The sequence below is a fragment of the Papaver somniferum genome, chromosome 2 (assembly GCF_003573695.1).
Source record: "Papaver somniferum cultivar HN1 chromosome 2, ASM357369v1, whole genome shotgun sequence".
Taxonomy (NCBI): domain Eukaryota; kingdom Viridiplantae; phylum Streptophyta; class Magnoliopsida; order Ranunculales; family Papaveraceae; genus Papaver; species Papaver somniferum.
In genome coordinates, this window is record NC_039359.1 from 157,378,676 (window position 1) to 157,440,728 (window position 62,053).

Below are 62,053 nucleotides of genomic sequence, written 5' to 3' on the forward strand. Positions count from 1 at the left end.
GTCCCCTATTCGGGATTTAAACTCAGCAGACCATAGTCATATATTGTGCAAGCTTTGCAGTAGCAAACGTGACCTGATCCGCGTGAAAATTTTACTGTACTTCTATAACAAGGTAAACTACGACATACTCAAATTTCATCATATTCCAACGGTTGAATTTAAAGATATCATTATAACAAAAGCACCGTATGAATTGGCTAAAACACGCCAATACGGAATGAAGTACGCCACTGTATTGAACTTTGGCATATAGAATAGAAGAGAAGTATGTGTCTAAATAAGATGACTTAACAAGTGATAGTGATTCTCAATGACACCCATGCAAAGTAGCAAGCCAATTAATGCATGATGACATAACAAATTATGAAGATAGCTGTAAAGGAATTCTGTTTCACCGAAACACAGTTTCAGATTGTCCAATCTTTGCAGTACTAATACTTACCTGATCCTCTTTAAATTTTTATGGTACACTTACAACTCAATATTCCACAACACACTCAAAAATAGCATTCCAACGGTTCATTAAAAAGATACATTACTCAGAACCCGACTACTTTCAATACGTGCATACAGAATTCAGTTCCGGATTTCTCACACTTTGGTGTACCTAAAGTGATCAGAACTTCATGAAATTTCTACAGTAGGAACCTTCATATATACAAACATCATACTAAAATTTCAGCTTTTCCGATAAGCGGAGAATGAGATAAATAGGAATCAGTCCCCTATTCGGGATTTAAACTCAGCAGACCATAGTCATATATTGTGCAAGCTTTGCAGTAGCAAACGTGACCTGATCCGCGTGAAAATTTTACTGTACTTCTATAACAAGGTAAACTACGACATACTCAAATTTCATCATATTCCAACGGTTGAATTTAAAGATATCATTATAACAAAAGCACCGTATGAATTGGCTAAAACACGCCAATACGGAATGAAGTACGCCACTGTATTGAACTTTGGCATATAGAATAGAAGAGAAGTATGTGTCTAAATAAGATGACTTAACAAGTGATAGTGATTCTCAATGACACCCATGCAAAGTAGCAAGCCAATTAATGCATGATGACATAACAAATTATGAAGATAGCTGTAAAGGAATTCTGTTTCACCGAAACACAGTTTCAGATTGTCCAATCTTTGCAGTACTAATACTTACCTGATCCTCTTTAAATTTTTATGGTACACTTACAACTCAATATTCCACAACACACTCAAAATATAGCATTCCAACGGTTCATTAAAAAGATACATTACTCAGAACCCGACTACTTTCAATACGTGCATACAGAATTCAGTTCCGGATTTCTCACACTTTGGTGTACCTAAAGTGATCAGAACTTCATGAAATTTCTACAGTAGGTAACCTTCATATATACAAACCATACTAAAATTTCAGCTTTGTCCGATAAGCGGAGAATGAGATAAATAGGAATCAGTCCCCTATTCGGGATTTAAACTCAGCAGACCATAGTCATATATTGTGCAAGCTTTGCAGTAGCAAACGTGACCTGATCCGCGTGAAAATTTTACTGTACTTCTATAACAAGGTAAACTACGACATACTAAATTTCATCATATTCCAACGGTTGAATTTAAAGATATCATTATAACAAAAGCACCGTATGAATTGGCTAAAACACGCCAATACGGAATGAAGTACGCCACTGTATTGAACTTTGGCATATAGAATAGAAGAGAAGTATGTGTCTAAATAAGATGACTTAACAAGTGATAGTGATTCTCAATGACACCCATGCAAAGTAGCAAGCCAATTAATGCATGATGACATAACAAATTATGAAGATAGCTGTAAAGGAATTCTGTTTCACCGAAACACAGTTTCAGATTGTCCAATCTTTGCAGTACTAATACTTACCTGATCCTCTTTAAATTTTTATGGTACACTTACAACTCAATATTCCACAACAACTCAAAAATAGCATTCCAACGGTTCATTAAAAAGATACATTACTCAGAACCCGACTACTTTCAATACGTGCATACAGAATTCAGTTCCGGATTTCTCACACTTTGGTGTACCTAAAGTGATCAGAACTTCATGAAATTTACAGTAGGTAACCTTCATATATACAAACATCATACTAAAATTTCAGCTTTGTCCGATAAGCGGAGAATGAGATAAATAGGAATCAGTCCCCTATTCGGGATTTAAACTCAGCAGACCATAGTCATATATTGTGCAAGCTTTGCAGTAGCAAACGTGACCTGATCCGCGTGAAAATTTTACTGTACTTCTATAACAAGGTAAACTACGACATACTCAAATTTCATCATATTCCAACGGTTGAATTTAAAGATATCATTATAACAAAAGCACCGTATGAATTGGCTAAAACACGCCAATACGGAATGAAGTACGCCACTGTATTGAACTTTGGCATATAGAATAGAAGAGAAGTATGTGTCTAAATAAGATGACTTAACAAGTGATAGTGATTCTCAATGACACCCATGCAAAGTAGCAAGCCAATTAATGCATGATGACATAACAAATTATGAAGATAGCTGTAAAGGAATTCTGTTTCACCGAAACACAGTTTCAGATTGTCCAATCTTTGCAGTACTAATACTTACCTGATCCTCTTTAAATTTTTGGTACACTTACAACTCAATATTCCACAACACACTCAAATCATAGCATTCCAACGGTTCATTAAAAAGATACATTACTCAGAACCCGACTACTTTCAATACGTGCATACAGAATTCAGTTCCGGATTTCTCACACTTTGGTGTACCTAAAGTGATCAAACTTCATGAAATTTTACAGTAGGTAACCTTCATATATACAAACATCATACTAAAATTTCAGCTTTGTCCGATAAGCGGAGAATGAGATAAATAGGAATCAGTCCCCTATTCGGGATTTAAACTCAGCAGACCATAGTCATATATTGTGCAAGCTTTGCAGTAGCAAACGTGACCTGATCCGTGAAAATTTTACTGTACTTCTATAACAAGGTAAACTACGACATACTCAAATTTCATCATATTCCAACGGTTGAATTTAAAGATATCATTATAACAAAAGCACCGTATGAATTGGCTAAAACACGCCAATACGGAATGAAGTACGCCACTGTATTGAACTTTGGCATATAGAATAGAAGAGAAGTATGTGTCTAAATAAGATGACTTAACAAGTGATAGTGATTCTCAATGACACCCATGCAAAGTAGCAAGCCAATTAATGCATGATGACATAACAAATTATGAAGATAGCTGTAAAGGAATTCTGTTTCACCGAAACACAGTTTCAGATTGTCCAATCTTTGCAGTAATAATACTTACCTGATCCTCTTTAAATTTTTATGGTACACTTACAACTCAATATTCCACAACACACTCAAATATAATAGCATTCCAACGGTTCATTAAAAGGATACATTACTCAGAACCCGACTACTTTCAATACGTGCATACAGAATTCAGTTCCGGATTTCTCACACTTTGGTGTACCTAAAGTGATCATAACTTCATGAAATTTGTACAGAAGGTAACCTTCATATATATAAACATCATACTAAAATTTCAGCTTTATCCGATAAGCGTAGAATGAGATAAATAGGAATCCTTCCCCTATTCGGGATTTAAACTCAGCAGACCATAGTCATATATTGTGCAAGCTTTGCAGTAGCGAACGTGACCTGATCCGAGTGAAACTTTTACTGTACTTCTATAACAAGGTAAACTACGACATACTTAAATTTCATCATATTACAATGGTTGAATTTAAAGATATCATTATAACAAAAGCACCGTATGAATTGGCTAAAACACGCCAATACGGAATGAAGTACGCCACTGTATTGAACTTTGGCATATAGCATAGAAGAGAAGTATGTGTCTAAATAAGATGACTTAACAAGTGATAGTGATTCTAAATGACACCCATGCAAAGTAGCAAGCCAATTAATGCATGATGACATAACAAATTATGAAGATAGCTGTAAAGGAATTCTGTTTCACCGAAACACAGTTTCAGATTGTCCAATCTTTGCAGTACTAATACTTACCTGATCCTCTTTAAATTTTTATGGTACACTTACAACTCAATATTCCACAACACACTCAAATATAATAGCATTCCAACGGTTCATTAAAAAGATACATTACTCAGAACCCGACTACTTTCAATACGTGCATACAGAATTCAGTTCCGGATTTCTCACATTTTGGTGTACCTAAAGTGATCAGAACTTCATGAAATTTCTACAGAAGGTAACCTTCATATATACAAACATCATACTAAAATTTCAGCTTTGTCCGATAAGCGTAGAATGAGATAAATAGGAATCCTTCCCCTATTCGGGATTTAAACTCAGCAGACCATAGTCATATATTGTGCAAGCTTTGCAGTAGCGAACGTGACCTGATCCGAGTGAAACTTTTACTGTACTTCTATAACAAGGTAAACTACGAAATACTTAAATTTCATCATATTCCAACGGTTGAATTTAAAGATATCATTATAACAAAAGCACCGTATGAATTGGCTAAAACACGCCAATACGGAATGAAGTACGCCACTGTATTGAACTTTGGCATATAGAATAGAAGAGAAGTATGTGTCTAAATAAGATGACTTAACAAGTGATAGTGATTCTAAATGACACCCATGCAAAGTAGCAAGCCAATTAATGCATGATGACATAACAAATTATGAAGATAGCGGTAAAGGAATTCTGTTTCACCGAAACACAGTTTCAGATTGTCCAATCTTTGCAGTACTAATACTTACCTGATCCTCTTTAAATTTTTATGGTACACTTAAAACTCAATATTCCACAACACACTCAAATATAATAGCATTCCAACGGTTCATTAAAAAGATACATTACTCAGAACCCGACTACTTTCAATACGTGCATACAGAATTCAGTTCCGGATTTCTCACACTTTGGTGTACCTAAAGTGATCAGAACTTCATGAAATTTGTACAGTAGGAAACCTTCATATATACAAACATCATACTAAAATTTCAGCGTTTTCCGATAAGCAGAGAATGAGATAAATAGGAATCAGTCCCCTATTCGGGATTTAAACTCAGCAGACCATAGCATATATTGTGCTAGCTTTGAAGTAGCGAACGTGACCTGATCCGCGTGAAAATTTTACTGTACTTCTATAACAAGGTAAACTATGACATACTTAAATTTCATCATATTCCAACGGTTTAATTTGAAGATATCATTATAACAAAGCACCATATGAATTGGTTAAAACACGCCAATACGGAATGAAGTACGCCACTGTATTGAACTTTGGCATATAGAATAGAAGAGAAGTATGTGTCTAAATAAGATGACTTAAAAAGTGATAGTAATTCTCAATGACACCCATGCAAAGTAGCAAGCCAATTAATGCATGATGACATAACAAATTATGAAGATAGATGTAAAGGAATTTTGTTTCACCGAAACACAGTTTCAGATTGTCCAATCTTTGCAGTACTAATACTTACCTGATCCTCTTTAAATTTTTATGGTACACTTAAAACTCAATATTCCACAACACACTCAAATATAATAGCATTCCAACGGTTCATTAATAAGATACATTACTCAGAACCCGACTACTTTCAAAACGTGCATACAGAATTCAGTTCCGGATTTCTCACACTTTGGTGTACCTAAAATGATCATAACTTCATGAAATTTCTACAGTAGGAAACCTTCATATATACAAACATCATACTAAAATTTCAGCGTTTTCCGATAAGCGGAGAATGAGATAAATAGGAATCAGTCCCCTATTCGGGATTTAAACTCAGCAGACCATAGCATATATTGTGCAAGCTTTGCAGTAGCAAACGTGACCTGATCCGCGTGAAATTTTTACTGTACTTCTATAACAAGGTAAAATACGACATACTTAAATTTCATCATATTCCAACGGTTGAATTTAAAGATATCATTATAACAAAAGAACCGTATGAATTGGCTAAAACACGCCAATACGGAATGAAGTACGCCACTGTATTGAACTTTGGCGTATAGAATAGAAGAGAAGTATGTGTCTAAATAAGATGACTTAACAAGTGATAGTAATTCTCAATGACACCCATGCAAAGTATCAAGCCAATTAATGCATGATGACATAACAAATTATGAAGATAGATGGAAAGGAATTCTGTTTCACCGAAACACAGTTTCAGATTGTCCAATCTTTGCAGTACTAATACTTACCTGATCCTCTTTAAATTTTTATGGTACACTTACAACTCAAATTCCACAACACACTCAAATATAATAGCATTCCAACGGTTCATTAAAAAGATACATTACTCAGAACCCGACTACTTTCAATACGTGCATACAGAATTCAGTTCCGGATTTCTCACACTTTGGTGTACCTAAAGTGATCAGAACTTCATGAAATTTCTACAGTAGGTAACCTTCATATATATAAACATCATACTAAAATTTCAGATTTGTCCGATAAGCAGAGAATGAGATAAATAAGAATCAGTCCCCTATTCGGGATTTAAACTCAGCAGACCATAGTCATATATTGTGCAAGCTTTGCAGTAGCAAACGTGACCTGATCCGCGTGAAAATGTTACTGTACTTCTATAACAAGGTAAACTACGATATACTCAAATTTCATCATATTCCAACGGTTGAATTTAAAGATATCATTATAATGAAATCATGCAATTCTTACCAAGATCTTTTGAACCACAAATTAGGGTTTTGACAGAGAGAGAGTACGCACAAAAAAAAAACTATACACACAATCAAAATAAACAATCATGGAGATCAAAGATATGAAAAATAATCAAAATAGTACACAAATCAAACTATTATAAACAATCATGGAGATCAAAGAAGAAGAAAAACATACCTGGAAAAAACGTTTCCTCTTCTTTCTCCTATGGTTTTCTACGCACCAAACTCCTTCCCAAATCTCTACTCTTTTGAGAGATTTGTTGTGAGACCAAAATACACTAAAATCTCCTTCAAACTCCCTAAAGCAACCAACTCCCTAGTATTGTAGGGTTTTATGACTAACAGGGAGTTCAAGAGCTTTTTTAAAACTCCCCAGCGACTAACAGGTGTTTTCTAGAGAGTTTAGGAGACTCCTCTAAACTCCCCCACGACTAACGGAGATTTGGAGAGACTCCCTCAAACTCCCTCAGGACTAACAGGAGAAAACCTAAATACATTAAAATCTCTCGAACTCTCCCACGACGAACCCCCTGTTACTTTTGATTGACCTTTTTTTTCTTTCTATGGCGTACCACGGGATATTTTTCTTTCCCATGATTTCATGCGCCGTGGGAAATTTTGGTTTTGATTTTGTGGATTCTTTCTAGAAACGTGACTTGATCTGAACTACCAATGCCATAACCATATTTTAAAATTAATTATGAGATTTGCACATTTTTGACGGTGATAGAAGGAAGTTGATCACCAGTTATTTTCTCAAAACCCAAATTAATTGTCAGTAACTAATGCATTATGATTTGTAAAAATAAAAAACAGGTTTCACATGGGTAGGCAACCTCTAATAATTATAGGAGACGCCGAATTATGTAGAGAAGTCGGCATAAAGAAATATAAGGATATGCAAGATCGAAGCCTTCCGTCTCAGATATCTGGGGACATGATCCACCAAAAGGGTCTTTTCTTTTCAAGGTATAAGATCATTCTTTTTTTCTCTATGCTATAACAATTTTTCTCTATGACTATAATTGTCTTCACACCTGAAACTTTTTCTTCTTCTTTATATGGTGTTCACAGTCGATTTAAAACTACTTCGTACATATTCTTTTGTTAGGATATTTCCTGCATAGGAAGACTCTTGTAAGTTTTTGATGAATATCCTTCAAGGATTTTATGCGGCATATTAGAAGCATGACTAGTCCGTATTAGAGTGTATATATTCTTGCTCATTGGAATGATTGTTTTACACAAGGTTGCATTTTTATCTCATTGGATGACGAAGTTAACTATGTTGCAGTGGAACGCGATGGACAACAATGAAAAACACTGTCGTATCAGTGTATCAACCTTCCCATATTACGAGTCTTCTACCCATGATGCAGTCTGTTATCGAGTCTGTCGATCAACATCTTCCTACTTCCGAACAAGAAGACATCTTGTTTTCTCACCTTGCTCTTCAATCAGCAACAGATATTACTGGTCTGGCCGCATTTAGTTTTGATTTTGGTCTCACAAAAACATCCTCACTCGATGATTCTATCATTCAGAACGATCAAGACAATGGCAATGTAGTCGCAGATTTCGTGAAGCAACATATTGATTGCACAACTAAACTTCAGATGGATTTATCCGGTTCATTCTCAATTATGCTTGGAATACTATGTCCTATACTTCAACCCCCATTTACATGAATTTGGGAAAGAATTCCAGGTACAATAGAATGGCGAATAAGGCAATCGCAGAAGAGTTTGTTAAGTAAGGTTGAACAGATAGTTGAGAAGAGAGCAATCAAAAAAGACCGACGATCAAAAGATTTCTTATCCCTCGTACTAAATGCGAGAGAGTCGGATGACATAAGGTTGAGAAACGTTTTTACTTCCGATTATGTAAGTGCACTTGCCTATGAACAATTACTTGGGTCTACAACAACAGCTTTCACTTTGTCAGCGGTACTTTACCTCGTGGCTGACCATCTTGAAGTGGAAAAGAAGTTGATCGAAGAAATTGATAGTTTTGGTGGACATAATTTGATACCTACAGCTGATGATCTTCAGCATAAGTTTCCGTATCTTGATCAAGTACTTGATTATTTCTTCTCTACCTGTCTTTTCTCCACTCTTTTTTTTTTTTTGTTTTTTCGTATCCCGTGATATGTGTGGTGTGTTGTTATTGTTATGCATTACTGTCGTCCTATAACATGATTTTTGTAACGCATATAGGTGATAAAGGAATCATTGAGGTTCTTCCCTTCATCCCCACTGAACCAAGAAAAGCATCAAAACAAGTAGAGATAAGAGGTTATGTCCTTCCAGAGGTAACATTTAACAAATTATTTAGACTTGATTCAAACATGTCATCCAGTTAGTGAATGGTCCAGTTAACTTCGTGTTTGTATTTGTAGGGTACATGGATTTGGTTGGCACCTGGGATCCTAGCCAAAGACCCTAAGAATTTTCCAGAACCAAACAAGTTCCGGCCGGAGAGATTTGATCCGAACTGTGACGAAGAAAAACAAAGACATCCGTACGCTTGGATCCCTTTTGGACTTGGACCCCGACAATGTATTGGAATGAAATTTTCTATTCAGGAAATGAAACTGACGTTAATTCATCTCTAACAAAGATACTTATTTAAACATTCTCCAAACATGGAAAGACCTCTCGCTTTGGAGTATGGAATCATTCTCAACTTCAAGTATGGCGTCAAGTTGAGAGTCATTAAAAGAAAAACCTAGTTTGATGCGGATAATAAATGACATCATGATGTACATATATTACAGTTACCTTCAGCGAAAAGAAGCATTTACAGTATAGTAACCAACCAAAAAGTTGCTTTCAGGATTGCTAGCGGTAGAGGAATGACTCGAATATGGTTTGAGTGTGTCTGGATGTACATTTTTAGGGGACCCTTCTGTTGATGCCCCGGAAATTATCGGTCCATTGGGATAATTGCTTGAGATTGTTATCAAATATTCTCATTTACTTACATTGAAGGAAATATGGTGGTTTATTTATTGGCCAAGCGGAGGGCTTCTACCGGGTCTCAATCGGTAAAGTGCGTCACTATGCTTGTTTCATGTTGTAGTGGGATTGATAGATCGAATTTGTGTGTTTATCATCTCGGATGATTATAACTTATTTTTTATTTCTACTGTTGTTATTTTAATAAATCTTTTTCGTGAGTTGTTTAACGAAAACCAACTAAAAAGTCAGGTACTTGACCAGTTCCAGTTGTTGCTCCGAATTTTTCCTTATCATGCATGGGTGTTGTGTACCCGATAAAACCCTAAATTGGTCTCTTCTAGATACCAATTTTGGATGGTTTCTTTTCTTGTGCAAAGAAAAAAACACCCATATAATTGCTGCAGAATTTTGGATGGCTTCTATGGCTCACTTTCCATGGTAGTTTTTTTTTTTTACACTTTTATAAATTTGGACACAATGGAAGAGTACAAGCGTCATCCTGGAACTGTAAGGACTGATATCGTTGAGAAACAATAAAATGGGCAGAATAAGAGGCATGAACAGAGTAAAACAACTTAATGCAATGTGTGAAAGAACTTGTGTTATCTACCTTGACAACATTACGATGTGAGGAGCTTCTTCGATTGCACAAGTTGTAAATAACTCAACAGACACCAACATTGTAGATATGGCGCCAATTAAAAATGATGGAAGATTCTGATGGAAATTCAGGGTAATAGGGGATGAAAACAAAGGACGAAAAGAATGCTGTATCGCTGGAACTTCAAGGCCTTGCAATTCTTTCCAGCAATTATTTCGACCATTCCCAAATAATTGGCGAGCATAATCGGTGAGCTTTCATATTGTTGTCAGGATACAATGAAGCCCTAACAACGTTGTTGGATTCAAAGGTTATACTCCCTTAATCTAACCAAGAAAACACTGTAATTAATTCTGAAGATGTTTAGAGAGAAAGAGTTTTTTGATGATCGGAATGGGACAAAGCCTTCGCTATTTAAAGAGGAATTCATGCCTTTTGGAGATGGCTTTTCATCTCCAACAGACACTTTCAAAGGGCATCCATTAATGGTCGAACACAGCCGGGAGGGTCTACCCCCCCCCCCCCCCCCCCCCCCCCCCGGATAACAACATACATTATTGAAATCATCCAAAATTCTCCCCCTATTTTCAAAATTGAAAACAACACAAAAAAACAAAGTAAAAAAATTTTAAATCAGAGCGGCTGCATCACCAAAGTGTCTTCCTACGTACCCAGTGGGATCAAGCCAACATAGTTCACGCTTAGTTGGGAAATAAGCATTTTCGTAGAAATCAATACATAAATGATAGGTATCTTTTGGATTTGAACCTTCACTTAGTGTAAGAAATTCAAAGCCTTATCGGGGTTCAGTGGTGAAACCAATCTTGAACCAAGAACCTCATGTGATAAAACTGGAATTTCCACACACACTGATTTATGAGATAGTGTATTCTGTATCCAGCACATTAATGAGTCACTCAGAGAGCGGTCTTTTTCTCTTAGGAAACAATATGCTTTCCATACTCATATAGGCAAGTCTCTAAGGTGCTTCTGCAGTACACCTGCAAACAACTATAGACTCATTAAGCATTTTCATCTATCCTTTTTTCTTGCAGAGCCACTACACTAATTTGAAATGGGAAGTTTATAACTAGTGCACCATAAATTGTTGGTACCACATTGAGCCTTGTTCATCTTTTTCAAATCATCGGTTGGGTTTCTGCTATGGGTGATTAACATTTTTTCACATACCTTAGTCCCATTTCCCCACATTTTATTGAAAACATTGATTTGATAGACTCTTTGTGAATGGGCATGCCATGTACTTCGTTGAGTCAATAAGCTTAACCGAAACTACTCCTTTCTTGAGTAGTTGTCTCACAATTTGATGTCTAATACTTGCATGTCTTGACTTCCCATTATATGTCTTGTTAGCGACATTAAAAATCCTAACCTGATTATCACAATTAATCGAGACTGCAGGAGTTGGCTTCTTCCAAAATAGGATCTCCTCAAGTAAGTTTCTAAGTCATTCAACATCCTTACATGCAACCGTAAGTTCTATCAATTCTGACAACATTATTGAATCAAAAATACAGGTTTGCTTCTTGGAACTCCAAGACACAGCAGCACCTCCTAATGTAAATATCCATGTACTAGTCGACCTGGATTTGGATTCCACATTATTCCAATTAGCATCACTGTATCCTTTTAATACAGTGGGATAGCCTTGAAAATGAAAACCATAATCAATGGTTCCCTTCAAGTACGCCAACACTCTTGAAACTGCTCTCCAGTGTTCAACTCCGGGGTTACTTGAGAAACGACATAGCAATCCCACGGCTTGGGATATCTCCGGTCTTGTGAAATGCATAGCATACATAAGACTTCCAATAACACTGGAATACTCAAGTTGCTTATGAGCACATCCAATATTCTTCATTAACTTTACACTAGGATCCATAGGAGTGACGGCTGGGATGTCATGAAAATGACCATACTTCTTGAGAAATTTCTCAATATAATGAGATTGGGTTAAAGCCAACTCATTCCACTTTCTTAGAATTTTAATTCTTAATTAAGATCACATCAGCCTCTCCTAAATCCTTCATATCAAAGTTAGAACTAAAAAACTTCATTTTTTCTTAAATACTAGATATGTCAGATCCAAAAATAACCTTGCTAAATTGGGGCGTATCCCACTTAATTGGGGCATATAGATTACTTCATCTACCTAATACACAATGATAAGGGGTGTCTAATATTTATGTGAACTACCAAAATTACCCTCAAGAAAAAATTAATATGACTAAATTATCCCATCAATCCTTAATAAACTTAACTAACAAAAATCAGTTTTTATTTCTAACCTAAAAACTGATTCCTCTTCATCTCCTCCACTCCCTCTTTTTCCATTTTTTTGAAACTAAAAATCGTTGATGATCGACGATTCAAAAACAATTAATCGTTTTCTTTCTTCTATAAAATGACGAAACCAAGAACTAAGCATGCTACTAACAGGAACCATTCTAGTGACGAGAATCTCGGACTTGTTGAAGCGATTCGAAATAGAACGAAGGAAGTGCAAGAACAATCCGAAGCCGCTCGTATCGCACAAGAAGAAGAAATGGGTCGAATCAGGTACTTTTCTATCAACCCAATCCTCTAAACTAGGCTTTAGTAACATGCATTAGGTTAGAAATTGAGAATTTTGAAATGAAAAAATTTCAGTGTTTGCAGAATCAGATTACGTTAATCACTAAGTAAACCGATTCTGGTAGGAAGCGGTGTATGTTCATAAAATTGTAGCCCGTTTAGTCTGCATGTGAATTGGAATCGGGGGATGTTAGTGTATAAGTAGCCCGATTTTCATAGACAATATTCCTGGATGTTTATTTTGTAGTTTAAAATCGGGGTTTACATGTATATCGATTAAACCGATTCTTGGAATCGTTCTACATCAGCACATACCAAAACCCGATTGTGAATTTTATTATGCTAGGAATTGGATTTTATATGTATATCGAGTAAAACGATTATGTACCTTGACTTTGAAAATGCATTCCATTCCATTGTTTTTTGTCGCTTAAATCCGTATTCTACAGGCAAAAAAATCAAGCCGAAAAGAAATATAAGAAGAAACATGACCATGATACTCCTAAGCCTTTGGGACCTCGTCGACAAGGCGGTCAAAATTTGAATGCTTCCCACCGAAGGGCCCCGGCGAGTAAAGCCAAAGGGATCAGCATTAATGACCCACCACCTCAACCGGAGCAACACATACATGAAGAATGTGAATCTGATACACCCACTGAAGAAGGAGGTGGTGAGGAGGAGATGAATGTAGAAGAAGAAAGTCGTGGAAAGAAAGGTTTTGAAGAAGAAAGTGATGAGAGTGAAAGTGATGAGGAAGGCGGTGGTGAAGAAGAAGGTTCCAAGAAAGGTGGTGATGAAGAAAATAATGAAGAAGAAGGTGAGGATGAAAGTGATGAAGAAGAATGTGAGGAGAAAGTTGATGAAGAGATAGGAGAAGTTGAAGAAAAAGTGCAAGGAGAAAATGCTCAAGAACAAGGTAAGAAAGATGGTAAGAATAATAAGAAGAATAAGGAGAAAGGAGACCACTTACCCGACGAGATGAAGATGTATCCTCGCGGCCCTAATGATCTCGTTTACGGGTTACCAGGTGATAAAGGACAGATGCTATGGGGGTACAAAGATAGTTGGGCTGCCGTCGTTTGCCATACCATAGTAAGTACCTAAACCTTATGTTATGCGACGTAAAAATTATTATCCGTGTATTGTTTTGATTGTTGTCCATCGGGTTTGTTTTGTTCTATAGGATCACAAGGATGTCGTTCGTCTTATGAAGCCAGGAACGTCAGGGAGTATGATGAAGAAATGGGAACTGGTAGGAATGGGATCAACTGAAGAAGAAGTTCAGGAAGTAATCGATCTAGTCAATTCTACGGGGTTGATAGCTGCGGTCGAGAATTTGGACCTTGGTTACAATAAACCTCTTTGTTCCGCCTTTGCCGAGAGATATTACGGGGAAACGGATACTTTGCATCTTCCGTTTGGCGAAATGACGATAACTCTAAATGATGCAAAGTTGATTACCGGGCTAAGCATAGAAGGTAAAGCCGTGAAGACCGAAGGGTACGCGCAAGAGATTGAGTGGGACAAGATTTACGCGTGGACCAAGTAAGTGTTCCAATGGGATGAGGCGATGACCAAGTCCAAATGCTAGTAGGAAAAGCAAAGCAGAGGATATTCCATCTCTCGAAGTTGAGGGAACTCTTTTGTGGAATAAAGAAGCTTTGTGCTAAGAATAAGGAAGTGACGCCGCAACGTATCTTCGCCACGGCCAATGCGTATGTCCTTTACATTCTGGGAACTGTTATCTTCCCCGACGTTTCCGGCTCCCGTGTGAAAGCCAACTTTATCCAGCTGTTGCAACCATTTGACAAGATTCATGAATACTCTTGGGGCACTTCATCCTTGCACACTCGTTGAACGAGTTGAGAAAGGATTCTAGGGCTCAAAGGAACCAAATCGGAGGTAATATGGCTCTTCTGCAGGCGTGGATATCTTTGCACTTCCCAATATTTGCTGAAAGGGATTTTAAGAACAATGCATGGGATGGCCAGTGTTATGGAGACATGTACACCTACCACAGTAAGCCGAAGGACCAAGAAAATGATTATCTGAAGTTGAGACGCCAGTTGGCCAACTTGACGACGAAAAAGGTTGTCTTTGATCCTTACAAGCATGATTTGGCCAAAGGAAAAGGAAAGAAGGTTGGATGCAGAGAGCAAAGTGATTATCATGGGCCATTGTTTCACCCAAGAGGATATGTAATGTACAACCCGTCGAGAGTCGCAAGACAATGCACATACGTACAAAAAATCCCAAAGAAACACAAGATGTTCAAAATCAATGAGAAAAAAACCAAAGCACACAATAATGATATTGTCATTGTTCTCAAGCCTTTTCCATCATGTGATTATTGGGAAAACATAGCGTTTCAAAGATATCCTCTGAGTGGTCCATCTCGAACAGATGATGAAGCAATTGCGGGTTACATGCCGTGGTACCTCAATGTTTCGCATACTCGAGTGATACGAGTAGATGAGAGGCCAAAGATAGAGGACAAAGATAAGGCTCTCAAATGCCTGGTGCGTATTGTTACTCAATTATGTTTTTTTTAATGTTATTAGCGTTTTTTCTTGAATGTTTGTTCTTTAAAATGGAAACAGAGAAGCCGGATTGGGTACTTGATAACCAAAGCAAAGCTAGAAATCGGGGAAGGGAAAAATGTCAAAGCCAGCAAAAAGCTAGTTGATGAATTGAACATCCTATAAGATGTCGAAGCTGGTGCAAAATTTGGGGAGATGGTAGAGGAGGAGGATACAAAGAAAAAAAGGAAGAGAGCACCCCAAAAAAGGATGTCTGAAGGTGCATCGAGCAGTTCCCAACCTCCTAAACGAGGAAGCGGTGGTCGTGGTGGGGATGTTGATGAATGAACGGTTACTATGGATAATTATGTCTTTAAATATGGATAATTATGGAGTCAAAAATTATGTATCGTCTTAAACTTATTGTCGAATTATGTTTGGTTATATTCCTAGTTTATGAATGACTTAATATGGTCTTTTTAAAATAATCAACTACAATATGTTCAAAAACTGTAGGATTCTTGCATTTATTCAGTCAGAATCGGTTTACATGTAGTGCTAATGTAAACCGATTCTGAAATTTTCCAGATGTTCATTTCAGAATCGGTTTACATTAGCACTACAAGGAACCCGATTCTGAAATTTCCCCAGAGGGTCCGTTTTTGAATCGGTGTACATGTGCCTTTATAAAATCCGATTGTCATGAAGAAAAGTTCTGTAACTTTTAAAATAGGTTTACAATTAGTGCCAAAAAAACCCGATTGTCAAGAAGCAAAGTTCTGTAACTTTTCGAATCGGTTTACATGTACCTTTATAAAAGCCCGATTGTTGAGAGGCACAGTTTTATGATTTCGCAAGGATACAAGCGGTTTAAATATACCTTTGTCAACTCCGATTGTTTGATTTGAATTTGAAAAAAAATAGTCGTTGAGTCCTTATCTATATAAGGACAACCTCTTTCAGCCACTCCAATATCACACACTTATCCTAGAAAATGGAATGGGAACCGTTTGAAGATTTGTGTCTCGTTAAATCCTTTGCTAATATGTTCCGCGAACATCCGAATGAAATATATTCAATGTTTTGAAAGAAAGTTAAAGATTTATTTTACGAGCGTACCGCGAATCCCAACAACCGCAAATGGAGAGACTTAGCATTTCGATTCCAATACGTTAAAGGGGCAATGCGAGAGTACGTAATAGTTAGGAATATGGTGTACCACTATCATCCACGAGCTCCTCTTAGGGAAAAAGTGATTAATGCGATCATTTTTATACCTATGTCAACTACACTAGTTCACATACTAACATATAAGAATTCATTGGATTTCAGCTGGAACGTTTCAACGGGCTATGGAGAATTCGTAATGGGGAAAGAAAGTTCATTCACCACAAAGAATACACGACGTTGTACCGACGTGCTCGGAGGTTCATTGACGAGCATTTGATGTCTCAGATTCTAGAATTCCCATACTGAGTCCTATATATATGTAGTGGGATAATTTCCAAAACTATGTAATGAATATTTTGTTTGTGAAAGTAAGAAACAATCGGTTTACATGTGCATTATAGAATCCCGATGCTAGAAATCGGTTTATTTGGGTATTTTGAAAGTCCGATTCTGGGTTTACATCTTCCCCAGCATAAACTCAACCCAGAATCGGTTTACAGAAGCACTAACATAAACCCATTCTGAGCCGAGTAAAAAATGAAAATTTTCAAGTTTTAATTATACATTAGTGAAAGTTAATCTCGAGATTAACTTTATTAAACACTTTTTAATTTTTCGAATTAACACTAATTTTTCGAATTAGCACTAATCATGCATTAACATAATAGTGGATAAGGGGTTTCTATGAATAATTTCTTAATGATCCTATTTTGTCACGTAGTTATATGCCCCAATTAAGTGGGATAGGACCCAATTTAGCCAGGAAAAATAAGCATATCATCAACATACAAATAGAGAATTACACATCCAGAACTATCATTCTTACTATAGATACATTTATCCGCATCATTAACAACAAAACCATATGTCAAAACTACTTTGTCAAAATTCTCGTGCCATTGCATGAGAGCTTGCTTCAAGCCATAGAGAGATTTAACCAACTTGCAAATCTTCTTTTATTGGCCTGGTAATGTGAAACCTTCAGGTTGTTCCATATGTAGCTCTTCTTCTAAATCACCATTTAGAAAAGCAGTTTTGACGTCCATTTGATGATATGAAATGCGAGCAACAGGAGCATATGTATCAAAGTAATCAATTCCATGTTTTTGCTTATAACCCTTAAAAACTAATCTGGCTTTAAACTTATCAGTGGAACCATCGGCATTCATCTTTCTTTTGAATATCCATTTACATCCAATAGGCTTTACGCATGGAGGTAAATCACAATATATCCAGGTACCTTTAGTCAAAAGTGAATTCTTTTCATCATTGATAGACGCTTTCCAGAAACTAGCTTATCTGGAACTCATAGCCTCAACATAAGTTTTAGGATCATCATCAACATGCATAATATATTTAGTAACACTAAGAATTTCATTCTTACTATCTTCTACAAGGTATTGTACAAAATCTGGACCAAAGCTTGTTGCTTTTCTTGCTCTCTTACTGGTAGGTTTTTAAGAAAGCCTACAACTACACCTGCAAGTATACAGGGTCGGATGTTGCTAGTGATGGAAAGAAAGGGAAAGTCCTCAGGGACTTGGAGGGTGCAAATGTTGTTTCTACTTTTCTAGTGACAGTGGGAATGAATTTTGTGTTGTGTTGAAACACAACTGAGCTGTTTTGGTATGTGATTGAAATAGTGACAGAAAGTAAAGGTAACAGTGGCAGGGTACTAAGGCTTCAAATCCACCATTTTACCTATGCTAAGGCAATCTCAGTTCAATACTGCTCTTGTCCCTTGTTAGTTATCAGTCAGCTTCTAGGCTTTCTGACTAACTAGATGGCAGTGGAGGTTCTATGCCTGCTGCTCATCAAAGGGTTGGGTTAGAAAGGAGGCTAAAGGCACTAAGATAATTCTAAACCTTGTGATAGTTGGGGCTCTCACACTGCAACTACCCGCAGAGAATCCACTTAGGTATTTTAACAACCTAAAGGATGTTCTTTGATTAAGACTATCCTAAACATTTCAGCACAACAAGCACAATATCTAGCTTGGATTGAATTAGCAGAAGCATCATGATTTCATCTCCCCCTTAGCAATTAAACTAGAACATGATGAATTGAACAACTAAAATTTAAAATGAACTGATATTGAAAACAAAATTAACAGTTGAGGTCCTGGCTATTCCAGGCCTCTTGGTGGTGCTCTGGCTAGTCCAGGCATGCCCATTACAACATACCAAAGCATCTATTTATACTCAATTACACTTTACAAGCAAAACCCCCAAAATAGTAAATTAGGGTTTCTGAAAATTGAAATTCAGTTTACCTAATCTTTGATAATGGCTTCTGTACGTCGACCCATTGTTCTTCTGACTCTCCTGATGCTACACATGCCTCCAATTTGTGTTATTTCTCAACCTAATTTACCAAACTCAGACGCCTAGGGTTTCTGAGAAGAGGCGAGTGAATTAGGTGAATTAGGTCTATGAAATTAGAAGGGAATAGGTGATGGATGATGGGGTGATGGGGTTGTTGGTGATTTGAGAGCTCGGTGGTGGTTGAGGCGGCAGGAAGTTGGTGGCGGAGCAGGTGGTGAAGGTGAGGCTGTTGCAGACGGAGTGGAGAAGATGGAGGTGGAGTCGATGGAATTAGGGATAGGGGTGTGTTTGGTTTTGGGTTATAAACCTAGATGCTAGGGTGTTGAGTGGGTTTAGCAATTGTTGATGAACAGCGAGGATGAGACGTTGGATGCGAAGATGATGGATCGATCTAACGGCGAGATGGAAGGAAGCGGGAAGCGACCGTTGGATGCCCGATACAACGAAACTGACGGCTCAAGATGGAGTTAGGTGCTGTAGTGTTTGACAGGAGCTTCAGACTTCGATGCACGACGATGAAGCGACCGTAGGATGCTGAGATGATCCAATCTGACGGCTAGAAAGGGAAACGGGTATGGATATAGGAATTGGATTTGGGTAAGGGTTTTGGGCCTTGGGTATGCCAAGCCCATATCTTCTTTAAGAATAATTATTCCTCTTCAAGCCCACTTCTAGTTTATCCGTCTCTTGAAAACATCATTCTTCGCTGCCTTCCTGCGGGAGTCTTGACCGTTTCTTTGCTCTTTTCGCTCAACAATTCATCCAAGCTTTATTTAGTACCTAAAAATACAAAATTAATTAATAAAAATATTTATTCTTGAAAATAATGAAAATACAGAATATGGGATAAAATGTAGAATTAATGCACAAAAGATGAGTTAAATGCCAAGAAAAATATATAGAAATATGCACTTTTTAGCACTCATCAAATACCCCCAAACCTGAATTTTACTTGTCCTCAAGTAAAACAAAACTAAGGAAATCCTACCTATACCACTGTCGCTGGTCTCTCGAATGCATTTAACGTATGCACTAAGCCTTTTAAACCACTAAGTGTCCCTAGTGGACGAGTGAACTCTCGTGAAGGTTTGCTTAGAACGTACCTACAAAGTTCTAGGATAAAGTATAAGCTCAGATTCCATGAAATGTGACATGTGCAAGAAAGTAGAAGCTCACAGCAAAATGGAGATGTCAATCTAGCTATCTAAGGCACAATCCTAGCACTGATAACAAATAAAGACATGTGATAAGAGTGTAAAGTGTATCTACACATGTTTCTAGAATGACCTGAAGTTATGACTACTAATCACCAAGAGATAGTTTTTAGGCTAAGAACCGAATTCTAAGCCAAGCTAGATGTCCGGCTTTACGAGAATTGTGAATGTTCACCCAATGAGTTGGTGATATTTCAGTTTACCCGCGTTATACATCGATGGCTGCACCCTCCTTGCTTATTACAAGACTATTTACAACAAAAAGATGACTCTTTACATGACTCTTATTTACATTGATTACTCTCTTTTATTTTTGGAACAAGAGAGAACTATTGTCTTTAACATGACAAAACATGGAATAAATGCTTGATATTTTTTTTTTTTTTTTTGATTTTTCTGAATTTTTTTGATTTTTTTTTTTTTAGAATTAATAACTTTGATCTTTACAGCATAGTGACACTTTTGATACATGAACAAAAAGAAAAACATAATTACATGACTCTTAGCAAGAGGTGGCCCTTATCGAATGCATCCGGTCAAATTCTATGGTTGCTTTTCTTAACGTATCCTCTAACTTCTATCCCAGCCAACCAAAGAACAAGCTAGTCAAGTCTCATTCAGTATTCTAAAGTGATTGGCAATCTAACTTCCTATCAAACACCTTGAAGATCGAGGCTATACATGTATTGGTAGATCGTGCGTGTGCAAGTTTCTTATCACTATGTGAATTGTGCTAGAATCAGGGTGCCTAAATATCTAGACTAAGAATCCTTATGTTTACATACATGCACAAGAGTCAACATTTCAAGGTAAATGAGCTCCATTTTTATGATTTTTTTTTTCAATTTTTTTTTTTTTTTTTCAAAAAGGAAGGAGTTCTATTTTTCGATTATAGCATGTTATCAAAGTATCTACTTTTCACCCCCAAACCTAAACTAAACATTGTCCTCAATGTTTCAAAACATGAAAAGAATTATAACATACGAAGAGGATTATGCTGAGTAGAGAAAAAGGAAAGAGAATACCCGATTTCGGCGAAAGCAATATTAGAACTCCATTATTGAAGGCAAGAATCCAACATATGTCAGCCGAGATCATATTGGATTAGTAAAATATGTACAAAAGAAACATAAGATTTTAAGAAATTTTATCTACTGGATTATATACAAAAAAATTCACCATACACTAATAATCTAAAGAGTTGAGGATCAACCCAAAAGACGAAGTGTAGAGGTTTCAACAGCTTCACACAAATATAACAGGAAAGAAACGCAAGTGAAACTGTGAAACAAAATGAGCTACCCCCAAACCTGGATTTTTCAACGGACAAAATTTTGGAAACAAAATCTCGCAGTTTTGGGGGTTCATCATGCACAAGGTCTAGCTCGAAATGAACTGTTCTAGGGACGGGCAAACATGCTAATTCCAACTGTGGCTCCTCAAAGATATTATACTTAGATGCAAAATAGTCCAAAAGGACTTGGGAAGCACACAGTTCCAGGCCTAGATTAGGTATTCTCATGAAAATTGGTTTGACAATATTGTTACAAACCAAATCTAGGTAGGATGCAAGGCTATCAGATTGTGACTTAGGAAAGAAAGTGACATCTAAGTGTCTCACATGCATGAGATCAAGAGTATCAATATTATCAGTCACATCAGCATTATCTAAGTCACACTCAAGATGTGTAGCATGCTCATCATCACAAAAAATTTGCACAAGTCCTAATTCAGAATCATGGTTATCCGATATATTCAAATTATCATTAACAGAAGCAATATATTGTGGCTTAAGTATGGAATCAGACACATCAACTATGTTTTCATGCATAAGATCATTAGTGTCAACAGAAGATTTACCTAAGTCATGCTCTTCACAGGATAATTGCACAATATCTAAATCAGTATCAACATCACATGCATATGGAATACTAGAAAAAAATATCATTCATGAAGGTCGGGGCAGAAAAGCCTAATGTATTTGAAACCAAAGGTTCCACAACATTTTCAGCATAGACATGTTCTTCTAACATAACATTATCATTATCATCATCATAGTAATATGCATACTTGTCCCTATTAGCAGTTGTGGTGTCATTAGTCAACTCATGTTCCTCTAGATTAGGTTCATATTCAATATCATACACATGATAAGGACTAGACATGCTATTTTCAAAGTTCAATTCATTACCACCTATATCATGTGACAGTGTCTCAGTTTCCCTAATGTATTCCCATTGACGGGTTTTCTCTGCAATCTCAGCTAAAAATTTCCATGCATCATCCACAGTTTTATCAAGAAATTCACCATTACACATACACTCAACCATGGCTCGAGATTTAAAGTCTAGTCCCTCATAGAGGATAGCGACAAGTCTCCACTTCTCAAATCCATGGTATGGACATTCGCTCAACAAATCATTAAAACGTTCAAAATAGTCAACAACAGTTTTCTCATCCAATTGGACACAACAATTGATACTTTGACGAATAGCGATGGTCCTATGATGTGGAAAGAATTTTTTGAAAAATAGATCTGTGAGTTGGTCCCAAGTGTTGATTGATTGTGGTCTCAAACCGTAAAACCATGTTTTGGCATTTTCCTTTAAAGAAAAAGTAAACAAACGCAATTTCAGAGAGTCTTCGGACATATGTTCAGGTTGCATAGTCCGACAAATTTGTTCAAACTCTCTTACATGAGTATAGAGGTTCTCAGTATCGAACCCTCAAAATATAGGAAGTATTTGTATCATGCTTGCATTTATTTTAAAAGGGTTATTGGTTTGAGGTAAGACAATACATGATAATGGAATTTTTATTGTGGGATACATGTATTCATGGAGAGCACGAGGTTGGCCCATATTGAAAAGACACAAAGCCCACTTTTGGTTTTAATGGGTTTTCAAAAATTTGGTTTTTTATGGGAAATTTTGGTTTTGATGGGAATAAAAAACATTTGGTTTTTATGGGGTTTGAAAACTCCTTTTGGTTTTAATGGGATGAGGCCCATCTAACTGGTTCAATTTTTTTTTTTTTTTTTTTTTTGTGGGACAAGCCCAGCGAACGGTCTAGAGATTTGGGTACACGGCCCACTAACGACTTCAGCAAGCCCAGAACTAACGAAGCCCATCTGAGTTGGTAGGTTCAGTTAAACTTGTTTAGGTTGTTTGTTGGGTTTTTTTGAAACCCAAAATTTTGATAGGGACAATCCCACAGTTAAGCTCAAATACAACCCAAACTTAAATTACAAGCCCAAACAAAAATGGAAAAAATTATTACAAGCCCACAAATTAAAATGGAAGCCCACAGGTTGGGTTCTCTTAATGGGTTTAGGCTTACCTTTGAAGCACAGCCCAGCTGTTCAGTTTGGTTGCAAAAGCCCATTTGGGCTTTGGATCATCCTAAGCTTTGGCTTCAACACTCAAGGCCCAGTTGGGTTTGGTTCAATTTCCTCTCCTTCTCAGCTTACAGCCAGTTGGGCTTGGTTCAAATCAGTTCACTTCACAAGACCAGTTGGGCTTTATCTTACACCAGCTGCAGCAGCAGCTTCAGTGGCAGCAGCAGCAGGGAACAGCGACAGGAGCACACAGCAATAGCACAGCGCAGCTCCACAGCAACAGCAGCAGGGAACACACAGGAGCACAACAGCAATAGCGCAGCGTACCTGGTGACTCAAAGAAGAGAATGAGTTCTCAAAATTTGGAATTGAGACAGTTTCAAACAATATTGATACCAGTAAGCAACTAAGAGTAATTTACTGCATGGAAAAGAGTTATTTGGACTGACAAAGGGGTTGACACAATATGCAGTTATGGATAACTGCAAAAGAGAAGTGACCTAGCAAACAAGACACACAACAAAATACTTACAAACTACTAGAACATAAAAGGGAAATGATGGATATGAACTTCAGTTACACTACAATAAAAAAAAACAGGACATTGGCTTCACTAAAATCTACAGCATGAGATGCAAGATGAAGAAACACACAAAAAAAATTAACAGATATGCTAAAGATACTCACAGGACTTATGATGCAGGTGACTTAACTAAATGTGAGATAAAAACAATGATGCAATTGACTGAAGAGCTAAAACTACAACTAACACTACAGCTAACACATATATACAAGTATATGCAAATGATGCAGAACTACACAGTTGCAGTAGTATGCTACAAATAAATTAAACTATGAAAACTATGTGATATGGCAGTGTACTAATATGCAAATGGCAGAAGTTACACTAAGTCACAAAGTGCAGAAACTAAAATCAAAAATTACAGCTAATATACAAAGTAAGTTACACTAAGTTACGCAATGACTGAAAAGAAAAAACTAAACAAAATATGTACAGGGTAAAGTAAAGAAAAGAAAACAACAATGGCACCGCTACCGAGTCCCCGGCAGCGGCGCCAAAAACTTGGTAGGTTTTTAAGAAAGCCTACAACTACACCTGCAAGTATATAGGGTCGAATGTAGCTAGTGATGGGAAGAAAGGGAAAGTCCTCAGGGACTTGGAGGGTGCAAATGTTGTTTCTACTTTTCTAGTGACAGTGGGAATGAATTTTGTGTTGTGTTGAAACACAACTGAGCTGTTTTGGTATGTGACTGAAATAGTGACAGAAAGTAAAGGTAACAGTGGCAGGGTACTAAGGCTTCAAATCCACCATTTTACCTATGCTAAGGCAATCTCAGTTCAATACTGCTCTTGTCCCTTGTTAGTTATCAGTCAGCTTCTAGGCTTTCTGACTAACTAGATGGCAGTGGAGGTTCTATGCCTGCTGCTCATCAAAGGGTTGGGTTAGAAAGGAGGCTAAAGGCACTAGGATAATTCTAAATCTTGTGATAGTTGGGGCTCTCACACTGCAACTACCCGCAGAGAATCCACTTAGGTATTTTAACAACCTAAAGGATGTTCTTTGATTAAGACTATCCTAAACATTTCAGCACAACAAGCACAATATCTAGCTTGGATTGAATTAGCAGAAGCATCATGATTTCATCTCCCCCTTAGCAATTAAACTAGAACATGATGAATTGAACAACTAAAATTTAAAATGAACTGATATTGAAAACAAAATTAACAGTTGAGGTCCTGGCTATTCCAGGCCTCTTGGTGGTGCTCTGACTAGTCCAGGCATGCCCATTACAACATACCAAAGCATCTATTTATACTCAATCACACTTTACAAGCAAAACCCCCAAAATAGTAAATTAGGGTTTCTGAAAATTGAAATTCAGTTTACCTAATCTTTGATAATGGCTTCTGTACGTCGACCCATTGTTCTTCTGACTCTCCTGATGCTACCCATGCCTCCAATTTGTGTTATTTCTCAACCTAATTTACCAAACTCACACGCCTAGGGTTTCTGAGAAGAGGCGAGTGAATTAGGTGAATTAGGTCTCTGAAATTAGAAGGGAATAGGTGATGGATGATGGGGTGATGGGGTTGTTGGTGATTTGAGAGCTCGGTGGTGGTTGAGGCGGCAGGAAGTTGGTGGCGGAGCAGGTGGTGAAGGTGAGGCTGTTGCAGACGGAGTGGAGAAGATGGAGGTGGAGTCGATGGAATTAGGGATAGGGGTGTGTTTGGTTTTGGGTTATAAACCTAGATGCTAGGGTGTTGAGTGGGTTTAGCAATTGTTGATGAACAGCGAGGATGAGACGTTGGATGCGAAGATGATGGATAGATCTAACGGCGAGATGGAAGGAAGCGGGAAGCGACCGTTGGATGCCCGATACAACGAAACTGACGGCTCAAGATGGAGTTAGGTGCTGTAGTGTTTGACAGGAGCTTCAGACTTCGATGCACGACGATGAAGCGACCGTAGGATGCTGAGATGATCCAATCTGACGGCTAGAAAGGGAAACGGGTATGGATATAGGAATTGGATTTGGGTGAGGGTTTTGGGCCTTGGGTATGCCAAGCCCATATCTTCTTTAAGAATAATTCTTCCTCTTCAAGCCCACTTCTAGTTTATCCGGCTCTTGAAAACATCATTCTTCGCTGCCTTCCTGCGGGAGTCTTGACCGTTTCTTTGCTCTTTTCGCTCAACAATTCATCCAAGCTTTATTTAGTACCTAAAAATACAAAATTAATTAATAAAAATATTTATTCTTGAAAACAATGAAAATACAGAATATGGGATAAAATGTAGAATTAATGCACAAAAGATGAGTTAAATGCCAAGAAAAATATATAGAAATATGTACTTTTTAGCACTCATCACTTACTCATTTTTAGGTTCGATATCTTCTATAATTTCAGAAGTATCTTCTGTGTCTCGAGTAGGAGCAGAATGTTCATCATATTCATTAGTCTATCCATATTCTAGACTAGGTAACAATGGGTTATATTAGGGAACTATTTCTATTTAAGTTCTCAAAGAATTTCACATCTACAGATTCTATAATCTCAAAAGCATCAAGGATTAAAAATTTGTAAGTGATACTATTAAGTGAATAACCTACAAAAGCACATTTATACGACCTATTTCCTAAATTAGGTCTTTTAGGATCAGGCTTCCTAACATATGCTAAACAAACCCACACTTTAAGTCTTCTCAAATTTGGTTTCCTATTAAACCACAATTCATAAGGAGAAACATTCTTCTTTTTCAAAGGAACTTTATTCAAATATAACATGCAGATAACATTGATTCACCCCATAAAGAATTAGGCAAATTAGAACTAATGAGCATAGCATTAACCATCTCTACCAAAGTTCTATTTTTCCTTTCAGCAACACCATTTTGTCGAGGTGTATAGGGCACAATAAATTGATGAATTAAACCAAGCTCTTGACAAAAGAATTTAAATCATTAGGAAAATACTCACCTGCACGATCAGAACGTAAAATCCTAATTGTGTCTCTACTTCTGCTTTGTATATTTTAAACATGTCAAAGACATAATCCTTAGATTTCATCAAGTAAGTATAAACATACCTAATATAATCATCATTGAAAGTGACATAGTATTTGTTTCCACCACGAGTCATATGATTTTTAAGATCACCAACATCACCACTAATTCAAGCAAGGTAGAGTTTCTAAATACAAATTTAAAGGATATTCTTCGTATCTTTGCTTGCACACAGATTTCACATTTAAAAACGTTATCAAAGTTGCAATCAGAAATTAATCCTAATCTTTTCAGGTTTCTAAGAGAACCATGATTTACAAGTCCTAATATACCATGCAATAAATTAACAGAGTCAACAGTATAAGCAGAACCATTATTTATTAAATTAAGCTTAATCATCCCATTACAAGCATATCCTTGTCCAACAAATACACCATTTTTGGACAACACAAACTTACTAGGTCTTGAATCCGGCATTCATAACAAGTTCTCCAGAAACAAGGTTTTTCACAATGCCAGGGACATGTAACACATTAGTAAGAGTAACAGTCTTTCCCGAAGTAAACGAGAGTTCAACAGTGCCTTTGCCAATCACTTTGATGTGTAAGTTGTTTGCGGAGACAACTTCGTTTCCTTCGCCAGTAACCGCTTCATATGTCTTGTAAAGATGTCTATCTCTACAGATATGGACAGTTGAACCGTTGTCGTACCACCATCCACTCTCATTATTAGAAACGGAATTGGCGGCTTGCACTACAACAACAAGTTTGTCTTCTACCATATTTGCCTCCTTTTTCTGTCCTTGTTGTTTCTTTTTGAGACGATAGTCACGAGCAAAATGGTCGGGTTTCTTACAGAAGTAACAATCACCCTTGTTCTTCTTGCTGGGATGTTTCTTCTTAAACTGAGTATCATTCTTAGGTTTCAAAGCGTCTACATAATTAACCTTAGAAAGATTTTCAGTTTTTTGACTATCCTTAATTTCTCGTTTGCGAGAGTCATCTTCAATACGAAAATGACGTTGCAAACCTTTTAAGTCATAGTCAGTCTCATCATGCTTAAGTTTCTTTTCGTAACCATTCCAAGAAGGGGGAAGACGAGAAATAATAACCCCAAAAACAAAGACAGAAGCAAGTTCAATTCCAGTATCCTTAAGGTGATTAACAATGAATAAAAGTTCACTGACCTGGGCAATAATTGACTTACTGCCAACCACTTTAAAATCCATGAAGTTGCAAATCAGGAACTTCTTGTTGCTTACTTCAGAAATCTTGTATTTTTTTCAAGCGTAGTCCATAATTCCTTTGCAGATGAAATACTTCGACGGGCATTGTGAACATTAGTTTCCAGGGAACTCAAAATATGACCACGGCACATAAAATCATCTTATTGACGCTTCTTCCTTCTGGCCTTCAATTCATCAGTGTCTTTTTCTGATGGTGCAGGAATTTCATCCAAACCGTCTTCAAGTATATGCCACAACTTGATGGTGATCAGGAAAAACTCCACACTCTCTTGCCGATGAGTAAATTATCACCATCAAAACGTTCCAATCGAGTTATTGTTGGGTGCATCACTTGCAGAGATTGAGCAGTAACATTTGAATTTGAAGATTCACCCTCCTTTTTTAGAATATAATTGCTGAAAACTGTGGGAAATTCAGGATAATAGAGGATGAAAAGAAAAGACGAAAAGAATGTTGTATCACCGGAGCTTCAAGGCCTTGTGATTCTTTTTAAAAATTATTTCGGCCCTTCCTAAACAATTGGCGAGTACAACCGGTCAATGAAATATTGGTGTCAGGATACGGTGAAGCCCTAACAACGTTGTTGGATTCAAAGGTTGTACTCCCTTGACCAAACCAAGAATACACTGTAATTGATTCTGAAGATGCTTAGAGAGAAATACTTTTTTGATGATTGGAATGGGAGAAAGCCTTCGCTATTTAAAGAAGAATTTATGTCTTTTGGAGATGGCTTTTCATCTCCAATAAACGCTTTTAACGGGCATCTATTAATTGTTTCTCATGGGAAGAAAACCCTATGGGAGGAGACGTGTCGATAGAATTTTCTAGAAACCGATGAAATTATTGAAAATATCGAACAACGGCAAACAATATTGAAAATATCCAACAGATTCATGGACAATCTTAAATATTTGGACACTATCCTAAAAGATTTGAGTTAATTTTTCTACAAATCCCAAAAGACAATGAATTTACAACTAATATTTAGAAGATATGTTATTTTTATCGTTGTTATTGAGCTCTAGAAAAAATTAGCATAATCGGAAACACATACTGCCACTGTCTACCACTTTGAAAATCAATCATTGAAAATCAACAGCCGAAATAAAAATCCATAGATGGTGAGTTTGGTTTTCAAATTATGCTCATATTTGGTAGGAACCTAGAGTCTAATAAGAGGAACATATCATCAAGATATTAGCTTCGAACTCGTTGTCGTTTGGGCTCTGTAGAAAAATTGATGCAAATCTTGTAAAATAGTGTTCTAAATAAGATTGTCCATGGATCCTCCCTCATAAAAAATTACTCCGTAGATCTCAGCTTTATCTTGTAATAATAATATTTTGATAAAATATAAATAATTTATTGATATCTTTATTGTAATATATTGATAAAACCCAGTCAAAAAAATATCACTCAGATTTTAGATCAAACTTGCATAGTGTATGGATTTCTTTTTTCATCTTAAAACCACTTGCAAACTCAAAGGTATTAAATCAACAGTTAAATGCTACGCGACTGTCTTATTAAGATAGCCATCAAACAATGATGATATATAGAATATTCAAGGAACATTGGAGAACACCAAGAATCAAAATAATCTTATCCGTATTGATGTTTGTAAGGAACATAAGAGAACACCAAGAATCAGAACAATCTTATCCGTGCATTGATGTTTGTGAGGACGGTGTTCTATCCCTTCCAATAATATCGCTTCATAATTTTATCAGAAGGGTGGACCGCCTGTAACATAGGCATAAGATCGAAAGATATGCAGGCAATCTGACATCTCATTGAAGAGAATCAAGACCGATATCAAACACTTTCACTATATTATGACTTCAAATGATGCTGACACACGAATTAAATTTTTTTGCTTCTAAAAGAAAAACAGTCACATAAAATAGTTCAGATTCCAAACAATTGGTTGGTCGAAGGCAATACAGTTTACATGTCCACTGTAATTACATAACATGCAAATAAATTGATTCAGAAATAATGATTTTGACAACCAATGTTAGGAAACGTATCTAACATGAAACTGAATTTTGCATCCCAACATTTCACAGCTCGGCCCAAAAATAAACTTTCCGTCCTGCAAAAAGTTGCATGATATTCCTAATACCAGAAACCATGATGAAAAACGAAACTAAAATCGATGCAAGAGTCGAAAACAAAGAGCGTTAAATAGAAAAGAGAATTCCCAAAAGTAAACTTTTACTAATACAAACATGGGTAGTAAGATGAATCCAGGCTAGAAATTCCAATCGCTTTCAAAGAATTAAAGTTTTCTAATAAAACGGAAAACCTAACATGGCCAAAGCAGTATACGTTACATTTAGAACCTCTCCAATACGAAGACGACTTAATAAATTGACCTGATAAATTAACCGCTAGTTGGATACGAGTGATGCTACGTTTAGAATGAAAAATCCCGCACTGAGTACCGTGTGACACAACCCCCGGATCCGTTAAAGTTAGCAGGGGTGGGTATATGGGGCACACTGAGATTTGTGTCTACCGGGAAATCTCACAGGATTTCAGGCCCGATAAACATAGCATTATTGGTTGGATACTGGCGTCTGTCCCATCTCTGGTACATAAAAAATACCCAATATATTTTAAATATCCGCTATTACTCATACTTGGATGGAGAAAAGCTTTATGAGCTTTTGAGTCATTTACCAACGAGAAGAATTTTCTTTTCTAGTTTGTGAGAGTCGGGATTATCACTTTAGTACACATTTTCTTAATAAAAATTCTCCACAAACTGCCTACATACAAACCTTTACATATATGATGGGAACCAAAAGTACCCCTGCTCCTGCTAGCTCCAAATAAGAAGAACCCACCCCATAGGAGGGGTGGTTTTTGAATAGTCTAGTGTGGCTATTTACAGAGAATCATTGTTCTCTTGATCACATCATAGTCGCACCAACGTGCAACTGTCTCCATCTCCAACATTATATTTTTCAGTACAGTCCAAATAAATTAAAAAATTGGAAAAGAACGTGGAATGCAGTTCTATATGGTTTAAAGTCCAAAACTACAAAACTCCAAAACCGCAAAGTCCAAAACTCTGTTAACAAGCATCCGAGGACTTGATTAAAAATATTCTCGCTTTGTCCTTCTTCAAGACCGACCTTTGGAATGGCTATAATTTCTGTGACTGCTCAAAAAAACATTTTGTCATATATATTTATGTCCCATCGTCTTTCTGCATCTTTGTTAAATATTTCAAACCACCTCTCTTTCTCCAAAACTCTAATGGCTTCATCAGTTTATAATACCTTATTACAAGTGCATCTAGACATGAATTCTTCCTTATCAAACCTACCTTTCATACAAATTTTCTTCACCTTGATGCCATTAATGGTGGGGGCTATGATGATTTACTTATACGCACCTTATTGGCGAGTTAGAATGGTGCCTGGTCCTCCAATAGTTCCACTCATTGGGCACCTTCATCTTCTTACCAAGCATGGTCCTGAAGTTTTCTCTCTGCTTGCCAAAAAATATGGCCCTGTTTATAGGTAAGAGTTTCAATTTTCAACTTTCTAACTTGCTTTCGATTATAGTACTTTTTTTTCTTTCAATGTTGTACACTTGTTCTGTGGAATTTTTCTCTTTTCAATAGTTCTATAGACGGGGGAAATCTTGGGCTTGTTTTAGGGACTTATGTTTTTATCTGGAAACGTGACTTGATCTGGTCTAGATATCAATGTCAAAAATGAGTTGATCCCGTATTTTCATTTTCAAATCAATTAGTGAGGTTTGCTCGCAACAATCTAATCATAATTCAGAGAATCACGGACATGCTTACGTAGACACCGTTATCTCTCAGTAATTAATGCTTAGTAATTAATACATTGTGAATTGTGAAAATGAAAACAGGTTCCACATGGGTAGGCAACCCCTAATAATTATAGGCGATGCGGATTTATGTAGGGAAGTTGGCATAAAGAAATTTAAGGATATACGCGATCATAGCATTCCTTCTGCCGTAGCTGAGGACTTATTGCACCAAAAGGGTCTCTTCTGTTCAAGGTATTAAGATCTTTTCTTCTTTATAACAATAACTTTTTTATCAGTAACACTCTTCTTCATCTATGTACACGCTCGTTTAAGTAGTGTTAATTTGACATTTATAATTAATCAGTTAAGTTAAAGATTAAGCCTAATATCATATTATCATTCATCTTTGTCCTCTATTTAGGACAGTTCCTATGGGAATTTGTTAGTATTCCTTTTTTTTGCATGCCCAAGCACGTGGATTAACAAACTAGTTTTCCACTATGAAAAATCTGCTCAAACAAACCCCGTATCTTTACATTAACAAATTTACGGGATATTAAAGATTTTTTTTTTTTTTTAAAAAACCGGATTATATTAAACAAGCAAGAAACTTACACAAAGAAAAGTTTACCAGGAATAACAACAGGTGGGTTTTGATACCACTCCTGTGTTACAAGATATTTCCTAGCTAACTTTACTAACGAGTCAGCTGCGCTACTTTGCTTCCTATTTACACACCTATACGCACATTCCCTAAACTGACGAAAGTCGATTTTACAATCATTTACATATGAAAATTTCTTCCAGTTGATAGTAGCGCTGAGACACTTGTGTTTTATCTGAAAGATAATGATTTGCTTCAGTTAATATCTCCTTGTATTCGAAAGTATCGGGTCCCGATGGTTTTTCGAATATGATTTTTTAAGTTTAGTTGGGAAATAGTAGAGCATGAAATAATTCACTTAGTGCAAGAGTGAAGAGTTTATTAGAATTCAATACATTAATCCTGACATAAATTTCACATATCAGACTCTTGTGCCTAAGATATGTTGTCCCTCTTCCCAAACAGATTTCAGACTCATAAATTTGTGTAATTCTACCTAAAATATAATTTCAAAGTTAATGGTGAATCAAATGAAGTCAATCATGTTTAAAATTATATCACCATTTCAAACGGCTTTTGTGCCTGGTAGATTAATAAAGCACAATATTATTATATCTCATGAGATTCTTGACACCATGAGAAATAAAAAGAATAGAGTATGAGATATTGCAGGGAAAATCGATATGTCTAAGGCATTCCATCGTATTGAACGGTCTTTTTTATTGATATTTTTAGACAACATGGAATTTCTGATTAATGGTGTAAAATGATACTTCAACGAGTACTTCCACTATTTCTTTACATCTAAATGGTTCTCATTGTAAACCTTTTACTCATACTAGATAGTCTCAACGTATATTTTCATAATTTATATGGATGCATTATTTCGTCTTCTGTAATACAAGCTGAGAAAAAAATGCTCATTCATGGAGTTAAACCTGCTAGAGGAGGTCCTATTGTATCACATTTGTTTTTCAATGATGATGTGTTACTCTTTCTAAAAGATTAAAAAAAAAATCAGAAATAAAACATGCTTAAGATATCTTCATTGGGTTTCAGAATGCATCAGGACAAGCTGTTAATCCCATAAAAAGTAGTATAGCTTTAGAAAGAAGAAATAAAAAACATGCAGATGAAGCCCATGAAACTCACTGATTGGTATTTGGGAGTGCTATTGTCTCTTAATAAATTAAAAGTTCAAAGTTTTCAGCCTTTGATTTCAAGAATGCAACTTAGATTAGATGAATGGAAATAGAAACTCATTCCCCAAGCAGGAAGGGAAATTCAAATTCCATCTTTTCTTAATTCACTACCAATGTATCAGATGTCATGTTTTTCTTTGCCAGCAAAAATAAGGCAATTAGATTCTCTGCCTAAGAGATTGATATTAGTGGGGCTATCAACCTAAGCAGAAAGATTTTAATCCTAAAGCATGAAAAAGTTTATGTTTGCCTAAACAATATGGAGTTTTAAAGTCAAAACATGAAATGTAAGGTAAAGTAATATAAAATAGAAAAAAGGGCATAAATCATAATAAAAATACGAAAATGATTCATCTTCCAAAAACAAATACCGTGATTTGCACCTTGTGAGGGAGTGGTGGGCCCACTTCTTGCCCACTATCCCAGTGCATAGCACGCAAGGTTGGGTCCATTGGATCCTCTCACGCTGCAAATCACGATAAAAGCTTTCGGTGGACGTAGACTCATTGATAAAAATAAGTATTGCGGTTGAAGAAGAACCGCGAGGCGTGAAAAAAAAATGCGGGTCTCATAGTAGGCTGTAATGGGCAAACCCTCAAATTTATTGGTCTTTGTGGTTTGTTCATCCTGTAGCTAGGCTCAAAGCTGGTAAATCTTTGATTTGCCGATCCTATGTGACTGCCAAAATTAAATTAAGGGACAAAAATAAAGGGCCACGTGCGTACTAGTTAAAAAGTGCACACAAAATCGGACTTAGTTCACATTTAACACTTGGGGTGTAAACGGTTAATAGTTAAAACCATAACCACTCCATACTGAACTGCATGCTTTCTCATTTGAATGATTGTTTTATACACCAATTTTAAGTTGATGATAAAGCTAACTATGTTGCAGAGGTACCCGATGGTCAACAATGAGAAACGCCATCATATCATTGTATCAACCTTCCCATATAGCGAGTCTTCTACCCATGATGCAGTCCGTTATTGATTCTGTCGATCAACATCTTCCTGTTTCCGAACAAGAAGACGTTATGTTTTCTCACCTCGCTCTTCTATTAGCAACAGATATAACTGGTCTGGCCGCATTTAGTTTTGATTTTGGTCTCACAAAAGTATCCTCGCTCGATGATTCTACCATTAAGAACGATCAAGACCATGACATTGTAGTCATAGATTTCATCAAGCAACATATGTATTGCACTACTAAACTTCAGATATATTTATCCGGTTCATTCTCAGTCATGCTTGGTATAATATTTCCTATACTTCAACGCCCATTCACACGAATTTGGGAAAGAATTCCAGGTACAATAGATTGGAGAGCAAAGCAATCTCAGAAGATTTTGTTAAGTAAACTAGAGCAGATAGTTGAGAAAAGAGCAAACCAAAAAGAGCGAGGATCAAAAGATTTCTTATCGCTCGTATTAAATGCGAGAGAATCTGATGACACAATGTTGAAAAACGTTTTCACTTCCGATTATGTAAGTGCACTTGTCTATGAACGATTACTTGGGTCTACATTAACAGCCTTCACTTTGTCATCCGTAATTTACCTGGTGGCTGACCATCCTGAAGTCGAAAAGAAGTTGATCGAAGAAATTGACAGCAACAGCTGATGATCTTCAACATAAATTTCCTTATCTCGATCAAGTACTTGACTATTTCTTGTCTATTTGTCTTTCTATGTGTTCTCTTTTCCTAATGTGATGTCTGCAGTGTGTTCATTTTTTGTGATGATAGTCATCCTATAACATAATTTTGTAATGTGTATAGGTGATAAAGGAAACACTGAGGTTCTTCCCTTCATCCCCACTGATCGCCAGAGAAGCATTAAAACAGGTAGAGATAGGAGGCTATGTCCTTCCAGAGGTAATAATTTAATTACTAAGATTTTTTTATTGTGATTTAAACATGTCAGCATATTGCCCAATAAATGAATGCTCCAGTAAACTTCGTTTTGGTAACTGTAGGGTACATGGATTTGGATGTCACCTGAGATCCTTGCCAAAGATCCTAAGAATTTTCCAGAACCAGACAAGTTCCGTCCGGAGAGATTTGATCCGAACTGTGACGAAGAGAAACAAAGACATCCGTACGCTTTGATCCCGTTTGGAATTGGACCGCGACAATGTATTGGGATGAAATTTTCCATGCAAGAGATGAAACTAACATTAGTTCATCTCTACCAAAGATACTTATTTAAGCATTCTCCGAACATGGAAAGACCTCTTGCTTTCGAGTATGGAATCATTCTCAACTTCAAGTACGGCATCAAGTTGAGAGTCATTATAAGGAAAAACTAGTTTGGTGATGATAATAAATGGCACAGGACATGTTTACAATTCGTTGTGCATTTTGAGTTTTTTTTTTTTTTTTGTAATCGGATATTATTGATAAAAAAAAGAAGAGGGTATAAAATGATTATACCACCTTACAAAGCCAAAGAAAAAAAAAAGAAAGCCAGTAACAGACTACCAAGCTTACAAGACAAACAAAGATAAGTAGCCAAAGAAGAGGGGATTTTGAGGCTTTTGAATACTAAAGGTTTAGCTTCTAAGGCTCCGAAGATTATTGAGGTAAATTGGAACCCTCCGCTTCTATGGGCGGTTCAAGATAAATGTATTGGTTTTAGAGAAAAATACATGCTTTTAGATTTGGTCGTACTAGGGGACTCGTGTCTGGCCTGAGTGTGATTCTTTACATGTTATTAGGGCGCTGTCGGATCATCCTTAGTTCCTTGGAAGTTAGCGGTTCATTAAGATATAATTATTTGGGTGTTTTTATCGTCAATTAAGTTTGGATACACTCACATCTACATAAAGGGCAACAAATGTGGCGGAGTTATTGGAGAAATGGGGAGCTACCATAGGATCTCAATGGTGGAATGACCCGCCATATTTTATCCGGGTTCACTACAAGAAAATATGGCTTAAGCGACCAAAATCCCAGCAAGAGCCCATAATTTTAGTCACTTTAAAGGTTTAAGCATCCAAAGTTGCAACTGCCATAAAGTTTGGCGGCTACAAACCTGTGTCATCTAATATCTAGCCACGACTGAATGTGTTTGCTCGCTACATCACTCTTTCAAGTCATCTATAGCAGCTTGAAAAGTTCTCAGGTAGCTATTCACTTTGAGGCACCGACTCCTAGCAACTAAAAAATGAATCGGTTGGTACAACCTCTCTCTGAGCAACCAAGTTTAAGCGGCCACCACATGTTCAAAGGAGAAGTCAGTTTTGGAAGTAGGCATTTGAAACCGATAATGATATCATTTTAGTTTCTTATTGGTTAGATTAGTGTCATACGGATCATGGTTGTTATCTTAGTTACTATTAGGAGTGCACAATGGCATGTCGGTATGGTTTTTAGGCAAAACCATTGACCAAACCGTATACACTCGGTTTTCGATTTCAAAACTACCACTGAACTGTTGATGGATCGGTTGCGTTTGAAACCGATCCCAGTCCGCTCGGTCATTTTCTGGCTACTACTGTTTTAACTGGTTCCAAATGAGAAAAAACAAACAAACAAAAGAAACCAAAAGACTATCCTACAACATGAAATAGATCTCGGAGCTTTACCGAAACCTTGAAAATTTAAAATTATATCGATGGACTTATAGTAGTCCACTCACGGCCAGGTTACGATCGTATGCGTACAATATGCCAGAACCTTGCCGAAGCTTCAAGGTTCACAGTTAGTATTCCGTTATACCACATTTGAAGTTCGAATGAATACTGAGCTTCATATTTATCGATTTAGATGATGTATCATTATAAGTTTGAAGTCAGAACCCTCCCAGAGCTTCTTGGCTCATAGTTTGTATGTTGTTATACCACATATGAAGTTTGAATCAAAACTGAACTTCATATTTATCGATTTCGATGATGTATCATGCTACCCTCCCGGAGGTTCTTGGCTCATAGTTTAAATGTTGTTATACCACATTTGGAGTTCGAATCAACACTAAACTTCATATTTATCGATTTCGATGATGTATCATGCTAAGTTTGAAGTCAGAAACCCTCCCATAGGTTCTTGGATCATAGTTTGTATGTTTTTATACCACATTTGGAGTTCGAATCAACATTGAGCTTCATATTTATCGATTTTGATGATGTATCCAGCTAAGTTTGAGGTCTGAACCATCATGAATTTCGTGGTCCATCTCTAGTAATCTTATAACCTGAGTTTACCAGTGTGAACTAAAGCTACTTCATGACCTATATGACTTGTAAAAATTACTTCATGACTAGTCTAAATTCAAACCCGAAGCACAAAGAGAAAGAACAAAAACACAAAGAGAAAGCACAAAGAAACCCACCAATTATCGAATTCATTTTTCATTTTCGCGATTCATTCTTATACATTTTTTGGATTTTTTATATCAGAATGTCGAAAACAATGTTCTAAATTTATTTATATTTTTTTTGGATTTTTTTTCATGTTAAAGGTTGATAATTAAACCGAAAACATGAGTTCGTATTAACACAAAAGAAACACAAATGCGTCTCAATCCGTATGAGCATCACAAATAAAATCTCAACCGTCAGATTCTTTTCTCAATCCGTATGGCTGGATCCAACGAACTCCATCCATCACTTTCATTCACCCACCAAACCCTCCCAACCACTCGAACTCTATCTGTTTTGCTCTATCTTCATCTTCTCTGCTCTTCGTCTCCTCCATAGATCGATGACCGACGCCATTACTTGGGAAAATCTAATTCACTCAACCCATCTTTTACTCGTCATCGCCGTCTCCTCTCCCCCTCTTCACCTGCTTATTTGAAACTCATTTTCTCTCCTTATTGTCTCTTCTTCTTTCTTCTTTTTCGTTCTTCTTTTCTGCTCTTCTTCAGTTGAAAATCGAGAGGTCATATTGAGGTATGGCTTGAAGAAATTTATATCGTGAGGATGTATAAAAGAAGCAGGAGTTGGTGTTTCTGCTAATTATGAAGAATAGGATTGAGTCCTGTTATGAATCGAGAACTAGGGTTTCCTCGGTGAATTTGTAATGGAGTTAGAAATTGAGAAATTAAAGTGGGTTTGGTGAACACAGTATGATGAGGAAGAATTAGTGATTTATGTGTGAGTTTTAATGAAGATTAGAGAAGCTAGGGTTTCTGTTCTTTCCCAATATAGATATTAGGGTTCTTGGATGTAATTGAATCAAGTGACTGAAACTGAAATTGAGGTTTTAGGGGAAAGATTAGAGATGGGAATGTTTGATTTGAAAAATTTGAGGCCGTGGTGGTGGTAGAGGCAGAGGAGGCAGCAAAGAAGGAGGTCGTGGTGGTGATGGAATGAAAGGTGGTAGTAAAGTGATTGAGTACAGAGTCTAGAATCCTTTTAGATCAAAGCTTGCTGCTGCTGTACTTGGTGGTGTTGACAATTTTTGGATTGTAAGTATTATTTGTGTATAATGTTTGGGATTTCACTTTGTGTTTTTACTTTTTTTTTTCTTTGTCATTGTTTTAACATAGTGGTGTTTGATTTTATCATCTCTACAAGGTAGTGAATTTTCTTTATGGTTTTGTACTTGTCCAGTTTAGCGGTAATATATTATCTTTGTGATGCTAAGAAGCTCTGTGTAATTTTATCGTACTAGTATCACAATTCTTCATATGCTTGATAATAATAAGAAGCATGTTTGCCTTCTATAGGAAGATGTTGGAACTTATGTCCAAGCTGGGATTTGCGGCTTACCGCTTTTCTGTTTCATGGTCTCGTATTTTCCCTGGTAATTTATCTGCTACCTTGTCGAATTTAAATGTTTCTTACTGTTGTTTTGTGAGAGTTGTGAAGTAAAAGAATATCAATCTCTTTTGTTTCTTCATTTATTTCAACCGTCAACTCTTTATGGAACTAAATTTAGGTCTCTTTCTGTTAGCGCAGATGGTTTGGGAACAAAGGTCAATGAGGAAGGAGTTGCCTACTACAACAATCTCATTAATGCTCTGCTTGATAAAGGTCCTTTTTTATTACTTGGCTGTCCCTTCCATTGATGATTAAACTGCTTAGTTGAATATCGTTTGTTCTGCAGGTTTGCAGCCATACTTGACATTATATCACTGGGATCTACCGAACCATCTTCAAGAGTCAGTGGGAGGATGGTTATCCGACAAAATTGTGTAAGTTTGATAATAAAATCTTATTTCTGGTTTGCATATCCCATTCTGTGTAGCTTATGAACTAATGAGTGGATGCCATACTTTATTTGGGAATCATGCAGAAAATGTTTTGCAATATATGCTGAGACTTGCTTTGCGAGTTTCGGGGACCGAGTAAAACATTGGATCACATTAAACGAACCTCTTCAAACTTCGGTAAATGGACATGATATCGGGATATTTGCTCCTGGAAGAAGTGAAAATTCTTCTACTGAACCATATCTGACTGCACATTATCAACTTCTGGCTCATGCAGCACCTGTTTCCATATACAAGAAAAAGTTTCAGGTGATTTCTTTGATCTGTCCTTTGATGCTTTTACATTTCCTGATAATTGTCTCAAATTTTAAATTTCTTTATTTGTGTGTCTCTTATGAAAACTGAAAAAAAAAAAAAAAAACATTCTCTCATATACGGCAAGTTTGATAATTAATATACGGATAGAATTCCATTTTCTCTTATAGTAAGCTACAAACACGGACGATTTATGTGCAAATGATAAGAAGAAAAAAAACGGTTTTTTTACAATAGCAGTTAGATGCTCTGCAGTGCCGAAAAAATATGGTGAAAACAAGCTCATCATTCAACTGACACGGGATTTATATTCTTTAATACATATGCTTATAAGAGTAATAAATAGTCTCAATGTACTGTTGCTGTCGTCCCTATTAACAGTTCCCATCAATTTCACCATTTGTCATGTTCGTAATTTTGTATCTCTTGTAGGCTCAGCAGGGTGGTGAAATAGGAATAGTAGTTGATTGTGAATGGGCAGAGCCTTTTTCGGATAAGATGGAGGATAAAATTGCTGCTTCAAGGCGTCTTGATTTTCATTTTGGGTGGTATTTGGATCCAATATATTTTGACTATCCTAAGACCATGCGTGAGAAACTTGGAGATCGGCTTCCAAAATTCTCAAATGAAGATAGAGAGTTGTTAAGGAACTCGGTAGACTTTCTGGGTATAAATCACTATACAACAAGATTAATTGCTCATGCGACAACAAGCCCTGGATATGGGCATCATTATCATGATCAACAAATGGAACAAATTGGTACAACACTTACTTAAAGGTTTATGTTTTTGAATGTTGTATAAGCTCCTTTATCTAACTTCTTCTTATGATCAGTTCAATATCCTGGGGGTGAGGCTATTGGCGAGAAGGTACTGATAATATCCAGCTAGTTTTCTCTCTAACACATGCATTCAGCTTTTATTTGAGTTTAATTATGTTGAAAATGTCATTTATGCCAGGCTACATAAAATGTCATTTATGCCATTATACCAGATGTGATGGTAGCTGCTCTATATTTTCTTGATCACAGTATTGCTTCTCAAATAGCACAGCAGAAGGAATTCAATGGGTCTTCTATTGCAGGGGAAGATTTGTTGTTGATGTTTTGTTCATGGTACTTCTGGTGATGAAGAAATGGATGACATGATGGGTGCTGGTTGTGTATGTTGTAGGCTTTTGGTTTGAGGTTATTGCACTGAATTGCTGAGAGCTTCGCACAGGTGGAATGGCTGAATAAGTTGCATCTAGAGACTCACAACAAGAGCAGATGATGGCGTGCTGAGCAGCTGAGGATTGTTGGTGCTGATTCTGCAGTAGCTAGGATTGTTGGGTATCCTTCTACTTTTGCAGCCTAAACTTTGACATCAAAACCAGATCTAGAAAATATGGTATCAGGTCGCAAAAGTATGAATCTGAGTGAGTTTCAGAAGAAGCATGATGTGGCCTTCAAAGCTTTAAGTATTTGGTAAGAAGAAGCATGATGTAGCCTTCAAACTTAAAGTATGTTGAAGAGTTTGTAATTTGTTATTTTTAAAGAAATGAGATTGTATTTTTATTTAATTTTTGTAAAATGAGATTGTAATTTTTCCTGATTAACAATTGATGTTTTAAATTGAATTTAATGATATTAAATTAAATTAATTTTGCATTTAGTTTGTTGTGTATTTGCTTTTTGTTTAATTATGATTTCATTTTTTATTCGGCCGAGTCAAAATTGGTCGGAAGCCTTTAAATGAACCGGAACATTCTGTGTAATGAGCAACTAATTTTTGACAAACTCAAAGGTTATAGCAACTAATTTCAGACAAGCTGAAAGTTTGCACCGACAAAAATCTTGTACATTCAATACCCTTGAGCAACTTATTATTGGTCAGTTAAGTTGCTCTAAACCTTTGTCAACGTAACATATTACTCGCTAAGATGGTTGAAATAAATTTAGAGCAACTCACTCTAAGATAATTGGAATAATCTGAAAGCAAGCATATTTGTTAATCGCTGATGGTAGTTGAAACATTCTTAGAGCGAGTGCCTAGCTGCTCTAGACCTATAGAGATCCCACCTTTTGCAACTTAAGAGCGAGAGCCAAATTAATTCGCTCTAAGGGTTAGTGCGACTTAATATGGGCTTTTGCAACCAAAATTGCCCGGTTGCTTAATCCAGTTTTTCTTGTAGTGGTTGTTTTTGAGGGTGACTGATCGTGTTTGTCTTCTTAATTATCGATCTCGACTCGATAGTATGTAATATGTACATTTTTCCAGTCTGTTGTTTATTTTGTTTTCAATTCCTTGTCTTTAGAGGTCAGGCCCAATGTAGTTAGTAATAACATATAAACATTAGTTAATTTCTGTTATTACACTCACTCTTGTGTTTTATTATCTTTAACAGAATTTTCCTGTGTCCGTACATTTTACAGCTGTTTCTTGTTGTCAGTTCGGATCATGTCTGTGTATATAAAGACCTCCGATCTCTTTGTACTGGTGTGTAGACCTCTGATCTCTTTGTACTGGTGTGTTGTGATTATCAATAATATCTGTTATATCATTTCTCCATGGTATCTGAGGGAAAACATTAATTAGGTTTTCCTTGATCCTTGTTTCCAAAATTCAATCAAAATAAAAAAAGAAAAAAAAAACAATACCTTCAATCAAAATACAGATAATCAATTTGTTTTCTTTCATTTCTTGATTTTTCAGTTCATCGGAAGATTCATCATCTCTAGCTACATCTGTTTCATGATTCAAACATTTGCAGATTCAGTATCTTCTACAATGTCAAATAATTCAGATAATACTTCAATTCCAGTTCATCAACTCGCAAATTTGATTAAACCGAAGCTAAGAGATGACAATTTCATAACCTGGAAATCTCTGTTAATGACGGTAATTCGTAAGTTCCAAATTATTTATTTTCGAATGTATGTCGTTTTCATTTTACTGGGCGTGGTATGAATCACGTTGAAAATCCACAATATGCTATTTTTTGTGATAAATATCAAGCCATAATTTTGTAGATTCAATCCTTATCCCACTATTTCGGAACCTGTTATTCCCTACTTTTTTGGTGCTACTACTTCACATGAACTCTGGAGTAATATTGAGTCAATATTTACAAGAACATCAACAACTTATACAATACAGTAGCGTACTCAACTTCAAGCCATTAAACAAGTTTCAAGATCTGTATCTCTAATTTCTTAGATGAAGTCAAGAAAATTTCAAATGAATTAACAGCTACTGGATCAAAGATTTCAGATGAAGAACTTGTTATCATATTAGGAAGTTTAAGTCATTCCTTATCATCTTTTTGCACGTCCATACAAATTTGTAATCCTCCCGTGTCTAGTATTGAATTACACAATTTGTTGATTAGTGAGGAAGTAGCATTTTCAGGTCATCAACAATAAATTTTACCTACTACTACATCTTTCGATGCTAACAACAATAATTCCACTCATAAATCAATAATTCCACTCATAAATCTCTACCTGCACATTTTAACCCAATTACTGGTCATAGTGCAAATTACAAATGAAAGAAACCTTTTAATCCCAACTACAAAACCGTTACTTCTCAAAATTCATACAAATAACCTAAATGTCAATATTCAAATCCATTACTTCTCAAAATTCATACAAATCACCATCTCAATATTCCTCCCCTGCACTTCATCTTGTTCCACCAACTTCAGTACTAAGACCACAATCCTTTAATACTGAAAATACCAGAGACTCCATACTCTGTCAATCAAGTCTGTCAATATATGCAAGCACCAACTGCCACACATTTTACTTCAGCTAAAAGGATTTTCAAATATCTTAAGTCTGCTATTGACTATGGGATTGTTCTTCAGAAATGTCTTGTGGATGTTAATGATTTTTCTGATGCTGATTGGACTGGTAATCCAGATGACAGGCGCAATACTAGTGGTTTTATATATATTTTGGAACCAATCCTATTACCCGGAGTTCTAAAAAGTATGCTACAGTTTCCAGGTCATCAATAGAGGCAGAATAAGATCACTTTCTCAAACATCTGCTGAGGTGGTTTGGATGTGTTAACTTCTTAAAAATATTCACATTTTTCTTCCACTTATTCCTACTATTGGTGGAGATAATATCGGTTCTATTTATTTAGATGCTAATCCAGTAAATCACAGTCACATGGAGCAGGTTATTGTTGATTTTCACTTGATCAGAGAACTAGTGCACTCAAAGACTATCCCGACTCTACTATATTTCCACTAGCTCTCTAGTTTCAGATATATTTACCAAAATGTCTCTGCAACTCGTTTTGATTTTCTCAGAGACAAGTTGAGTGTTCATTTGGCTGTTCAACTCAACTTGAGGGGGGGCTATAACATATAAATATTACTATTATTATCTTTAACAGAATATGTTTGTGTCCACACATTTTTACAGTTGTTTCTTGCTGTTAGTTCTGATCATGTCTGTGTATATAAAGACCTCTGATCTCTTTGTACTGGTGTGTTGGGATTATCAATAATGCATGTTATATCATTTCTCCAGTTAATTCTAGATTTCGGATCGTTTTGATCGGGACCGACACACTAGGACAACTTTATCTAGGGAAAGTTCTCAGTGAAATCTCGGAGTAATTACCGAAACTTTGTCTCGAATTTTATACATATAGTATGTATATCAAGCATTTTCAAATATTTTTCTCACATAATTATTTAAGTACCACCAAAAACAAGAAACAAGTCTTTATTCAAAGTAATTGAAAGCTTTATATCCATATAAATTTCAAAAAAGTGCAACCAAAATTTCCGGCCGAGTCAACCGAGATTCAATAAAATATTTCGGCCGATTCCGGATAATTCCAGCAAAACCCCGTCTTAGTGGAATTAAACATTGCGTTTTCTTGAGAGACGAAACTGGAATTTCCGACGAGATCTTAGCCTTCTCGGCCGAGATTGTCTACCTTAGTCGGGCCTAACATCCCTCTTTCTATTTTTATTGCCTTTTTTTCCCCCAATAAATCTCTTTGGAGTTTGGTAAAAAAAAATGATATAAATGGCACGTACATTACGATAGTCCTTCAGAAAGAAGAATTATTTATATTATAACAAACTAAAAACTCTCTTTTCAGTATTGCTAGCACTAGAGAAAATGACTCACATATGTTTTGAGTGTACATTGTTAGGGCGCTTTCAGCGACGGCTAAATATTTTTTTTTCCACACACTCAGATTGTAGCAATCTAAATACCTCAAAATTATATAAAATGATAATAGAGATGCACGCTGCTTATCATTTTCTGTATAAGGTCCAGCTCTGCCGCAGAAAATATGTATATTAAAAATTAGTATTATTATGTAAAATTGCGGCCGAAGACCGCACGAATTTTTAAAATGTTACTCCTATATCTTTGTATGGTTTTCAAATCATATCATGAAATTATGAACCGATATATCAGAACATTTAAACGTCAAATTTTTGTCATTGTTTATGAAAAGAAAAGAAAAATAGGGAAAAACGTTATGTAATAGATTTTGTTATTTGGGATAATTTTTAGTTTACGCATGAGCCAAGTTTTAGTAAATATTAGGAAACAACATGGGCTGGACATATCCGATTGTGATGGAATGGGGGTAAATTCCGTCGTTGATTCTAATTTCTAAGCATTAGAAGATGACACAAAAGTTTTAAAGAAGAAAAAAACACAACATAACAATGAAAATCGGAAGAAATCATATAAATATTTCATATTAATGGGCTAATTAGAAATTTTATCGTGTGTTGATCTATAAATATTTCATAAGCTTTTTCACATTTTGGACCCTTATTTGGTGACATGGAAATTATCGACACTTTAGTAACAACGCAAAATTGGGGACCTCACAAAATAATTGGGGGCCTCACAAAATTTATACCCACACCACAAAATATAAGGGGTTTCCAAAATGATGGTGAAATACCTGTTTTACCATTCCCTAATAACTAAATCTAAAATCCTATTAACCCTAAATCAAGGCCTCCATTTGATTTTAACATTTCATCTTCTCCTCCCCCCTCCCTCTGCGTCTCTCCCTCTCCATTAACGACCTTTGGTCAAAAAAAATTCTTCTGATTCATCGTCGAAATCGTCGGTGCGAAAACTTTAATCGACGATTAACTTCTTCTACAAACATGGAAAAAACAAAGCAGACTACGAGACTAGCCAGTCAAATTCCCCATCTCGTCGCTACCGTTAAAGCCGCAAAAGAGTGTTCGAGAACAAGTAAGAAATCAAAACCGTCGGACCCTAAAATGACTCTAATTAGATGTATGTCCTTTAAAACCCCATATCTAACTTGGGTTTGATTTTAATTCGATATTCTACCGAAAATTAAGGTTTGAATCGGAGAATTTGAATTTTCAGAATGGTAATCGTTAGATAATAAGGTTAAATGTCTAACGATTTTTCATGTTTCCTTAACGATTTAGCAAAACGGACAGTATGAGTCGTTCATTTTTTAATAGTAAAAGAACGATCCTTTTTAAAAAACATCCAGGCGCCGATCAAATATGAATGACAAGAGTCGTTCTTTTATTAGGAGGGTCGTTAACTAACACGAATATTTATTCTTAGAGTCGTTTTTTTAAGAAAATAACGACCTATTTCAAAAACATACAAGAGCTCAACTAGTTGTAACCGACTAGAGTCATTTAATATAAAAGGGTCGTCCGTTTATAGTAATGATGCATTGAAGATCCTTGACGTAAAATCTACAGAAAGTTAGAAGTTTAGAGTCGTTCGGTTCTAAATATAAAGCATTAACGACTCTAGATGACTTAATAGTTGGAATCGTCAGTTTTTTAAAGCTTGGTCAACGATTTTTCATAACTGCATACTACATTCATTTATTTAGTGATAAGGCACTGACGAATCCCCAGAGTCGTCAGTTTACTAAAGCTTGGTCAACGACTTTTCATAACTGCATATTACAGTCGTTTATTTCAGTGTTAAGGCACTGACGACACACGAGAGTCGTTTGGTAATTAGACGCTCGACCTAACGACTCTCACACTCAGCTGTTGCATTTGACCTTGAATCGACCACTTGGATCATCATTCGTACGGTTTGAAGAGTATCGGAAGTTTACGTGATTGTTTTGAGCTCCGGGTTCTTCATATGGAGAATTGGTTCCTTCATTTTGAGCAAAAGGATTAAGATTTCCACCATTATTCATGGCTTCCTCTATTAACATATCTTCATCAAACATCCAATCCATATCATTATTTGAGACAATCACACCATCAACACAATCATGTATGTTGTCTAAACCTTCACCAACATCACTTCCTCCACTAGAATCACTCATTTCAAAAATCAAAAAAATTTCCCCCAAAACTCACCTCCTTTCTCTCCACAACACAAAAATCACAAATTTTCTTTTATCAAAATTTTATCCCTAAATCTGATTTTAACCCAACCAAATTAATTAACAACTAATCAACACTAATGAATTGGGGGTAGTTTAGCCATTTTCAAAAATGTGGGATAAAGGATAACTCCCAATTACTATTTCATAACCTTTTTTGTGAGCTAGCTAGGGCCCCCAATTATATTTTTAGGGCCCCCAATTTTGCGTTGTTTAGTAATTGCTTATCATCGATCCAGTTCAAATATTGGAAAGTGAAAACTACAGATAAACCCATTTTCTCAACTTCCATCACTGTCAAACCCACGGGCGGAAAAGTTCAGGCGCGCACCCATTTTCCCGTCAAAAATTGTAGCAGACCCATAATTTTCTGAAATTTTTGGTTCTCAGATTTTAAAAGGCCAAACTACCCTTTTCTTCAAGAGACGAACAGAGAGAAGCGAGAAGAAAATAATGGTGAACTCTGATTCTTCGTTTTTAACATTTGGATCTTTCCCTTTGTCAAATCTTTCTCTAGACCACGAAAATAGCTTTCTCTTTGTTAAATCTTTTCCCAAATCCTTTTCTGAATAATCTTCTCAATAAAACTAGGGTTTCTGTTTCAAAATCTGCGATTTAAATCTGGGGATTTTGAGTTTCCGTTGTCTTTGATTGCACATGCATAAGATGTTATGCATATTTTTTTTGTACTGCATAACCTGTTATGCACATTTTCTTTGTACTGCATAATTAGTTATGCATATTTTTTTTGCATCTGCAGTGATTTATGATAAGCATAACCTTTGATGCACATTGTTTTGTAATGCATAATGTCTTATCCATCTGCATAACTGGATATGCACATTTATTTTACTTGTGCTACATAACAAGTTATGCATCTGCATAACTGGTTATGCACATTTTCTTTGTACTGCATAACTAGTTATGCACATTTTCTTTGCATCTGCAGTGATTTATGATAAGCATAACCTTTGATGCATCTGCATAACTAGTTATGCACATTGTTTTGTACTGCATAATGTCTTATGCATCTGCATAGCTGGTTATGCACATTTTTTTGTGCCACATAACAAGTTATGCATCTGCATAACTGGTTATGCACATTTTCTTTGTACTGCATAACTGGTTAGCACATTTTTTTGTACTGCATAACTTGTTATGCACATTTTCTTTGTACTGCATAACTAGTTATGCATATTTTTTTTTGCATCTGCAGTGATTTATGATAAGCATAACCGTTGATGCATCTGCATAACTAGTTATGCACATTGTTCTGTACTGCATAATGTCTTATGCATCTGCATAACTGGTTATGCACATTTTTTTGTACCACATAACAAGTTATGCACATTTTCTTTGTACTGCATAACTGGTTATGCACATTTTCTTTGTACTGCATAACTGGTTATGCACATTTTTTTTGTACTGCATAACTTGTTATGCACATTTTCTTTGTACTGCATAACTAGTTATGCATTTTTTTTGCATCCGCAGTGATTTATGATAAGAATAACCTTTGATGCATCTGCATAACTAGTTATGCACTTTTTTTTGTACTGCATAACTGGTTATGCACATTTTCTTTGTACTGCATAACTAGTTATGCACATTTTCTTTGTACTGCATAACTGGTTATGCACATTTATTTTTGTGCCACATAACAAGTTATGCATCTGCATAACTAGTTATGCACATTTTTTTTTGTACTGCATAACTTGTTATGCACATTTTCTTTGTACTGCATAACTAGTTATGCATTTTTTTTGCATCCGCAGTGATTTATGATAAGCATAACCTTTGATGCATCTGCGTAACAAGTTATGCGCTTTTTTTTGTACTGCATAACTGGTTATGCACATTTTCTTTGTACTGCATAACTAGTTATGCACATTTTTTTTAATTGCATAACTGGTTATGCACATTTATTTTTCGTTAACTGAAAGTGAAAGTATCAAAGAAAAATAAAATGTTGATTTTGTTTGTGTTTCGTTCATTTTTTTCGAAATGTTGTTTCTAGGATTTGTATACTGTAAGTAGTTTTTAGGTTGGTTTTTTAGAGTATGAAATTGATTTTCTAGTGTTTAAATGGAGAAAGAAATTTACTCTACAAATCCGTTACAGAGTTTTTGGAGGAGGAGAAAAGAAACCGCTGAGGGTAATAGAGTAATTACGCATTTTCTAAAAAACTTTGGGTGCGACAGTATCCAAAATTAATTATGAGCTTGACGGTAAGAAAATAATTTTTTTTGGTCCTCCGCCTAAAATTCACTATTGGAAATACGGGAGCCTATCCGTTCGCTACGCAGAGATCTTCTACAGGGCCTCATTGGTAGATCTGAGTCACCACATTTTATTTTATTCGTGTTGTATTAGGATTTAGGAGTGATGGATTGAATTCGTTCCTCCATCTCCCTCCTCCATCTCTCTCCTCTCTACGGACGATTGCAGGCAGGGGGAAACAATATTCCGGCGAGCTTCACTGCTAAGATCTTTTTAGATCTGAGCAGTACCACTATTAACCCTCAAATAGTAACTTGATTTTCTTTGTCTAGAGAAGAAATCTGAGGAAAAAAACATCAACTCAATATCCACAGTCAAACCCTAAAACCACCGCCATGGATTTACCGTACCTCATCGGCTAAATCCTCGATTAATCAGCCCTTCGATTTCATATGGATTGTTTGCTTGTCTGCTGGTGTGATTCATGAAGACTCTATGCTTTCTCACCTTGTGTTTGCTTGATGGGAGTTGGTTTTCAATCGAGGGTTTATCGGCTCTGATCTTCATCAATTAATTTCCCAGCCTTGCTACCATCGGCGACAACTCTTCATCTCTACAGCATGAGGTATCTATTCAGTTTGATCCCCCTCAATATCCTAATCCGATATCTAGAAAAATCAGTCTTTGGGTTCCATCTAATTACCTGTTATCTCATATCTTGATGTTAGATCTATTCATTAAGCTTCAATTTACCTGTTTTTCCAGAGACTATTGTTTTAAATTTCTGATTTCGTTAAACCCTGTGAACCCATTTGTTTACCTTTCCTATCTATCAGATCAAACCAAAAAGTTTTCTAATTTTCTTTAAACCTTGTTTATCAATGCCCTGTTTGCCGCTTGTGAGTAGGTGGTAACTGTTTTTAGTTTTTTTACGTTTGATCCTCATCTTAGATTTCTTGGGCTGGTAAAGACCCATGTTTGTTTGTTTGTTTCCCAATTTTTTTTTCCATTTGTTCTTGTTTGAATGTTGAAGGCATGTAGTTCTATCCACCAGATTAGTATTTTGTTTGTTTATTGTTTTAGTTGTGTTGGTGGTGCCCTATCCTATAGTTTTATTCTCACTGCCTTGTTGTTTTTTGATTGATGATGTTTAGTTCTTGTTGTTTTGAAAGTCTGATTTGTTTGCTAAGGTTTTTTGATCCCATGTCTGTTAGTTTTCTGTCAAGGAATTGTATCTTCCCTTGCAATTGTTTTTTCTGATCTGGATTAGGTCCATTTGGAAGTTAATTTTGAACTGGTTTTTTTTTTCTCTATATAGTCTCTGGAATAACATTGGTGAGCTTAACCTAGGAAACCAAAGAAAATAACATCACTGAATTATCCAATCCAAGCTTAGTGACTCCTTCACTTTGGTCCAGACTATTAAATTTTGTGTGAATTTTCCCAATGTGACTTTATTGTCACTATAGGAAGCATATCCTACATCTCCTCTTGTTAGAACTTTGTTTTCGGAGATCCAGGAATGTGTCGCAGCTTCATTGTTACTTTGTATCACAACAGCAAGCACAATTCCAATTTGATATGCGATTGGGCCGATGAATCCATAACCTCTACTTATATTTTCTGTCAGTTTCTTTGTACCTTTCCTTTCAGCATAGTTTTAGTGTTAATAGAGTCTGTAATTGCTTTTTGCAGCTTTTTCAGTTTAGGAACCTTTTGTAACTCTTTAGCAGTAGTAGCGTCTTAGTTGTTCTTCGTTTGTATCTTGGTTTTAATCTAGTAACTTTGTAATAGCTCAATTAGTTTTAGAACTAAATCCTCAAGATCAGAAGATTGAATACTACTTCAAATCACAATCAATTTGGAGAACAATGAGGTAGACAAACTATCATCTCGGATCATTTGCATCGAAACCCTTCACCAACATTCAAATTCCTCTGGACTCATACATGTCCATCAAAAATACAACTTTTCTTGTGGAAAGCATTCGTCGAAGGCTTATGAAAAAGCGGGGGTCTAACAACACCACCCAATATTTCGATTAGAAATTTTTATGGGCCAACTCGAATAGACTTTTAAGAGAATCAATAGGACTCAATCAATTAAAAGTATATCAACAAGTCAATCTCTCAATTTGAATGATACTCAAGCAAATAGAAATCTGCGAATCAAATCAAAGAGAGATAACTTGGACGGTACCAAAGACCAATGTCCAAGGATCAATCAATTTCAATCAACAACCAAAGGTTGGATTTCCAATTGATGATTTTAACGCACAACCTGTATTATTTCAATTATATAAACAAATATAATGCGGAAAAGAAATAATGCAGACACCAGATATTTTGTTAACGAGGAAACCGCAAACGCATAAAAACCCCGGGACCTAATCCAAATTAGATACACACTATATAATTCCCTACAGACACTAGCCTACTACCAATTAACTTCGGACTGGACTATAGTTGAACCCCTATCAGTCTCCCACTGATACAAGGTACAGTTGCACCCCTACGCCTCTGATCCCAGCAGGATAATACGTACTTGATTCCCTTTGCTGATCTCACCCACAACAAAGAGTTGCTACGACCCAAAATCGTAGGCTTTGATAATAAACAAATTTGTATCACACAGAAAAGTCTATCAAAGGATAAATCTGTCTCCCAAAAATAAACCCTAGTTTTGTTCCGTTTTTTGATATGATCAAGGTAGCACAGGAACCAATTGATTAATCCGGTCTTATATTTCCGAAGAACAACCTAGATAAATCAATCACCTCTCAATACTCAATTCCTGAATACACAAGAAGAATATCGAGGAATCACGAACGGTGAGACGAAGAATGTTCGTCACTTCTTTATCTTACCTATCAGAGAACTCAAACATTCTCAAGCCAATCAATCGATTGTACTCGTACGATAGAAAAGTAAGATCAGATCACACAACTACGATAAAACTAGTACCGGTCTGGCTTCACAATCCCAATGAATTCTTTAAGTCGTTAACCCGAATTTAGAGAAGAAACTCAAGGGTTAATGGAGATCGACTCTAGCGAGCGCACTAGTATCACACAAGAAAGATGTGTGGGGATTAAGTTGCTCTAGCTAGATGTATCCTATATATAGCCTTTCAAATCAGGGTTTTTGCTTAGATATTAAGCAAACTCTATTCACCATTAGATGAAACCTGATTTAGATTCAAGCTAATATTTCTCAACTGTTAGATCGAAAAACAAAGCTTGTCAAACACACTTGTAAACATTTTCCAGGTTCGTAAAAACCGGCCCAAACGTGTACGTTCATGTTGGTTCAATACAGTAACCAAAAGGCAACCTTATGAGCTTCTCATATTGACCTGGTTCCTCATTCATCATAACTAGTTCACTTGACTTCAAACAAACTAGTTAGAGAGTCATTCAATTGCTATGAGATCTTATGTAACTACATAAGACACAAATGAACTCAAGATGATTTCGATTCGATTGAATCGACTCAATGAACATTATAGACATGGTTTGCATTAAGCATTCCTTAGTAATTTAATGTTTATGTTCAGAGCACATATTTAGATCATAACCTCTTAAGTACACAAACAAGTTCGCGGACTTAAGCATCGGTTTGAGTTTTCCAAAACTCAGCAGAAATTCTCGGGTCGAGAACTTCCGCCAGTTCGTGGACTTGGTCACACAAACGAGTTTAGGAAATCCCAGCAGAAATTCTCGGTCGAGAACTTCCGTCAGTTCGCGGACTTGGAAAGCCAATTCCATAATCCTACCGATTTCTCTTGCTCAACAAAGTTCAAAGAACTTCGGATCAAGGAATACATGGTTATGTAATCTAACTCTCATTTCAATCATTGAGACATTCTCAGAGGGCGCTATCCCAACCGTTATTCACAGTTTGTCTTCACGTCAGATCAATTCTCAACTTATTGATTGAAAGATGAAGATAAACCTGATCAAATCAAAAAGCTTTACCAACACATGAATTTCGAGAAAAAGATAAGCATTGAATACTCAGCTCGAAATCTCAAATGTGTTTGATCTAGTCTATATAGCATACGACTTTTGTCTCATAAGAAGTAGGAGATAGAATAGATAGACTTTTGAGTGATAAATAAGTTCAAGTATTCACATACCTTTTTGTTGATGAAGTTCCATGGATCCTTGTGTAGATCTTCGTCGTTGTCGTTGAATCGCCATGAAGTCCTTGAGCTCAACTACACTTTTCCTATCTTAGTCCGAGACTTTGCTAATAGGCTAGAAATCAAGACTTTATAGTTTTAATCACTAATATTGACAAACATGCTTGATATAGCAACGCCTGCGAGGTTGACCGAGCTATGCCCTAACAATCTCCACCTTTGTCAATTTTAGTGACAAAACTATTAACACATATGGAATACAAAAAAGAAAAACTTTAGTGGCTCCTATTCGATAGTCTAATCTTCAACGTTCCTTGAAATCTTCATCCTTCCAAGTACTCCAATGATCCCAAAGGTTGTAAGTTTAGCATCACCGTTGTTGAAGATCCATAGCATAAATAATGAGAGAAACCGAGATTCTCAATCATTATTAAACAGTGTCATAGTACTATTATGAAACATCAAAGTCCAATTGCATCACGACTTCAACAATAATACTATGGTGATATGTATCACTCCCCCTTAGTCAATACTCTATCTCTATCATGGAAACCACTCCCCCTTACACAATGATTCGAAAACCATATGTATTATGTAGTGTGAACTATAATATTTCTCCCCCTTTTTGTCAATAAAATTGGCAAAGGTAAAAGAACGGGTTCATAATGAAATTTTCACAAGAGACATTTCATGACCAAAAGAAAAGACACACATCATCTTAAATTTAGATGCAATCTTATAGCCAAAGCTAACAACATTCATCAAGGAGTTTAAAGATACAAGATAACCCCTAAAAAATTCCACAGCTGCACTCCCCTCAAGATATTACAATTAAGCACAAGTTCGAAAGAACTCTCCCCCATTTGATGTCATTCCCAAGAGAACAACATGAGCGACCTTAATTTCGAAAGAAAAGATGATTTTATTTGGACACCAAAAACCACGCGAATGATTTTCTATATCCAATACTCAACCAAAATACTTACAAGTAAACCCATGAATATCTTAATTGAATAAGCAATTAAATGAAAACCACAAAAGTGATCAATTTAATTGAAAAGTACTCAACATAAGTAAACTCACGGAGAAACGAGCTATGACTAAGTTAATCATACGGAGATAACCAACTTCACCGTTCAAATACTCAACATAAGGAGAAGCTTACGGAATATTAGGATACTCAACATAAGGAAAACCTTACGGAATATATGACTACATAAACCAATAGAACATGATAGTGTAGCCGTTCATATACTCAAAACAAGAACTTGTGGAATATATAAAAACTCAACTAGATTAATTACAAGAGAACCTATAATTAATCTAATTGGAATACAAAGAAACCAATAAATAAACTAATCACCGAAATAATCAATTTAATTATTTTGGGCTCAACACAATAAAACTTATGGAACCCCGATTAAGGTATCAACGGATTGACACACCTAACCGTACATGTACTCATCAGAAGTAAGAAAAAAAGAAGACTTATGGAGTACAAAACTAAATAACCAAACTAGTCGATTAATTTAGTCTCATATGCTCAACATATAATATCTCATGGAATAACCAACAAAGCCAACATAATCGACTTAGTTGTAAGGTACTCGACATAAGACACATGATGGATCCTTCACGGTTTTTCATAAGATAGATCAATGAAGACCAAAACCGTGGATACACAAGGATCAATTCTATCTTTGCATCACAAAGTGACATAATAGACTTTATCCTTGCAAAAAAAACGTTCACATCCTATTTTCCATCAAATGATTGCATAGGCTTAACGTTTGTAATTGTCAAAAGTAGATTCGTCCTTGAATCAATACGAATACCGATTATAAATGACTTTACTTTTGACAACATATGGGACCTTCAAGTTCACGGCCGTAAAAAATACATATCCCATCAAAAATATTGCAATATACAAAACCAATAAAATATTGCAATAACAATCATCCTCAAAATATTTTTAGAATTTTATAACCAAAAACCTAAAGAATAACAAAAGAGAATGAAACAAAAGATAGCTATGTGTAGTCACAATCTTGGCTATCATAGCACTAGTTATTCTTCCACTAAACCAAAAAGAAGACTTCCTAGGCTTCTAACAACTTAGTTTTCCTTGATGACTTCATACCTCTGAAAAGGTCCATCAAAGTAAGAGTCACTGATGTCCTTAATCCTGTTGACCGTAGAAACACCGTGTTCAAATGTTAGAACACTAACTTTTCGACAATGGTACGAGCATAGTGGCGAGCCTTCACACAATCAAGGATAACTTTCTTCTGATTTCTGATCAAGATATTCTGAGTTCCAACGATCCTTGCTTGTCCATCAATAAGCTGGTTTATCTGCAGTTGAAGGTTAACAAGTTCGATCTTGACATCATTTTGAACACGCATAAGATCCTTGATAGATTCTCCAACCTAAGAGTTATAATCTTTTCTTTCAAGCATCTTCTTCATAATAAACTCTTGACCAGAGTCACATCCTTTGAGTTCATCCTCAACCATAGAGTTAACTTCTTCTTTGGGAAGAGATTCTATGGAGCTCCTTTGTGAAGAATAAAGAAATACATATAGGGTTATATATGTGAAAGAGTAAACCCTAACTGAAAACCCTAAACGCATTTGAGATGAACCATTCGTTCGTGGACTGGGCCGAAGGTACATGACCAGACCTGAAAAGTAAAACATCAAAGTGACACAAACCCTACCAAAAAATAGAACAAGCAGAAACATAGCTAAGTTTCTTGAGAAACATTCAATTATTATCCTTGTATCCCTCAAGATGGATAACAAGGATGGGGCATCCTGTACTTAGGGTGCCAGTGGAGACATAGTCTCACCATTGGTGTTGAGATGAAGACTATGCTTTACATCTGGGTGTTTGAACCTGGTATTGCTCATTTTCTCATGACTGTTTTCAAATCTTGGAGAATTCCTCACAGTCCTTTCTGAGAGCATTGAGGAGGGATTTTTCAGATCACCGAGTCTAGGATTTTTGGAGGTTGATTCAAGAGGATTTTCTGAAACGGGTCTCCAAACACTAGAAACAGTTTTACCAGAGATGTTCTTATAAACATAGGCGTTGCCCTTACTAATAACACGAGAACTTATACTACTAGGATATGCAAAAAACCTGTAATGATTTCTAGGGAACAAATCATTTTATAAGACTTCTGGTAACTTGTGGGTATGGATTCTACTGCAGATGTCGGTTGACGATTTATTCCGTTGATAGTGAAATGAAGCAGTCTGTGAAGCTTTGTAATTTGTTTCTTTCTATCAAAACAACGAAGTGCAAAGTGATTTCATTTACCACAGAAAGTACAGACTTGTGAGTAAGAGCCAATATCTCCCATCGGGTTAGATTTCACATCCCTAGAAGAAGATTGTAAGTTGTATGACTTACTGACATAATATTCTTTGGGAAGACAACTCTTCTCATACTGTATATTGAGAGGGACAGTTTCAGAAGAGATATTCCTCAAAATAGCATTATCATTTTCCAAGGATTCATACTGTTTATGGGCAAGTGAAATTGATGCTTCAAGATTCTCTTTCTCAACACGAAATCTGTCAAGTTCAGATGAATGAGTCTTGATCAAACATTTTTCTCTAATTGAGCCTTATTTTACCAGCTTTTCAAGATTACCGATCTTATTACGCTGTAAATTATTATCTTGAAGAAGTTTCTCAATTTCTTTAAAGAATGACCCTATAATGTCATAGAGTACTTGTTCACAATAAAATGACTTGCCAAATTCATCAATGAGTTTTCTATGATCTTGTAGATCAATACACTCAGTAGAATTTCTTGCAATTCTGGTGAGCTTCTTTTTAGCCTTAGCCATTTTGTCCAATGTCACATTGGATAAAAACTGATCAACACAAGAGGGAACAGTTTTCCTACCTCGGGATTCGGAAGAATTATCTAAGGATTTATCCTTTGAGGTATTTCCAGGACATCTGGCAATGTTGACGGCTTTAGGAAGCATATTGGTATGCGTATGAGATTCTGTCCACAGAGTCAGATCGCTTACAAACACAGACTTTTGAGATCTTAAACGTGTTTGTCTGCTCTGAAACCAATTGAAAAAGCGGGGTCTAACAACACCACCCAATATTTCGATTAACAATCTGTATGGACTAAATCGAATAGACTTTTAAGAGAATCTATAAGACTCAATCAATTAAAAGTATATCAACGAGTTAATATCTCAATCTCTCAGTTTGATTGATACTCAAGCAAATAGAAATCTGCGAATTAAATCAAAGAGAGATAACTTGGACGGTACCAAAGACCAATGTACAAGGATCAATCAATATCAATCAACAACCAAAGGTTGGATTTCCAATTGATGATCTTAACGCACAACCTGTATTATTTCAATTATATAAACAAATATAATGCGGAAAAGAAATAACACAGACACCAAATATTTTGCTAACGAGGAAACCGCAAATGCATAAAAAACCCGGGACCTAGTCCAGATTAGATACACACTGTATTATGCCCTACAGACACTAGCCTACTACCAATTAACTTCGGACTGGACTATAGTTGAACCCCTATCAGTCTCCCACTGATACAAGGTACAGTTGCACCCCTACGCATCTGATCCCAGCAGGATACTACGCACTTGATTCCCTTTGCTGATCTCACCCACAACAAAGAGTTGCTACGACCCAAAATCGCAGGCTTTGATAATAAACAAATCTGTATCACACAGAAAATTCTATCAAAGGATAAATATGTCTCCCACAAATAAACCATTTTGTTCCATTTTTTGATATGATCAAGGTAGCAAAGGAACCAATTGATTAATCCGGTCTTATTTTCCCGAAGAACAACCTAGATAAATCAATCACCTCTCAATACTCAATTCCTGAATACACAAGAAGAATATCGAGGAATCATGAACGGTGAGACGAAGAACGTTCATGACTTCTTTATCTTACCTATCGGAGAACTCAAATGTTCTCAAGCCAATCAATCTATTGTACTCGTATGATAGAAAAGTAAGATCAGATCACACAACTACGATAAAAGTAGTATCGGTCTGGCTTCAAAATCCCAATGAAGTCTTTAAGTCGTTAACCCGAATTTAGAGAAGAAACTCAAGGGTTAATGGAGATCGACTCTAGCGAGCGCACTAGTATCATGCAAGAAAGGTGTGTGGGGATTAAGTTTTTCTCTAGCTAGATGTCTCCTATATATAGCCTTTCAAATCAGGGTTTTTGCTTAGATATTAAGCAAACTCTATTCACCGTTAGATGAAACCTGATTTGGATTCAAGCTAATATTTCTCAACCGTTAGATCGAAAAACAAAGCTTGTCAAACACACTTGTAAACATTTTCCAGGTTCGTGAAAACCGGCCCAAACGTGTACGTTCATGTTGGTTCAATACAGTAACCAAATCAACCATATGAGCTTCTCATATTGACCTGGTTCCTCATTCATCATAACTAGTTCACTTGACTTCAAACAAACTAGTTAGAAAGTCATTCAATTGCTGTGAGATCTTATGCAACTACACAAGACACAATTGAACTCAAGATGATTTCGATTCGATTGAATCGTCTCAATGAACATTATAGCCACGGTTTGCATTAATCATTCCTTAGTAATTTAATTTTTATGTTCAGAGCACATCTTTAGATCATAACCTCTTAAGTACACAAACAAGTTCGCGGACTTAAGCATCGGTTTGAGTTTTCCAAAACTCATTAGAAATTCTCGGGGCGAGAACTTCTGCCATTTTGCAGACTGGGTCTGCGGAATAAGTTTGCGTACTTGGTCACACAAACGAGTTTAGGAAATCCCAGCAGAAATTCTCGGTCGAGAACTTCCGTCAGTTTGCGAACTGTTTCTGCGGACTGGGTTCGCGGACTTGGCAAGCCAATTCCACAATCCTACCGATTTCTCTTGCTCAACAAAGTTCAAAGAACTTCGGATCAAGGAATACATGGTTATGTAATCTAACTCTCATTTCAATCATTGAGACATTCTCATAGTTGCACTATCCCAACCGTTATTCACATATTGTCTTCACGTCAGAGTAATTCTCAACTTAGTGATTGAAAGATGAAGATAAACCTGATCAAAGCAAAAAGATTTACCAATACATGAATTTCGAGAAAAAGATAAGCATTGAATACTCAGCTCGAAATCTCAAATGTGTTTGATCTAGTCTATATAGAAAACGACGTTTGTTTCATAAGAAGTAGGAGATTGAATAGATAGACTTTTGAGTGATAGATAAGTTCACGTCTTCACATACCTTTTTTTTGATGAAGTTCCACGGTTCCTTGTGTAGATCTTTGTCGTTGTCCTTGAATCTCCATGAAGTCCTTGAGCTCAAGTACACTTTTCCTATCCTAGTCTGAGACTTTTCTAATAGGCTAGAAATCAAGACTTTATAGTTTTGATCACTAACATTGACAAGCATTCTTGATATAGCAACGCATGCGAGGTTGACCGAGCTATTCTATAACAGCTTATGCAACATCGACAACCTCAATCATCCTCGATGCTACTCTAATCTAGAGATTGATTCTCACTTCTTGCTACTCTATCATGTTTCTATAATTTCTGTATTTGAATCTTCGGGTACTGAAAACCCTCTTGTAATGGACTATTAGTAGATTAATAAATATCATGCTTCAAAAAAAAAAAGATTGAATTCGTTGTTTATTATATCAGACAATTGCAACTTATCTTTTACTTCTGTTTTTGTTATTTGCTTCTTTTCTCTTTTTTTTTTTCGAGCTCAGGCTTAGATGCCTCGTTTCTTGTATCTTGTTTTAATTAAATACTACCTCCGTCCCACTATTAGTTGATCTACTTTGTAACTAAATTTAGTGGACTTTAATTTAGTTATAAAGTAGGTCAATTAATAGTGGGAGGGAGGGAGTGTAAATTTTCCTACATGAGTTTGCTTTAAGAAAAAGTCAAACTAATAAGAAGTCAAATGAGTTGTTGCTCCGTAAGGCTAAGTCCAATGGTATGCTAATCTAGAAGCTAGATTAGCATTCCACGTCATCTAGGACTACCGCCTAAGTCCAATGAGAGTGCTAATCTAGCAGCTAGATTAGTAGTTTATGTCAGCTCACCGTTGTTTGGTTCAGCGCCTAGCGCTGTTTGGTTCAACGCTTTAAATCTCAGCCGTTAAATTAAAAGATAAATCGCCTAGTGCTTAGCCATTCAATGAAAAGGTTTTTTTTTTTGGCGTTGAACCATTCATCGCTTCAATCTCGCTGCTAGCTCAACTGCGAGCAATTGCTAGGAGAGTGTTAGAGCATAGCTCGGTCGAACTCGCATGCGTTTCTATATCAATGTTAGTGATCAAAACTATAAAGTCTTGATATCTATCCTATTAGCTAAGTCTCGGACTAGGATAGGAAAAGTGTAGCTGAGCTCAAGGACTTCATGGCGATTCAACGACAACGACGAAGATATACACCAAGGAACCGTGGAACTTCATCAACAAAAAGGTATGTGAAGACTTGAACTTATATGTCACTCAAAAGTCTATCTATTCCATCTCCTACTTCATATGAGACAAAAGTCGTATGCTATATAGACTAGATCAAACACATTTGATATTTCGAGATGAGTATTCAATGCTTATCTTTTTCTCGAAATACATGTGTTGGTAAAGCTTTTCGCTTTAACCAAGTTTTTATTCATCTTTCAATCGTATAGTTGAGAATTGCTTCGACGTGAAGAAGATCTGTGAATAACGGTTGGGATAGCGTTCTAAGAGAAAGTCTCAATGATTGAAATGAGAGTAAGATTACATAACCCTTGATCCGAAGTTCTTTGAAATTTGTTGAGCAAGTGTAGTCGGTAGGATTGTGGAATTGGCTTGCCAAGTCCGCGAACCCAGTCCGCGAACTGACGGAAGTTCTCGACCGAGAATTTCTGCTGGGATTTTCGAAACTCGTCTGTGTGACTCAAGTCCGCGAACTGGCGGAAGTTCTCGACCTGAGAATTTCTGCTGAGTTTTGGAAAACTCAAAACCGATGCTTAAGTCCGCG

At 36.2% G+C, this 62,053-nt stretch overlaps 1 protein-coding gene, 1 long non-coding RNA gene and 2 pseudogenes across 2 annotated transcripts; 3 read left to right on the forward strand and 1 right to left on the reverse strand.

Annotated features, from left to right (window-relative positions):
• The window catches only part of LOC113352314, a 15,701-nt pseudogene extending 6,272 nt beyond the window's left edge, over positions 1-9,429 (forward strand).
• A 16,880-nt stretch (positions 9,430-26,309) lies between these two features.
• Positions 26,310-28,170, reverse strand: LOC113352315. The gene is made up of 4 exons (XM_026596149.1): positions 27,798-28,170; positions 27,401-27,695; positions 26,917-27,106; positions 26,310-26,399 (listed from the first exon to the last, which is right to left on the reverse strand). The coding sequence occupies exons 1-4, from the start codon at positions 28,168-28,170 to the stop codon at positions 26,310-26,312; spliced, it is 948 nt and encodes a 315-aa protein (XP_026451934.1).
• Positions 28,171-31,560: 3,390 nt separating this feature from the next.
• LOC113352316 lies at positions 31,561-36,094 on the forward strand (annotated as a pseudogene).
• Positions 36,095-39,471: 3,377 nt separating this feature from the next.
• LOC113354173 lies at positions 39,472-39,875 on the forward strand. The gene is made up of 3 exons (XR_003361711.1): positions 39,472-39,533; positions 39,689-39,763; positions 39,837-39,875. It is a non-coding gene; the product is annotated as an uncharacterized LOC113354173 (long non-coding RNA).
• Positions 39,876-62,053: the final 22,178 nt, after the last annotated feature.

Bases quoted from the DNA above. Each gene is read 5' to 3' on its own strand.
- LOC113352315 (XM_026596149.1), bottom strand. From the start codon at position 28,170: ATGGATTTTAAAGTGGTTGGCAGTAAGTCAATTATTGCCCAGGTCAGT. The intron at 27,107-27,400 runs GTAAGTTTGTGT...TGCTTGAATTAG, and splicing joins AATGCCGGATTCAAGACCTA to TGGTGATGTTGGTGATCTTA. The intron at 26,400-26,916 runs GTGAGTATTTTC...GAATATGGATAG, and splicing joins TTTACGTTCTGATCGTGCAG to ACTAATGAATATGATGAACA.